The sequence below is a fragment of the Anomaloglossus baeobatrachus genome, chromosome 1, assembly GCF_048569485.1.
Source record: "Anomaloglossus baeobatrachus isolate aAnoBae1 chromosome 1, aAnoBae1.hap1, whole genome shotgun sequence".
Lineage (NCBI taxonomy): Eukaryota > Metazoa > Chordata > Amphibia > Anura > Aromobatidae > Anomaloglossus > Anomaloglossus baeobatrachus.
Genome location: NC_134353.1, coordinates 799,449,378 through 799,521,466, shown reverse-complemented (window position 1 = coordinate 799,521,466; position 72,089 = coordinate 799,449,378). Strand labels below are relative to the sequence as shown.

At 47.6% G+C, this 72,089-nt stretch overlaps 1 long non-coding RNA gene and 3 other non-coding genes across 4 annotated transcripts; all 4 read left to right on the top strand.

Annotated features, from left to right (window-relative positions):
* Positions 1 to 45,831: 45,831 nt before the first annotated feature.
* Positions 45,832 to 58,022, top strand: LOC142300574 (uncharacterized). The gene is made up of 5 exons (XR_012752674.1): positions 45,832 to 46,021; positions 47,792 to 47,980; positions 50,648 to 50,733; positions 51,376 to 51,427; positions 56,926 to 58,022. It is a non-coding gene; the product is annotated as an uncharacterized LOC142300574 (long non-coding RNA).
* On the top strand, positions 48,031 to 48,159 carry LOC142258833 (small nucleolar RNA SNORA13). Its single transcript, XR_012727884.1, has one exon. It is a non-coding gene; the product is annotated as a small nucleolar RNA SNORA13 (small nucleolar RNA).
* Positions 50,808 to 50,935, top strand: LOC142258826 (small nucleolar RNA SNORA13). The gene has a single exon (XR_012727883.1). It is a non-coding gene; the product is annotated as a small nucleolar RNA SNORA13 (small nucleolar RNA).
* Positions 52,104 to 52,229, top strand: LOC142258819 (small nucleolar RNA SNORA13). Its single transcript, XR_012727879.1, has one exon. It is a non-coding gene; the product is annotated as a small nucleolar RNA SNORA13 (small nucleolar RNA).
* Positions 58,023 to 72,089: the final 14,067 nt, after the last annotated feature.

Here is a 72,089-nt window from a genome sequence, read left to right as displayed (position 1 = left end):
TCGTTAACATGGGTGCAGGTTGGTCATCATTTCCGTGGCATCACACGTTGCTCCATGTGACACCACGGGAACGATGAACACAGCGTACCTGCGTTCCACAGCACCCGCCGGCTTAATGGAAGGAAGGAGGTGGGCGGGATGTTTACATCCCGCTCATTTCCGCCCTTCTCTTCTATTGGCCGGCTGCCGTGTGACGTCACTGTGACGCCGAACGTCCCTCCCACTTCAGGAAGTGGACGTTCGTCGCCCACAGTGAGGTTGTCCGGAAAGTAAGTGCGTCTGACGGGGGTTAAACGAGTTTGTGCGCCACGGGCAGCGATTTGCCCGTGACGCAAAAATGACAGGGGTGGGTACGATCGCTTGTGCTATCGCACGATAGATCGACTCGTGTAAAGCAGGCTTTAGGCCTCTGTCCCACGTTCGTGCCTCCGGTACGTGTTTGACAGTTTTCTCACGTACCGGAGACACGTACACATGGGACCAATGTATTCCTAATGTATTGGACACACGTATTTTTGAACGGAACGTGTGTCCGTTCCGTACTTACGTGTGACTGTGTGTTTCTCACGCCGACATGTCCGGTTTTTCTCCGGCATCACGGGTGTCACACGGCCCGCACCTGTACCACACGGATGTAGTATTGATGCGGTCCCGTGTGACACGCGCCGGAGAAACACGTGTCATGATTTTAAAATAAAAAAATACCATACTCACCTCCACCAGCTCTGCAGAATCTTCCGCTGCATACAGTTGTTGGCGACCGCCGCTCATTATGAGCGTGTTCAGGAGGTAGGCGTGATGTGACAGGCGCTAATATCTGCCCCTCTGCTCAGCCAGAAGCAGCATCAGCGGGGAGTGGGCGGGGCTGGAGCTGAAGATCAGTACCCTGGACAGCAGCAAGGACCACGTGAGTTTTAAAATTACCGGTTCTCCGTGTGTTATCGCAGATAGCACACGTAGAACAGACGTGGCACGCACGTACCGGAGACACATACTTACCAAACGCAACATGCAAGGAAAATACGTGTCTCGCGGCACGTGCGTGATTTTCACGTTTGTGTCACAGAGGCCTAAGGCTGGAATCACACTTGTGAGTGTAAAATCGGTCCGATTCTCATGCCAGAAAGTAGGACGATTTCTTCTCACATTTCATCAGTGTGCTGTCAGTATGCTGTCAGTGTGCAATCAGTTTTTACCCTCAGCAGCTGCTCCTCATGTACTGTTATGTACAGGAGCATTTACAGTGTTCTCTGCTACATGATAGAAATCTATTGAGAAAAACGGATGTCACTAGGATGGTGTGTGCGCCGTCCGTGTGACATCCGTTTTTTTTCACGCAACCATAGACTTTCATTGAAGAGACTCGTGCGAGAAACTCACCAACATGCAGCATACTGCGATTTTTTTCTCAGTCCGATTTGGACTGAGAAAAAAAAAGCAGATCGAAGCTGCCTCATTGCTTAACATTGGTCCGAGTGCAATGCGAGATTTTCTCGCATTGCACTCGTGGGAGTTAATCGCAAGTGTGACTCCAGCTTAACACGTTAACAATAGGTAGAATTACTAAAGTTACTGAAATATTATTAAGGCAGAAAATGTCTCAATCTACACATAACACTATGTAACACAATTTTTGTCTCAAGGTTAAAATATATATTCCAGTTACTCATGCCTAAGTAGTCAAGAAAAACTATTTAATTAGTTATAGACTTTGCTTTTGTGACCAGGACAATGAAATATTCAGTTTTATGTATTTGCATAGGGAAATCGAAAATGTTCATCATTTCTTTTTGTTGATACAGGTACAAAAACATTATATATATGTTTAATATTGGCCAAGATGAGCAAGAGTGGTTTAGAAGTGAGTAGCTTTTGACAATTTACGATTATAGTGCAAAACACTTTTACGAATCAACCCCCAAATATAGTCTCCCATCATGTTGTCGTTATACTATCCTTGGTAGCATCGTTCAAAGTACTTTATATCCTCGTGAAAGCGATCGCCTTGCTCATCTGAGTAAGCCCCCACATTTTCCTTGAATTTGTCAAGATAAGCATCGAAGATTTGTACTTTGAGAGACATCCTACATCCCATTTTTCCAAAGTTCTTTATCAGAGTCTGAACCAGTTACACATATCTCTCATCCTTGTAATTGCCCAGAAAACCATGCACCACTGCAGCAAAGCTGCTCCAAGCTGCTTTCTCTTTTCTAGTCAGCTTCTTTACGAATTCTTCGTTCTCTAGAATCTGCTTGATTTGTGGTCCGACGAAGATACCAGATTTTACCTTTGCCTCAGACAGCTTAGGAAAGAGATCTTGTAGATATAGGGCTATATACCAGGATGGGGACATGATGGAAGCCATATAAACCAAGATGGGGACATGATGGCAGCATATATACCAGGATGGGGACATGATGGGATTATATATACAAGGATAGGGCCATGATGGGATGATGGGAGCATATATACCAGGATGGGGCCATGATGGGAACATATATACCAGGATGGGGCCATGATGGGAACATATATACCAGGATGGGACCATGATGGGAACAGATATACGAGGATGGGACCATGATGGGAACATATATACTAGGATGGGGGCCATGATGGGGACATATATACCAGGATGGGGCCATGATGGGGCCACATATACCAGAATGGGGCCATAATGGGCCATATATACCAGGATGGGTACCATGATGAGGCCATATATACCAGAATGGGGGCATATGTACCAGGCTATATCCATGATCAGGGATATGATACGTGGTCTAGTCATAGTTTTGCAGTATTTCTCCCTTGTATGTACTAATATTCGGTTACTACATGGTCTAATTATGGTGTGGTGGTATTACTCTCTTTTATGTGGTTGTATTTGATCACTATGTGTTAGTAAAATGTTATCTGGTCATAGTGTCGTGGTGTTTCTCCTTTGTATGTGTCTGTATTCGGTCACTATGTAGTGGTAATATGTTGTCTGGTCACGGTTTGGTGGTATTTCTCCCTTGTATGTGGTATTATTGGTCTTGGTATAGTGGATTGTGTTGTGTATGGAGGTCACTTTTTCTTTCTGATATCAATATGGGGAAGATTCTTTATTTCAAATTGTTATTTCCTGTTTTCTACTGCTAAATTGACTTTGACTACGTCTTCATGTCTACAGTGTGGCTCTCGACCAACTTTCAAAGTCGAATGTGGCTCTCAAGGTAAAAAAGGTTGGAACCTCTGATTTAGATGATGAAATGACATTTTTTTGGCTGGATGACAGATTTGGCACTATTTGGATGATGAAATATGAATTTTTGGGGCTGGACCACACAATTACCACTATTTGGATAATGAAATAGTAATTTTTGGCTGGACCACAGAAATACTACTAAGATGATGAAATTGCAATTTTTGGCTGGATGACAGATTTGGCACTATTTAGATGATGAAAAACTAATTTTTGGCTGTACCACACAATTACCACTATTTAGATGATGAAATGGCAATTTTTGGCTGGATCACATATTTTGCCGTCTGTAGCTGATGAAATAGTAATTTTTGGAAGGACCACACAATTAGCAATCACTAGATGATGAAATGCTGATTTGTGGCACACAACGTTCCCTACACTGCATGCCCCTGCACTTCCCTATTCTACACTATCGCCATCCTAACTATCTCAACTACCTAAAATGAAACCCACTAGCTAAGCTGTCTGTTTGCAGCAGCGGCGATAGCACTGTCCCTAAGTTGTTGCAATCACAAAATGGCGCAAATGCCACACGTCTGCATTTTGTATGCACAGGGACATGTGACTTTGGCAGCCAATAACACAAGCCCTTGTGTCTGAATGCTGTGGCTCTTTTCTGCACCCTGAATGGCTGCTTGATCACTTGATCATGCACTCAAAAAGTTAAGGGAAAAAAAAAACAGCCTGTCGCTCCTCTGACATCTCCCCACCCCCTCCCTTAATCTCATCAAACACGTCCCCTCTACTCATGATACAGTACCACTATCCTAGCCAAAGTGGTAATAAGGTAGAAGAAAAGCATTAGAGCAACCGCAAATAGTTACCGAACAAAGCTGATATTTGCCAATTTTTGAGAAAAGTCAAAGCCAAGGCTCGTGCCGATTTTGAAACTGGCAAACCTCTTTTGAACAAGTTCACTCATCTCTAGCGATGACCCTTCTTGCTGCCAACCTGTTTCACCAGGCGGCAGCTGACTCTGTGTCCCTAGCTCAGAGGTTCCTGTGTAAGTCAAGATTAATTTACAGGGGTTAAAGAGTGAAGGCCAGAGAAACCCATGAGTTCTAATAAACAGAGTGGCTTGCCCTAAGCCTATCTGTGGAAACCCTATTACGGTACAATCCGCCAGGCTTCCAGAACAGTGCAACCATGACAGGTAAACAGTTGACAATTACAGCAATAGAGAGCTGGTACTCATGACACTTTAAACAGCCAGCTAGCCATCTCTTCAGCAGTTCCATTTTAACTCTGGCCAGTCTCTTTGCCAGTCCTCCTATGACACAGCACTTTCTTTCTCATGGGGCTTGTCTCAGTCCCTCTCTCACAGTCACCTCTCCTGACAGCAATACACTGCTGTACCTAGTCTGACAAGCTTGCGCACTCCTGTAACCTACTCACTCAGTTTCCACTTACAGTTCCACATACTTAGCCACCAGACTACCTGGATCTGCAACAAATTACCCCTGCCTTCCTTATCCCAACTTTTACATGATTAAGTAATTAACAGGAAGTGAGCACTGTGGATGCCGCTCACTTCCTGTTAATTACTTAAATGTCTGAAGACAAGGAGAAGGAAGCGGGCACTGATTGGCTGCAGAGCTGTCATGTCACTCATAACACTGTCACATAGACCCTAGGAATGCGAGTTCCGTCATAGTTGTAATGACGCCAGCACCAGAGGTGAGTATAGGCTTTTATTTTTATGGGGGCACACATGGAAAATGAAAAGGGGTTGTCCAAATAGTGGACAACACCTTTAAGTCTTTAAGTCTAACGGCCGCTTTACACGCTACAATTTATCTGACGATATGTCATCGGGATCATGGTTTTCGTGACGCACTTCCGTCATCGTTAGCGACATCGTTGCGTGTGACACCTATGTGCGACTCCGAACGATCGCAAATAGGGTGAAAATCGTTGATCGTTGACACGTCGTTCAGTTTCAAAATATTGTTCGTCGTTTGGAACGCAGTAGACATATTGCTACTTTTGACACCCTGCCAACGACGAACAACATCCACACGACCGCCTTGGTCAAACAATATATCGCTGAACCATGTACCATGAAACCATGTCGAGATGTGTACGTGTGACCACTACAAAACGACCGATGAGCGATCTCGGCAAATCGTAACAATGATCTTGGTGTGTCACATCTCTAACGAGATCGCTAGCTAGTTGTGTGTAAAGCAGCCTTAAGTGTCTTTGCTTCCCTCTGTGGTGGAAATGCTCACCCTCCCTCTATAATGGTAGTTTTATATTTATCCCAGCATTGTTACCTACAGCTTAGTACATGTACCCTTAAAGGTTACAGAGCAACCTTTTACTCCTTTTGGGTAGCTTCTCAGACCTCTTGTCAGGCATAACTTAAAGGTAGGGGTGGGATTCAAATTTTTAACAACAGGTTCTCTGTAAACTCCGCCCATTTGAAAACCACACCCATTCTGTAACCACACCCATTTTGTTAGCCACACCCATTTTCACGCACTTTCCTCAACTAAAAAATACAAGTAATTTAAAGTAAGATCTCCTTCCCCTCCTCTACAGTCACTCTCATGTCCAGCACCAGTTGTTCCAGTCACTGTCATATTGTATTAAATGTTTTTTCTACAGTTTTTAAAAACTATTACTAAAGGAGCGCTGCTAAAATTGGAACGGACGACCTTCCCCACACAGATGCCATCCCATCATGGCCTCTTTGCCCCTGCAGATCTCATCCCATTATGGCCTCTTTCCTTCTGCAGATCCCATCCCATTATGGCCTCTTTTCCCCTGCAGATCCCATCCCATTATGGCCTCTTTCACCTGCAGGTCCCATCCCATTATGGCCTCTTTCCCCTGCAGATCCGATCCCATTATGGCCTCTTTTCCCCTGCAGATCCGATCCCATTATGGCCTCTTTTCCCCTGCAGATGCCAACCCATCATGGCCTCTTTCCCCCTGCAGATCCCATCCCATTATGGCCTCTTTTCCCCTGCAGATTCCATCCCATTATGGCCTCTTTTCCCCTGCAGATCCCATCCCATATGCTCCTTTTCCCCTGCAGATCCCATCCCATATGCTCCTTATCCCTTGCAGATCTCATCCCATATGCTCCTTTTACCCTGCAGATCCCATCCCATATGCTCCTTTTCCCCTGCAGATCCCATCCCATATGCTCCTTCTCCCCTGCAGATCTCATCCCATATACTCCTTTTCCTCTGCAGATCCCATCCCATATGCTCCTTTTCCCCTACAGATCCCATCCCATATGCTCCTTCTCCCTTGCAGATCCTGTCCCATATGGCCCCTCTCCCCATATAGTTCCCATCTTAATGAGGCTTCTCTCCCTGCTCCCCTGTATCTTCGATTCTGAGCGCTTACCTGCTCCAAGCACCAGCAGGCTTCCTCTGTCTTCCATCCTCCGCGGCACTCTGCACGGCACACACTGACGCTGACAGACGGCAGTGGGAGGAGCAACCTCCCCATGCTGCCGTGCCATCTCTGCAGCGTCAGCGTGTCTCTGCACGCCGGGTCAGGGAGCAGACAGGCTCCACTGAACCCGTAAGTGTGGCGCGGAGGGGCGGGCATTCATTTGTGCTAGTGTCTTAAAGAGACACTAACACAAATGAATGCAGGGAACCGGATCGCTGGAGCTGTTTCTTGCCGGTTCTGGGAACCGGCTGCTATTTTAATAACCGGTTCTCCAGAACTGGACAGAACCGGCAGAATCCCACCCCTGCTTAAAGGGAATCTGTCAGCAGGATTCTGCTATGTAATCTGAGGGCAGCAAGAGGTGGGAGCTGAGACAGTGAATTCATCAATGTGTCACTTACTAGGCTGTGTGCTTTATCAGACGATTACTAATATAACACTAGCACATGCGAGCCTCCTGGTCCAACTTCACCCCCATCCCTGATTAGCAGCTTATTGTGAATAGACAATGTATACAGCGAACTGTGGTGATCGTGGGGTTAGATGTCCGAGCTATGCTACATCTAAAAACTCTGCACAAGTGCTGCACCCAGTAAACTAAGTGACATAGCTAGAATCTCTAGGGTCTCTTTTCCTACACTATGCTGCTCTCAGATGAACTAGCAAAAACCTGGTGACATATTCCCTTTAATTTGACTAAGGAGTTTTCACGTATAAATTGTACTTACACGTATTACTCATGCGGGACATCTGCATCTGTCTCACCTCAGGCACCGCACCACGTAAGAGAATAACCACCTTTCCATCCCATCCATCTTCTTAACTAAAATTTAGCACTGAACCTGTTTCACTGTGTTCAGTTTTTGAAGATTCAGCCCTCCGGGTGACTGACATATAGGCATGTTTGTGCATAACCAGCAACTAATAACACGTCTCAGAGAAGAGATCATAGCACGTGTAGAATATTGCTGCCATTCACAGCACATCAATCATTTGCCATATGATTCATTTGGCAATCACCTATCCTAAAACTACTGTAATCATGCAAATTATTTTTACTTTTTATAAATGTTGAAAATTATCACTTCTATAAAGTCACATGCAATGGCTTTACAGCATAGTCCAGATGTTACTAGACAATTGGCAGGAATGCCTGCTTAAAGGGGTTGTCCACCTTTGGAAACAGTTATTTTTTTTCTTTTAACTGCATGCAATTGGGCCTACAAATCATTTTTGCTATTGGGTTTTATTAAAAATTTTGCACAATTTGCCTCCTATAGCCACCGTATTAATAATAATAATATTTTTATTCATTTATATAGCGCTATTAATTCCACAGCGCTTTAGATACATTGGCAACACTGTCCCCATTGGGGCCCATAATCTAGAGTCCCTATCTGTATGTCTTTGGAGTGTGGGAGGAAACCCACGCAAACACGGGGACAACATACAAACTCCTTGCACATGGTGTCCTTGGTGGGATTTGAACCCAGGACCCCAGCACTGCAAGGCTGCAGTGCTAACCACTGAGCCTCCGTGCCTGTTGACTGCTGTCTGCAGAATAAGATAAGGGGTTGGCCACTTTATTTTAACAGATGTGTTGGGGATATGAATCTGTGGTGCTTAATATCATATAGATAGAACAGGTTCTCCTGCTTTTATTAGAGCAGCTTTCCTTTGCACAGTTCTCTAGGTCATAAAATGGCTGCTGGCGGAGGAGCATGTGACCAGACCTGTCCATCAGTCTCCTCCAATAGAAACAACAAGACAAAACAATCACTGATCTCGGGGAGACCAGCCAGAGAAAACACTGCCGGCAGACAACGAGGGCACTCAACACAGTGAAATCCTAGGTGCATTGCCCGATGTCTTTATGGGGTTGATTCTCATCATTCAGACATGGATACACATTATACAGTGCCTACAAGTAGTATTCAACCCCCTGCAGATTTAGCAGGTTTACACATTCGGAATTAACTTGGCATTGTGACATTTGGACTGTAGATCAGCCTGGAAGTGTGAAATGCACTGCAGCAAAAAAGAATGTTATTTCTTTTTTTATTTTTTTTTTTAAATTGTGAAAAGTTTATTCAGAGGGTCATTTATTATTCAACCCATCAAACCACAAGAATTCTGTTTGGTTCCCCTAAAGTATTAAGAAGTATTTCAGGCACAAAGAACAATGAGCTTCACATGTTGGCTTAATTATCTCTTTTCCCAGCCTTTTCTGACTAATTAAGACCCTCCCCAAACTTGTGAACAGCACTCATACTTGGTCAACATGGGAAAGACAAAGGAGCATTCCAAGGCCATCAGAGACAAGGTCGTGGAGGGTCACAGGGCTGGCAAGGGGTAGAAAACCCTTTCCAAGGAGTTGGGCCTACCTGTCTCCACTGTTGGGAGCATCATCCGGAAGTGGAAGGCTTATGGAACTACTGTTAGCCTTCCACGGCCTGGACAGCCTTTGAAAGTTTCCACCCGTGCCAAGGCCAGGCTTGTCCGAAGAGTCAAGGCTAACCCAAGGACAACAAGGAAGGAGCTCCGGGAAGATCTCATGGCAGTGGGGACATTGGTTTCAGTCAATACCATAAGTAACATACTCCACCGCAATGGTCTCCGTTCCAGACGAGCCCATAAGGTACCTTTACTTTCAAAGTGTCATGTCAAGCCTCGTCTACAGTTTGCTCATGTTCACTTGGAGGACTCTGAGACAGACTGGTTCAAGGTTCTCTGGTCTGATGAGACCAAGATCGAGATCTTTGGTGCCAACCACACACGTGACGTTTGGAGACTGGATGGCACTGCATACGACCCCAAGAATACCATCCCTACAGTCAAGCATGGTGGTGGCAGCATCATGCTTTGGGGCTGTTTCTCAGCCAAGGGGCCTGGCCATCTGGTCCGCATCCATGGGAAGATGGATAGCACGGCCTACCTGGAGATTTTGGCCAAGAACCTCCGCTCCTCCATCAAGGATCTTAAGATGGGTCGTCATTTCATCTTCCAACAAGACAACGACCCAAAGCACACAGCCACAAAAACCAAGGCCTGGTTCAAGAGGGAAAAAATCAAGGTGTTGCAGTGGCCTAGTCAGTCTCCTGACCTTAACCCAATTGAAAACTTGTGGAAGGAGCTCAAGATTAAAGTCCACATGAGACACCCAAAGAACCTAGATAACTTGGAGAAGATCTGCATGGAGGAGTGGGCCAAGATAACTCCAGAGACCTGTGCCGGCCTGATCAGGTCTTATAAAAGACGATTATTAGCTGTAATTGCAAACAAGGGTTATTCCACAAAATATTAAACCTAGGGGTTGAATAATAATTGACCCACACTTTTATGTTGAAAATTTATTAAAATTTAACTGAGCAACATAACTTGTTGGTTTGTAAGATGTATGCATCTGTTAATAAATCCTGCTCTTGTTTGAAGTTTGCATGCTCTAACTTATTTGCATCTTATCAAACCTGCTAAATCTGCAGGGGGTTGAATACTACTTGTAGGCACTGTATATTATACAGTATATTATATTAGTCCAATGCAAATGACCATTAAATGTATTCTCCACTTCTGTGGACCATTTTCTTTTCAAATGCATGCAATTGGGGCTAAAATTCATTTTTGCTATTGTATTTCCTTACAAATGTTGCACCGATTTGTTGGTGTTTGTGACAGTCACAGTGGTCAGTATGCGGTATGTATACTCCTGGCCAGAATGTGATTAGTGGCCATTAGTGGCCATCGGGAGACCTTGGTAGCCATTCAACTGGCACATGATAACCAATCCACTTTCCAGGACACTGTTTATGTAGGACTGTTCGGACCTGACACTCATAATGTGGTGGTGCACCATCTCCCGATGGTCTCCCGATGGTCTCCCGATCTGACCCCCTTAGACTTTTATGTTTGGGGTCATCTGAAGGCAATTGTCTATGCTGTTAAGATACAAGATGTGCAGCATCTGAAACAACGGATACTGGAAGCCTGTGCTAGCATTTCTTCTGTAGTGTTGCTATCAGTGTGTCAAGAGTGGGAGAAGAGGGTTGCATTGAAAATCCAACACAATGGGCAGCACTTTGAACAAATTTTATAAGTGGTCATAAAATTGTAAATAACTAATGAACAAATAAAGTTACGTTAAAACCAAGCACACCATTGTTTTTGTGAAATTCTCAATAAGTTTGATGTGTTACATGACCCTCTTCCCATTGGAAAAAATAAAGTTGGATCCAAAATGGCTGACTTCAAAATGGCCGCCATGGTCACCACCCGTCTTGAAAAGTTTCCCACCTCCCATATACTAATGAGCCACAAACAGGAAGTTGATATCACCAACCATTCCTATTTTATTTAGGTGTATCCATATAAATGGCCCACCCTGTAGTATAGTTCTTCTGATTCACTGTCGCTTATCTGATGTGCAGGGCATTGCAAGACCTTAGGTATCTATGGTTACGACCACTAGCAACTAATTAACATTAGCTATATGCGTGGTCATAACCATGGATACTTAAGGTCCTGCACATGAGATAAGTGAGAGATAAGCATATTTCTAATTGAAGGTATTTCCTATTATTATTATTACACCTCCTACATATTGTCACGCTCCCCGGGTCCCCTGTCCAGCTCCCCGGCTCCCCGGCTTCCCTGGCTCGCTCCCCGACTCCTCTGTCCGGCGTTCCCCGCTCCACAGCCTCCAGGCCTCCTCACCTAGGATCCCCAGGCGTCCCGGTCCCCGCTCCCAGCGTCCGCCGGCAGCTTCGCTCCAGCCCGGCTCCCCTGCCTCCTGTTCGCCGCTCCCTGCACTGGCTTCTGGCACCCGGGCCTCGCGCATGCGCGTTAGAGCGCGCGCGTGGTCATTGACCCTTTCTTAAAGGGCCAGCGTCCACAGACAGGATATTGATCACACAGGTACAGGGTATAAAGGGGTGTAATGTCCAAGTGGGCGGGGCCTGTTCTTCGTGTTTCCTAAGCTAGGAGTCAGGTCTCCTTGTGTCTCTGTGATATACTCACCTATCTCTCTTCTAGAGCCGCTCCTGCCTCGCCATCCGGTCCTGCTGATTCCCGAACCCCGAACGCTGACTATCTGCCATCTCGTCAGTCTGTACCATCTCTGATCCCTGTGGTGACCCGTCCTCTCGCTCCATCGGTTCTGGACTCTGCCTGACCACATCCCGGCCTCCGAACCTGTGCTCTGTCACCCGGACTACCATCAGTGACTCCGTGGTCCCAGGGACTTCTCCATTCCACTCTTCTGCACGGACTGTCCTGCTACCCGTAGTGCTCCGGCTACCGGACCCCTTGCCTTCAGTAAGGTGTTCGGCCCAGTGGATCCACCTCCTGGGTCTGCCCGTCCACCTGGCCCTAACAGTAAGAACAGGCCATGGATCCCGCTGAAGCACTAGCGGCCTTGCAGGAAGAACTCACACGCCAGCGTGAGACCCAGACCCGCATGCTGAACTTCATGACTTCTGTGGACGCCCGTCTGAACACGCTGCAAGCGTCGGTCACATCCTCGGCATCTCGAGCTTCCACTGTACAATCCACGGCCACAGCTCCCGTGGCAGCCTCCTCGGATGCTTCCAGACTTCGTTTGGCCTCACCACCCCGGTACGCCGGAGATCCCAAGACCTGCAGGGGTTTCATCAACCAATGCTCTCTCCATTTCAAGCTGCTGCCGCACCTTTTTCCCTCTGACCAAGCCAAGGTCGCGTTCATGATGTCCCATCTAGAGGGTGAGGCGCTGGCCTGGATGAACCCCTTGTGGGAGAAGGAGGATCCGGTGACCACCAACATCCAGGAGTTCCTGCAGGCATTTCGTGGCACCTTTGACGAGCCCGGACGCGCCTCTGCGTCTGCCTCATCTCTCCTCAGGCTACGTCAGGGCACCATGACGGTGGGGCAGTATGCCATCCGTTTTCGCACCTTGGCTTCGGAACTCGGGTGGAACAATGAGGCTCTAACCGCCGCCTTCTGGGAAGGTCTCTCGGGTCGAATTAAAGACGAGCTGGCTGGTCGTGATGTGCCGTCCACCCTGGATGCCCTGATTACCCTAGCAACTCGAGTGGACATTCGTTTTCAGGAACGTTCCAAAGAGGTGTCCCGTGAGAGACGTCCGATACGGCATTCCTCTCCTCCGCAGAAGCCCGCCGTACTTCAGTCAACTTCATCTGGTGTCTCCGTCCACGAGCCCATGCAGATCAACCGTTTGCGGCAGTCTGAACAACGCCGAGCAGAACGGCTCGCCAAGGGCCTCTGCTTCTACTGCGGAGAGGGCACACACCTTCTACGCTCCTGTCCAGAGAGGCCGGGAAACTCCAAAGCCTAGGGTTGGTAGGAGAGGCCACCCTAGGTGCTGGGACTCTCTCAGACCCAGTTACGTGGACCGTTCAAGTGACAACAGGAGAGACGCGGTTCACGGCCGAGGCGTACCTCGATTCCGGGGCAGCAGGCAGTTTCATCCAGCAGGCCACGGTGGACAAGTACCAGGTGCCTGTTACTCCACTTGACAAACCCCTCGTGATTGCCTCTGTGGATGGGAGACCCCTCTCTGACACCATCTCGTGGATCACCAAGCCGGTGGAACTGCGTATCGGTGCCCTGCACACCGAGAACATCGCTCTCTACGTCCTCCCACACATGTCCCATCAAATCCTGCTGGGACTCCCCTGGTTACGGACACACGACCCGTCAGTTAGCTGGGGCACTGGTGAAATCACCCGATGGGGCTCCTCTTGCCACAAGAACTGTCTGAAGACTATACAACCCATCCGACGACCTCCGGTTCCAGAGTCCCTACCGGGACTGCCCTCGGCCTATTGGTCCTTCGCGGACGTCTTTGACAAAAAGGAATCAGAGGTACTTCCGCCACATCGTCCTTACGATTGTGCCATCGACCTGCTCCCGGGAACTACACCACCTCGAGGACGGATATATCCGCTGTCTCGTGCCGAAACAAGGGCCATGTCTACCTACATCACAGAGAACCTGGCAAGGGGATTCATTCGGAGATCCTCCTCTCCTGCTGGAGCAGGCTTCTTCTTCGTTAAGAAGAAAGAAGGCGACCTACGCCCATGCATAGACTACCGGGGATTAAACCAAATCACCTTGAAAAATAAGTACCCCCTGCCGCTCATCCCCGAATTGTTTGATCGGCTTAGAGGAGCTCGTGTGTTCACCAAGTTGGATCTTCAAGGTGCCTACAACCTGGTCCGCATCCGCTCAGGGGACGAATGGAAGACCGCGTTCAATACTCGCGATGGGCACTATGAATACTGTGTGATGCCCTTCGGCCTGTGTAACGCACCAGCAGTCTTCCAGGAATTGGTGAACGACGTGTTTCGAGACCTTCTCTACGTCTGTGTGGTGGTGTACCTTGATGACATCCTGGTCTTTTCTCCGGACCTCCAGACCCACAGAGAGAACGTGCAGCTGGTACTTCAAAGACTGAGGGAGAATCGTCTGTACGCCAAGTACGAGAAGTGTGTCTTCGAGCAGTCTTCTCTTCCCTTCCTGGGTTACGTGATCTCCGATACCGGTCTGCAGATGGATCCGGAGAAGGTCTCTGCCATTCTCAACTGGCCCCCTCCTTCTGGACTGAAGGAAATTCAACGCTTTCTGGGATTCGCAAACTATTATCGTCAGTTCATCCCTCACTTCTCTGCTCTGACTGCACCTCTCTCCGCCTTGACCAAGAAGGGGGCTAATCCAAAGGACTGGTCACCTGCGGCCGACGCCGCGTTTGGCTCCCTGAAGCGGGCATTTGCTTCCTCCCCTGTGCTCCACCGTCCGGAGTTAAACCGACAGTTCACCTTGGAGGTGGATGCCTCCTCCTCGGGAGCCGGAGCAGTGCTCATGCAGAAGTCCTCCTCCGGGAAGATGGTGACTTGCGGTTTCTTCTCCAAGAGCTTCTCAGCGCCTGAACGCAACTACACCATCGGTGACCGAGAGCTATTGGCAGTCAAACTGGCTCTGGAGGAATGGCGCTACCTTCTGGAGGGAGCAGTGTACCCCGTGATCATTTACACGGACCACAAGAACCTGGAATACCTGCGGTCTGCTCAGCGACTGAACCCACGGCAAGCCAGATGGTCCTTGTTCTTTGCCAGGTTCGATTTCCAGCTCCATTTCTGACCCGCGGATAAGAATGTACGCGCAGATGCCTTGTCCAGGTCATTCTTGCCCCTGGAGCAGGAGGAGGAGACATCCCAGCCCATCATCTGCCCTAGTAAAATCATTCCGGTGGCTCCGGTTACTCTGGCCCAGATACCGCCTGGGAAGACCTATGTCTCTGAGACCGACAGGCAAAAAGTGTTGCACTGGGGCCATGCCTCGAAAACAGCCGGCCATGCTGGTCAGAAGAGAACATGGAGTACAATTGTGCGTCACTACTGGTGGCCATCCCTTCGCACAGACGTCGCTTCTTTTGTCTCAGCCTGCTCCTCTTGTGCCAGGAATAAGACGCCCAAACATCTGCCATATGGCCGTCTTCTGCCTCTGCCTATACCCTCTGTTCCATGGCAACACATTGCAATGGACTTCATTACGGACTTGCCCCTGTCCTCCGGTCACACAGTCATATGGGTCGTGGTGGATCGGTTCTCCAAAATGGCTCATTTCGTCCCTATGGCTGGACTGCCCTCAGCCCAGGAACTCGCTGACGCCTACATACAGCACATCTTCCGGCTGCATGGCTTTCCATCCCACATTGTGTCCGACAGAGGGACTCAGTTCACCTCCCGCTTCTGGAGGGCTCTCTGCAAACATCTGGGAGTGACTCTGGACTTTTCTTCAGCCTACCATCCTCAGTCGAATGGCCAAGTGGAACGAGTCAATCAGATCTTGACCTCCTTCTTACGTCACTACGTCAATGCCCATCACGACGACTGGTCCACGCTTCTTCCTTGGGCTGAATTCTCCCATAACCACCACGTCAGTGAGTCCTCCTCCAGCTCTCCCTTCCATGTTGTTTACGGGCTTCAGCCTTCCGTCCCATTGCCTGTATCCACTTCCTCGGATGTCCCTGCTGCTGATGCTGTAGCACGTGACTTTGCAACGATTTGGAACTCTGTCAAGACGTCCCTTGGACATGCTTCCCTTCGGATGAAGAGACACGCAGACAAGAGGCGTCTGGATCCCCCATGTTTCTCTCCAGGAGATCTGGTCTGGCTTGCCTCCAAGTATGTCCGATTGAAGATACCATCTTACAAGCTGGGCCCTCGCTACATCGGGCCGTTTAAAGTCCTCAGCAGAATAAATGAGGTCTCCTACAAGCTGCAGCTCCCGGCCACGATGAGGATACCCAACTCCTTCCACGTCTCCCTGCTCAAGCCGGTTGTCCTTGGTTCCTTCTCTGCTGCTGCCAGTTCGGCTCCTCCTCCTATTGCCGATGACGACATCTATGCGGTAAGGGATATCGTGGCCATGAAAACCGTACGGGGCCGGCAGTTCTTCTTGGTGGACTGGGCGGGGTATGGTCCTGAGGATAGGTCCTGGGAACCCCGGGAGAATGTGGGTACTCCTCTGATACGTGCCTTCCTATCCCGGTTGCGGGGAGGGGGGCGTGGGGGGGGTACTGTCACGCTCCCCGGGTCCCCTGTCCAGCTCCCCGGCTCCCCTGCCACGCTCCCCGGCTTCCCTGGCTCGCTCCCCGGCTCCTCTGTCCGGCGTTCCCCGCTCCACAGCCTCCAGGCCTCCTCACCTAGGATCCCCAGGCGTCCCGGTCCCCGCTCCCAGCGTCCGCCGGCAGCTTCGCTCCAGCCCGGCTCCCCTGCCTCCTGTTCGCCGCTCCCTGCACTGGCTTCTGGCACCCGGGCCTCGCGCATGCGCGTTAGGGCGCGCACGCGGTCATTGACCCTTTCTTAAAGGGCCAGCGTCCACAGACAGGATATTGATCACACAGGTACAGGGTATAAAGGGGTGTAATGTCCAAGTGGGCGGGGCCTGTTCTTCGTGTTTCCTAAGCTAGGAGTCAGGTCTCCTTGTGTCTCTGTGATATACTCACCTATCTCTCTTCTAGAGCCGCTCCTGCCTCGCCATCCGGTCCTGCTGATTCCCGAACCCCGAACGCTGACTATCTGCCATCTCGTCAGTCTGTACCATCTCTGATCCCTGTGGTGACCCGTCCTCTCGCTCCATCGGTTCTGGACTCTGCCTGACCACATCCCGGCCTCCGAACCTGTGCTCCGTCACCCGGACTACCATCAGTGACTCCGTGGTCCCAGGGACTTCTCCATTCCACTCTTCTGCACGGACTGTCCTGCTACCCGTAGTGCTCCGGCTACCGGACCCCTTGCCTTCAGTAAGGTGTTCGGCCCAGTGGATCCACCTCCTGGGTCTGCCCGTCCACCTGGCCCTAACACATATTGGGATAGAATCTTAGGGATGGGAATAACCTTTAAGTCTTCTATTTTTTAAAGCATTCTTACTTTGCAGCATTTTCTCCACACCTTCCTAAAACATTTCCACAGTGCTATATCTGCAGGGAATTTTGCAGTGCAGATCCCCCATAATTATTGTGTTCTTGTTGCTGGTTTGCCTGTGAAATTAAGCATCACTTTTAGGCCCCGTGCACACCTTGAGTATTGGTGAGTTTTTTTACCTCAGCATTTGTAAGTCAACACAAGGAGTGGAACAATCAGAGGAAAAGTATAATAGACACACGGGCAGCACTTCTGTATTTATTACCCACCCCTGGTTTTGGCTACAAATACTGAGGTAAAAAACTCACCAAATAGTGAACATGTGCACATGGCCTTTAAAGAAAAATAAAACAGTTCTCTTATATCGTTGGGTTCTAGCATTGTCAGTCCTATGCATGCCAATGCCCTTTGGTGACGCTTTGTCCTTTGGTGACGCTTTGTCTCATGTGACAGCCACAGACTCAGGAATGAAATGTCACACAGACTAGCTTGGAAAACTGCTAGGATATAAGAAAATAAGATTTTACCGCTAATCTGTGAATAATCCACAGCTTCATTATGAATTTTGACTTCTCTATTTAATTTGAATAAAGAAGTTTCTTAATGAAAGTTCAATTTACCCACAATTCAAATTGACAAAAAAAAGAATCTGAACCACGGATCAATTTCTGAAATCCCCTTGGATTGTCGATTAGGATTTAAATTCTCTTTCACTTTGCTGCTACTATAAAATACAAAAAAATATCTGTACAAAAATCTGCAGCAATTCTGATATGTGTGAACACAGCCTAAGGCCCCCTTCACACGTCCGTGATACACGTGCGTGTTTGGTCCGTTTCCGTATATACCGGAGACACGGCCAAACGTGCACCAATGTTAATCTATGATTGTGGTCACACGTCCGTTATTTCATTATGTCCGTGTGTGCGTGTCCGTGATCCGTATGTGTTTGCGTTTGGCACGGATGCATGTCCGTTATCTGCACGGAGCACGCACACGTGGACACAATGAAAGTCTATGGGTATGTGCACACACGTTAGTAAACACGTATGCATATACCTATAGTCCGTGTCCGTTTGGTGTTTTTATTTCTAGTGATGTCGGCTATTCTTTCTATTTCTGTGTATGTCGGTCAATCTCCCTGAGTCCGTCGGTCAGTCTCTCTGTCTCTCTGTCGGTCTCTCTGTCTGTCTGTCCCTCTCTCACAGTCTGTCGGTCAGTTTCCCCCCCTCTCTCATACTTACCGTTCCCCGATCTCCGGCGCGGCGCTGCACGGCATTCACACTGCTGCGGCGGCTTTTACTATTTTGAAAAAGCCGGCCGCCCATTAAACAATCTCGTATTCCCTGCTTTCCCCGCCCACCGGTGCCTATGATTGGTTACAGTGAGACACGCCCCCACGCTGAGTGACAGGTGTCACACTGCACCCAATCACAGCAGCCGGTGGGCGTGTCTATACTGTGCAGTAAAATAAATAAATAAATAATTAAAAAAAAACGGCGTGCGGTCCCCCCAATTTTAATGCCAGCCAGATAAAGCCATACGGCTGAAGGCTGGTATTCTCAGGATGGGGAGCTCCACGTTATGGGGGGCCCCCCACCCTAACAATATCAGTCAGCAGCCGCCCAGAATTGCCGCATACATTATATGCGACAGTTCTGGGGCTGTACCCGGCTCTTCCCGATTTGCCCTGGTGCCGTTGGCAAATCGGGGTAATAAGGAGTTATTGGCAGCCCATAGCTGCCAATAAGTCCTAGATTAATCATGTCAGGCGTCTATGAGACACCTTCCATGATTAATCTGTAAGTGACAGTAAAAAAACACACACACCCGAAAAAATCCTTTATTTGAAATAAAAAACACACACAAATTCCCTCATTACCAATTTATTAACCCCGACAAACCCTCCATGTCCGGCGTTCTCCACGGACCTCCAGCGTCGCGTCCAGCTCTGCTGCATGGAGGTGACAGGAGCAGCAGAAGACACCGCCGCTCCGGTCACCTCCACACAGCAAATGAGATGAGTAGCGCGATCAGCTGCTGTCAGTCAGGTAACTCGCGGCCACCGCTGGATCCAGCGGTGGCCGCGGGTAACCTCAGTGACAGCAGCTGATCGCGATACTCACCTCATTTGCTGTGTGGAGGTGACCGGAGCGGCTGTGTCTTCTGCTGCTCCTGTCACCTCCATGCAGCAGAGCTGGACGCGACGCTGGAGGTCCGTGGAGAACGCCGGACATGGAGGGTTTGTCAGGGTTAATAAATTGGTAATGAGGGAATTTGTGTGTGTTTTTTATTTCAAATAAAGGATTTTTTCGGGTGTGTGTGTTTTTTTACTGTCACTTACAGATTAATCATGGAAGGTGTCTCATAGACGCCTGACATGATTAATCTAGGACTTATTGGCAGCTATGGGCTGCCAATAACTCCTTATTACCCCGATTTGCCAACGGCACCAGGGCAAATCGGGAAGAGCCGGGTACAGCCCCAGAACTGTCGCATATAATGTATGCGGCAATTCTGGGCGGCTGCTGACTGATATTGTTAGGGTGGGGGGCCCCCCATAACGTGGAGCTCCCCATCCTGAGAATACCAGCCTTCAGCCGTATGGCTTTATCTGGCTGGCATTAAAATTGGGGGGAACCGCACGCCGTTTTTTTTTAATTATTTATTTATTTATTTTACTGCACAGTATAGACACGCCCACCGGCTGCTGTGATTGGGTGCAGTGTGACACCTGTCACTCAGCGTGGGGGCGTGTCTCACTGTAACCAATCATAGGCGCCGGTGGGCGGGGAAAGCAGGGAATACGAGATTGTTTAATGGGCGGCCGGCTTTTTCAAAATAGTAAAAGCCGCCGCAGCAGTGTGAATGCCATGCAGCGCCGGTGATCGGTGAGTATGAGAGAGGGGGGGACACTTCAGTCAATCGGGGGATTAGCGGTCACCGGTGAATCCTTCACAGGTGACCGCTAATCAGTACTCGACACAGACAGAGCCGCGGTATGAGGATGAAGTCGGGTGAAGTTCACCCGAGTTCATTCTCATCGCGCAACTCTGTCTGCTGTCAGCCGACATTTATAAACGACATTGTGCATCACACACACGGACATTACACACGGACATTACACGTACACATACACGTTAATTCCACACGCACACACGGACGTTCTGCACACAAACACGGCTAGCATACGCAATTCACACAGGTGCCACACGGACCATAAAAACGGACACAAAAACGGGACACGGACCCGAAAAACGGCCCGTAACACACGTGCGTGTTTTTCACGGACGTGTGAAGGGGGCCTAAGGTCCATTTCAGATGTCAGTGATTCTGGTACATTTGTGCTTTTTTTTTCTACGTACCAGAATCACTGACATACACAGACCCATTATAATCAATGGGTCTGCGCACTCATCAGTGATTTTTCACTGACAGTGTCTTCGTGCGGCGTACACACGTGTCCGTAATTGCCGCACGGAGACATGTCCGTTTTTTTCTGGCATCACTGATGTTCCACGGACAACGCAGTGGTGTGATCCATGTGTCATCCGTGAAACACGTGCCAGAAAAAAACGTGCTTATAAAATGAAAAACATTTTTACTCACCCAGCTCCAGCGGCGCTCTGTGCAGCCTGTGCTGCCTGCTGCTTCTGAGCCGGCTCATTACTGTCATGCATATTCATGAATGCACAACACAGCCGACCCGGAAGTAGGTGCTGCTGGGGTCAGCGCCGGCCGGATGCTGCACCGCGGAAGTGTTCAGCATCAAGGAGAGCAGGAGCGGCCACAGGTGAGTTGATCTCTATGTGCAATCACGGACCACAGAGAACGGAGCCCGGATTGCACATAGACAACCCACGTGTGCCATGAATCACGGAACACGGAGGGACATGTGCGTGATTTACACGTCAGTGAAGAACGTCTGTTTTTCACTGACGTGTGAAACGGGCCTAAGAGTGCTCATCATATACACAGCTTGTATTGACTTGTCAGTATTTCTGCACTATGCGTTTGTGATTTACATTGCAGAACCTTTTATGATGCCTCCTTCACGCTTTATTTTAAAACATACATAAAGAAACTATTGTCCATTTGCAGGGTTGTAGTTAGTTCACCTTTCCTTCTCCAGATGTATCACTACTGGGTATAAAAACATTGTGGTCTTTGCTGCCATCTTGTGCACAGTTTCATAATGGAGTGGAACAATCAGCTACCACAGGCGCTTATGTTCATGTTACACATACGATATAAAATGTTAACAATTTCTCATAGTCAAGCCTCGGGATTGGGACTCAATCAGGTGACAAAAAACACTGGCCAATTTGTGGCTCAGCAAGGAAGGAAATTGACCATGCAGCACAAGGTCATTGGATCAAGTGCTGAAGCTGAGGTATGACAGTGAGAAATTGTTGATATAAAATGTTACAAAAACTACAGTAATTCTCTAAAATTGTTAATGCTATTTTTAGAGTATATCAAAATTGATATCCTCTAAAATAATTTGATAGCCAAGGCCAAGAATATGTCAGTAACTAGTATAAAACGGAAACATGGTAGTAAATATCCGATTCACAGTGGTTTCATGCACAAACAAGAACAATTTATATAGCTGAACACAGTGAATATAACAAGCAGCTTCACCAAATTCAACATATAATGCCTACTGCAATTACAGAATTAACCAAATACTTTACAACAAGCATCCTAGTAGAGGCAATGGCCTCTAGCTCACTAATATTTTTGTGTTTTCGTGCTGGAACTAGCTTCTTCAAATCCCACCAAAGAATTTCTATGGGATTCAAGTCAAGCAACCAAGACAGCTGCAAAAGACTCTTCCAGGATTTTGAGGTATGCTGTCTTCTTAAAAGGTTTAATGATGCCTAATCTTCACCTTTAACACAAAAGGCATGATGAATCTATCTTGTCCTCCACACGTTGCAGGTTTCAGGGCTAGAGTAAGAAAAGCTGCCCTAGAGTATTACCAAGCCACCACCATGTTTCACTGTAGGCATCACCGAGCCACCACCATGCTTCACTGTAGGCAGTGTGTTATTTTAGCATATGCTTGATTCTTCTTCCATCAGACATACCACTGTTCAATAGGCCCAAACAGTTTGTTTTGCTTATTTATATGGCTTTGAGCATATTGAAGATCACTTTTCTTGTGCTTTTGGGTCAGCAGAAATTTACGTCTTAGACTCTGGGCATTTAGTATGTGCCCTACTGTGCAAACTGGAATCTCAGTGCCTGCCACCACCAAATGTATCTGCAGTGACTAGAGTGTTTTTGACCTTCACAGGAATTTTGTGGCAACCGGTGATGGTTTCCCCTTTCTGCCATGTCAAGGTAGTGCAGCTAGTGTGCCTTTTAACTTTGAGCTTGCAAACTCTGCTTCTAACTTTATCTTTAGGAACATTCAATGCCTTTGCAAACTTTTTGTATCCTTTTCCCTATTTGTAGAAATGATCTATTATCTTAATTTTTTGGACCACTTTCCTGATAGCCAAAGAATATTAGTAAACTGAAAGCCATTCTCATATTCATTAGAAGTGGCATTTTATGTTGAATTTGGAGAAACCTCTTGTTATATTAATTGTGTCAATCAATTTACATTGTTGTTGTTTCATCCATTTATTGCAAACAACAGAAAGTTTGTAAACCTTGCTATATAAAGTGATTGTCAACTATTTGCACAAGCCCTTCTCAATCCCCATATTGGCCCCCATTAAAATAAAAAAGCCTATACTCACTTCCCATGCTGACACCATTCCAGCGATGTCGGCATGCGCTCCCCGGGGCTCCTGTGAGGTTGTTACGTCTTTTAACCACCGCGCCCAATCAGGACTGGTCTTGCTGTTCCCGCCTTTAGACGAATAAGTAATCTAGAAGAAGTGAGAGCCATGGCAACCACTCACTTCCTGTTCATTACTTATATGTCCAAAGGGTGGGAGCGAGAAACCGGACGTAATTGGGTGCAGGACTCATGAGATGTAACAACCTCATTTGAGCCCCGGCAGTGCGAGTGCCAACATTGCTGGAATAGTGCCAGCACATGAGGTAAGTATAAGCTTTTTTATTTTCGTGGGGGTAAACATGAGGAAAGACAACGGGTTGCACTAATAAACTTTTTAAATTCAAAGGTTACTGATATAAAAACTAAGATGCTTGCATTTAAGTAGATCTGTCACCAGTTTTCACACTACTAATGGCATAGAGATAGTGCCAGCACCTAGCACACCCCCGCAAAAGCCTTGAACATCTAAACATGCACACCCTCTCTGACTGTATCCTACCACTGTCCTAGATATCTTCACTCCACGAAACAGACAGTGCCACCATTTTCTACAGCACCACTCTCAAATCAGCTATTGATTCAGTCTCTCCCCCTGTGCATGGCAGAGTGAGACGAATCAATAGACAACCCTGGCACAATAACCTAACTAAAAAACTTTGGCAAGTTTCTAGAGCTGCTGAGCGGCGGTGGAAGAAAATGCACACCCAGGAAGACTTCACTGAATTCAAAAATGCAATTTACATATTTCGTTCAGCCCTCACCTATGCTAAACAGGATTACTTCAGAACCCTCATATCCTCTTTAACACACAACCCCAAACATTTATTCAATACTTTCAACTCCCTCCTTCGCCCACCAATGCCCCCTCCAACCTCGCTTATTTCCTAGAAGACTTTGCCACATATTTAAAAGAAAAGATCGACCAAACGAGGCAAGTCTTTTCTGCTCAACCACCACATCTGCGCAGTCCCAGCAGTGGTCGAACAGCTTGGATCCGGGGGTGATTACTCACGGCTCGAGGGTTTCCGGACCACTCTTAAATGTAAAAGGGTATATATACAGTACAGACCAAAAGTTTGGACACACCTTCTTATCTCTAGAACAACTATTAAGAGGAGACTTCGTGCAGCAGGCCTTCATGGTAAAATAGCTGCTAGGAAACCACGACTTGTTTGGGCTAAAGAACACAAGGAATGGAGATTAGACCAGTGGAAATCTGTGCTTTGGTCTGATGAGTCCAAATTTGAGATCTTTGGATCCAACCACCGTGTCTTTGTAGAAAAGGTGAACGGATGGACTCTACATGGCTGGTTCCCACCGTGAAGCATGGAGGAGGAGGTGTGACGGTGTGGGGGTGCTTTGCTGGTGGCACTGTTGGGGATTTATTCAAAATTGAAGGCATACTAAACCAGCATGGCTACCACAGAATCTTGCAGCGACATGCTATTTTATCCGGTTTGCGTTTATTTGGACCATCATTTATTTTTTAACTGGACAATGACCCCAAACACACCTCGAGGCTGTGTAAGAGCTATTTGACTAAGAAGGAAAGTGATGATGGGGTGCTACACCAGATGACCTGGTCTCCACAGTCACCAGACCTGAACCCAATCAAGATGGTTTGGGATGAGCTGGACCGCAGAGTGAAGGCAAAAGGGCCAACAAGTGCTAAGCATTTCTGGTAACTCCTTCAAGACTGTTGGAAAACCATTTCCGGTGACTACCTCTTGAACCTCATCAAGAGAATGCCAAGAGTGTGCAAAGTAGTAATGAAAGCAAAAGGTGGCTACTTTGAAGAACCTAGAATATAAGACATATTTTCAGTTGTCTCACACTATTTCATTCCACATGTTTTAATTCATAGTTTTGATGCCTTCAATGTGAATCTACAATTTTCAGAGTCTTGAAAATAAAGAAAACTCTTTGAATGAGAATGTGTGTGCAAACTTTTGTACTTTCTGTACTGTATGTATTCTGTATGTAACCACTTCTCATGTACAGCACTATGGAATTAATGGTGCTCTATAAAAAAATAAAAAATAATAATAATAATTATTATTATTATTATTATTGAGATCTTATATCAGATGAGGTTGGTGTACTTATTCAGAAAATCCATGTTCATTTTTATGAGTCTAATTAGAGCGTACTGTTCCCAAGCCTACCGCCTTTCTGCTTGCTAGGCGGCAGAGTTCTCCAGCTTGATTGACAGATTGGAGCAAAACTTGCACTCCCCAGTGCTCTGGAACACACAGAAAGCCGGCCCAAATGGTAGCTAAAAATGTGCTTCTGTGATCATGACCAGCTTAAGAGCAGTGATTATAAACTCTGCAGAAACAAGCTTGTAAGCACTGCGTTCCTAGGAAACCACCACCACTGATAGACTACAGAGGTGGCCGGTAACTTAGGCAATGAGCCATAAACAATAATATTAAAACTTGAGAAACAAGAGGATATCGAATAACAAGTAAATTGCAACGTTACCTCTATTACTACTTTGCACTTTTATCTATTTATTGAGAATAACCTTGTAACTAATATATTTATGTATCTACACTGAGAAGTATCTGCTGTGAAGATATTCTGAGAAATAAATAAGCAAGAAACTTTTGATCAAAATATAATGATATCATGATAAATGTGAAGATTCATTTTATTAAGGGCTGTTGAGAGTGAAGGTCATTAGCCAGTAGTAGCACAAGTGGTAGACATTGATTGTTTCAATTGATTCCTCCCAGTGAAAATATATAGGTTTAGGCTATGTTCACACAGGGCGTTTTTGCTGTGGTTTTTAGCTGCAGATTTTCCATGCAAATCCATGCTAATCAAATGCTGCTTTTTACAGTACCAGCAAAGTCTATAAGATTTGTGAAATCTCATGCACAGACACATAAACACCTGCAGATTTTTTCCTGACTGTTTTGTCAAATACCTGCTTTTTTGCTTCAAATTTCGAAGAATGAGCATGTCAATTCTTTGCAGCGTTTTTGCAAAGTTTTTTCATTGATACAACCCATTTTGTAGAGAAAACACAGCAAAGCCGCACGAAATCTACAGCAAAAACGCCACTAAAAAAAGCACCAAAAACGCACCACAAATGCAGGTGACTCAAAGGAGATTTCCTGCCACAAGATCAGTTTTTGGTCAGGCAAAAAAAAATGCACCAAAAAAGCCCTGTGTGAACATAGCCTTGGGAAAGCCAATTAGTATCTACGGAAGTCCTAAAATAAGCATGTAAAGCTGATAGGTAACAATGTTGGAGTCAAACTAGTTATACATAATTATACTGACATCTTGTGGCCCCTTGTTGTAACTGTTCAACAGCACTCAATCCATGAGTACAGTATGCACATTATAAAAGTTGCCTTCTGAATACCTATGCTATTTTTTGGGATGTTTTACTGGAATTTTTATTGTAGAAACCATTTATGTTTTTTAAAAATGTATTTGAAGACAGAGAAAGCAATATAAATATAATATAAATATATAAATATAATAAAAAATTTAAAGGGGGACTTAGGCTAGGCAAGTAGTGTTTGATCAATGGGGCGCTGAGATGTTTGCAGGAGCGTCACAATGTCTTCATTATCTAGGAACCTCTAGTAATTAGTGATGGGCAAACACTTTTTGTAAAGTTCGAGTTCGGATTCTGAGATAATGCGAACTTGCGTCCGATCCCCAAACTTTGACTTTACAGTTATGGGATGGGGTGGGGGGTCTGTAAAATAAAGAATATAGTTAATAATAAACATTGTCATTATACTTGCCTTTCCTGCGACGCGTCCTGCAGACCCGCTTAGCCGCTGTCACCCGGCCGCTTCTGCTTCCGCGTCCGATCATTAACTTCCAGCGGTATTCACTGCACTGATTGTCACTCGGCAGTCTTTGGCTGTTTTCAGGCGTGTTCACGGTGACATCAGGGTTCACCCGAGTCCATGAGCCATGGACTCGTTTGAACTTTGGCTGTCACTGTGCGAGTCTCGCATTGGTATCACCTGGCACGGCGCACACACTCCGGACAGGAGCGGGTCCGCTGCATATATTTCCGTGCAGCTGAGGCGCTCCTGTCAGGAGAGTGTGCGCCGTGCTGGGTGATACTGATGCGAGACTTGCAAGAGCCATACACAAGTGGAATCATACTCTCAGTGTCAACCTGCTTCTCGCTCTGTATTGACGTTTATCTGCAGAGAGCAATGAAGCAGAGCTGACATAACTCTCCCTGTGGACTACGTCGGACTAAGGAGTTTTTTTATAATAAATATGGAGTCTCTAAATGTTTGTTTGTTTTATTTCTAATAAAAAAAAATTTCTATGTGTTGTGGTTTTTTTACTGTTTACTAGAAATTCATGGTGGCCATATCTAATTTGGCGTGACACCATGAATTTCGGGCTTAGTACCAGCTAAGAATTCAAAGCTGGTAATAACTCCTTTATTACCCAGCATGCCACTGCCATCAGGGCCGCTGGACGAGCCGGGTAAAGCACCAGGAAATGGCGCTAAGAAACAATGCACCATTTCCAGGGGCGTCTGCGGAGAATCCCAGCCCCCAGCTGCCTGGTTTTACCTAACTAGCGATCAAAATACAGCAGGAGCCCACGCATTTTATTTTTATTATTTTTTTAAATAATTAAAAAAAAAAATAACGGGCTTCCCTATATTTTGTCAGCCAAGGTAACGCCAGGCAGATGGGGGTGGCACCCCGTAGCCGTCAGCTTTAACTGTGCTGAGAATCAAAAATACTGCAGAATGCTACCTCATTTTTTTTAATGATTTATTTATTTTTACAGTACTGTGATGTCAGGCAATCACAGACCCGGCACAGAGAATGGGCATCTGTGATTGCTTGTTGGAGTAACCTGAATGCAGCTCATACATCCGTATGTGGCAGGAACTGCACACAGCCATAAAGCTTAGGTAGATGCTAGAATGTACAGGCTCCTGACACGCATGATGTAACTTGTCATTTGATGTGGTTTGTGGCAATCACAGACGCCCATTCTCTGTGCTGGGTCTGTGCAGGGCCGGCTCCAGGTTTTTGTGGGCCCCGGGCGGAAGAGTCCCAGTGGGCCCCATCCACACACAGACACTGATACGAACATATACATATTTAAAGACAAACTCACAAAAATACATATAAACAGACAAATCTATACAGTCATATACACTTACAGACACACACACACACACACACACAAGTCTGCTGCATACAAACACATACAGCTCTGCTACATACAGACAAACACACACACAAACTCTGCTACATACAGACAAACACATACAACTCTGCTACATACAGACAAACACATACAACTCTGCTACATACAGACAAACACATACAAGTCTGCTACATACAGACAAACACATACAACTCTGCTACATACAGACAAACACACACAACTCTGCTACATACAGACAAACACATACAACTCTGCTACATACAGACAAACACATACAACTCTGCTACATACAGACAAACACATACAACTCTGCTACATACAGACAAACACATACAACTCTGCTACATAGAAACACACACAACTCTGCTACATACAGACAAACACATACAACTCTGCTACATACAGACAAACACATACAACTCTGCTACATACAGACAAACACATACAACTCTGCTACATACAGACAAACACATACAACTCTGCTACATACAGACAAACACATACAACTCTGCTACATACAGACAAACACATACAACTCTGCTACATAGAAACACACACAACTCTGCTACATACAGACAAACACATACAACTCTGCTACATACAAACACATACAACTCTGCTACATACAGACAAACACATACAACTCTGCTACATACAAACACATACAACTCTGCTACATACAGACAAACACATACAACTCTGCTACATACAGACAAACACATACAACTCTGCTACATACAGACAAACACACACAACTCTGCTACATACAGACAAACACATACAACTCTGCTACATACAAACACATACAACTCTGCTACATACAGACAAACACATACAACTCTGCTACATACAGACAAACACATACAAGTCTGCTACATACAGACAAACACATACAACTCTGCTACATACAGACAAACACATACAACTCTGCTACATACAGACAAACACATACAACTCTGCTACATACAGACAAACACATACAACTCTGCTACATACAGACAAACACATACAACTCTGCTACATACAGACAAACACATACAACTCTGCTACATACAAACACATACAACTCTGCTACATTCAGACAAATGCACACAACTCTGCTACATTCAGACAAACACAACTCTGCTACATACATACAAACACATACAACTCTGCTACATACAGACAAACACATACAACTCTGCTACATACAGACAAACACATACAAGTCTGCTACATACAGACAAACACATACAACTCTGCTACATACAGACAAACACATACAACTCTGCTACATACAGACAAACACATACAACTCTGCTACATACAGACAAACACATACAACTCTGCTACATACAAACACATACAACTCTGCTACATACAAACACATACAACTCTGCTACATTCAGACAAATGCACACAACTCTGCTACATTCAGACAAACACAACTCTGCTACATACAGACAAACACATACAACTCTGCTACATACAAACACATACAACTCTGCTACATACAGACAAACACATACAACTCTGCTACATACAAACACATACAACTCTGCTACATACAGACAAACACACACAACTCTGCTACATACATACAAACACACACAACTCTGCTACATACAGACAAACACATACAACTCTGCTACATTCAGACAAACACACACAACTCTGCTACATACAGACAAACACATACAACTCTGCTACATACAGACAAACACATACAACTCTGCTACATACAAACACATACAACTCTGCTACATACAAACACATACAACTCTGCTACATACAAACACATACAACTCTGCTACATACAGACAAACACATACAACTCTGCTACATACAGACAAACACATACAACTCTGCTACATACAGACAAACACACACAACTCTGCTACATACAGACAAACACATACAACTCTGCTACATTCAGACAAACACACACAACTCTGCTACATTCAGACAAATGCACACAACTCTGCTGCTCTGTGGGGCCCACACCCGCGGCTTGGCGGGGACAGCACCAGCGGCACTGGCAGCACCCGCGGCTCGGCAGGGCCCACACCCGCGGCTCGGCGGGTACAGCACCCGCGGCACTGGCAGCACCCGCGGCTCGGCAGGGCCCACACCCGCGGCTCGGCAGGGCCCACACCCGCGGCTCGGCGGGTACAGCACCCGCGGCACTGGCAGCACCCGCGGCTCGGCGGGGCCCACACCCGCGGCTCGGCGGGGCCCGCACCCGCGGCTCGGCGGGGCCCGCACCCGCGGCTCGGCGGGGCCCGCACCCGCGGCTCGGCGGGGCCCGCACCCGCGGCTCGGCGGGGCCAGCACCCGCGGCTCGGCGGGGCCCACACCCGCGGAATCGGCGGGTGGGGGCATTGGCAGGGGCCAGGGCATACATCCAGGGGGTAGAAGCAGCTCACCGGGGCCTATAATGGGGAGGCGGGGAGGGCACTTACCCGATTAGGTCACGGTGGAGAGGGGGCCCACACAGCGCCGGACAGAAGCTCGCCTCCTTCATCTGTGGGACTGAGAAGGCGGTAGCTCCGCCCACAGATGAAATTCAAACGAGGATGTCTGCGCGCCTTAAAGTGACGGCGCCGCAGATTGCTGCCGAGGACTGCGGTCCCCGGAACTCGGCCGGGGACCGCAGAACTGTAAAGGCGAGTGGGCCCCGGCCAAGGGACAGGAGAACTGACGAGGCCGAGTGGGCCCCCCCGGCTCTCCAGGGCCCCGGCATTTGCCCGGGTTTGCCGGGTGCTGACGCCGGCCCTGGGTCTGTGATTGCCTGACATCACAGTACTGTGATAATAAATAAAGCATAAAAAAATGACGTAGCACTCTGCAGTATTTTTGATTATCAGCACAGATAAAGCAGACGGCTACAGGCTACCACCCCCATCTGGCTGGCTTTACTTTGGCCGACAATCAAGTTTTCTGCGCTATATCACTGTTAGATGGTCTTAGATGGGGTAGCAAAATCCTTGCGACACATTCACTTTAAGGCTGTGTGCGCATGTTGCGTTTTTTCATGCGTTTCCGCAGCGTTTTGAACTGCAGCGTTTTAATGCCAAAATGCATACGTTTTGTTTTCCAAGCAAAGTCTATGGGAAATAGGCATATTTTGTGCGCACTATGCGTTCAAATAAGCTGCGTTTTTTGTGACAAAATTTTGTCAAAATCTCTGCGTTTGAAAAAGCAACATGTCAATTCTTTTGAGTGTTTTGGCAGCGTTTTGCTAACATTGAAGTCAATGAGAATTATTAAAACGCATCCTAAATTCAAATCATTGCGTTTTACTTGCATTTTTAATGCGATCTGCATGTATATTTGTCAACAAAAATGCATCCATTTTTGGCTGGTAGTGAGCTCAAGGGCTTTCCTGATTACATCACATCCTCAACTAACGTAGAGTTCCAGTTTGCAAAGACATTTTCTAAGAGATTCTACCTATTCAACGGAATGTAATGAATGTTTGGTAGCATGAAATGACATCAGTAGATGTACATTTTTTTTATTTTTTTTTCATTTCTGGAAGCTTTATTCTATCATGACAATATTTTGGAAACGCAACTACCAAAAAGCAAGAAAAACGCCTGTGAAACGCAATCAAAACGCACCTAAAATGCAATGAAAACGTACTCAAAACGCATGCGTTTTTCAAGCGTTTTTGTGGTCAAAACCAATTTTGACATTGTCAAATTCTGCCAGAAGATGCGTTTATTTCTGCAAGGTACAGAACGCAACGTGCGCACATGCCCTAAAGGGTTATTCTCAAGCACTGTCTTGAGCAACTCTCAGCTCTGCAGTCAACTTACTTTCGTGTAGCTGGAAAGCCGGCACTCCTCTCTGAGTGACAGTTCTGGTCAGTTTCCTTCTCCTGAGCTTATGCTATTGTGACACATGAAAGGTTATCAATGCACTTGTTCTAATCTAGAGTCTTAAACATATCTCCAAAGCATCCAGGATCAAGTGAGACAGTCCCAAATTGGGTGTGAAGGCCCAGAAGGTCTATGGTGACCTCAGAACTAGTAGTCTGCAGTATCTGGGCAATGTTTACACCTCTCCTGGCTCAGTGATAGCTGTGAACACACAACCTTGCGTTAGGGCAGGCATCTGCATATGCTCTGTGCAACATGACATACACACCTATAGGAAAGGAGAGTTTTCTGTGGCTGAAGCAGCATTAATCTGATGTTGAGTTCACTTTAAACATTATTTGAAGAAAAAAAATATTCAAAAATATATTTTCATTAAAACAAATTACGTTGCGCCCTCCTTCCTTGCTTGTAAGGCATTTTTGGCTGATATAGCAATGGGTAGAGCCCTTGGGATTAAGCTTGGGAATATTTGCCTAATCTTAAGTATACAGAAGAATTTATGATGTGCCTCTTGACATTCAAACACCAGTCTGGAAACCCATCTCTACAAAGATGCTGCCTGAATGCCAAAACCCTGCACTCAGCAACACAGTAGATTTTTAGCGCCTTGAAAAAGTATTCATATCTCATGAACTTTTCACAATCGCCAACAAACTTAAAGCGTAACGATTGTTTTAATTTGTATTTCATAAATCAATATTACAAATGAAAATAAGCAATTTTGTAATATATTTTACCTGAGAAATTTTACTTCTTTCTCTGCCAGGATTGATCAGATCTGCCACGACTCACTTCCTGTGAGAGCCAACAGAGAGTGGACACTCACAGGAGATGAGCATTTCTGCTGATCAGAGTGATGCTGCTCTGATCATCAGAAATGCACAGGCGATCAGACAGTGCAGGTGCAATGTATAGGGCACTAGTAAAATCAATAAAAAATGTAAAAAAAAAAAATCAAGTTGTAAAAAATATGAAAAAATAAAAAAAACAAAGTTTAAATCACCCCCCTCTCTCCCCATTCAAAATAAAACAGTTATAAAAAAAACCCAAAAAAATAAACACATATTTGCTATTGCCGCATTCAGAACTGCCAGCTCTATCAAAATATAAAATTAATTAATTTTGGTGTTTAGAATTTTTGTCTTGCCACACCGTGTACCAATCTGATTATTTCTTTTGGTCGCCACAACATTTCTTTAAAATCCAATAACAGGCGATCAAACATCGCATCTACACAAAAATGGTATCATTAAAAACGTCAGCTTAATATGCAAAAAATAAGCCATCACTGAGCCCAAGATCCCGAAAAACGAGAACGCTACAGGTCTCGGAAAATGGCAACAAAAGCACAATTCTTTTTTTGGACAAACTTCTGAATTTTTTTTCACCCTTCAGATAAAAGTATAATAATATTCCTTATAACTATAACGCCAACATATTCCACAGCACTTTACAATTCAGAGTTTCATTTACAAACAAACATAAGTAACAGTTATAGAAAATACAATAAATAAAGCAAAAATAATGACAACCCTGCTCGTAAGAGCTTACAATCTATAATGGGGTGAGGTGGGGGTTGCACAAGGTTCAAGTTATTTACAACGACAGTCCAGCCATCTCAAAGAAATGGGGGATAGATAAGGCTGCACAAGCCAGTTACCAGCCAATCTTTGTGCTCCTTTGGGTACAATGCAGTTTCAGAGAGAATTATGTTCTGAGAAATAGTGGAGGGGATGTATATGAATTGACTTTGATTAAGGAGGATGATAAGCTCCCCTAAAAATGTGTTTTTATGGAGCGCCTGAAGCTGTATAAGTTGATGTTTGTCCTAGTTTCTTGGGGTAGAGCATTCCAGAGGATTGGTGCAGCTCAAGAGAAGTCTTGGATTCGGGAGTGGGAGATTCAGATTAGTGTGGATATTAGTCAAAAGTCATTTGCGGAGTGTAGAGAACAGGTAGGGTGATAGACAGAGATAAGGATAGAGATGTGGGGGGGGTGCCATGTCGTGAAGAGTCTTGTGGGTGAGTATAAGCAATTTGAATTGGATCCTGTAATATATGGACAGAAAGTGCAACGACTGGCACAGAGCAGAAGCATCCGAATAACAGTTAGCCAGATGGGTGACCCAGGCTGCAGCATTAAGGATGGACTGTAGAGGTGAAAGTCTAGTGGGGGGAGACCAATTAATAGAGAATTACAGTAGTCAAGGCGGGAGTGGATCATGGCCACAGTGAGGGTTTTTGTTGTTTAAATGACGAGAAAGGGGCCGATTCTAGAGATGTTCTTCAAGTGCAGGCGACAAGAGTGGGCAAGAGATTGTATATAGGAGATGAAGGATGGATCGGTGTCGAGCATAACCCCAAGACAGTGAGCCTGCTGCCTAGGCGTTATTATGGTGAAACACACAGAGAGGGAGATGTCAGGTTTAGGGAGGTTAGAAGACAAAGGGAGGAGAAGTTCAGTTTTGGAAAGGTTAAGTTTCAGATAGAGAGCAGACATGATGTTTGAAACTGCGGCCAGTCACTGGTGTTCTGTAGTACAGTGGGGGTGAGGTCAGGGGATGAGGTGAATAGTTGTGTGTCATCAGCATAAAGATGTAACTGGAAGCTGAATTTGCTGATGGTCATTCCATGGGGCAGTGTAGAGGGAGAAAAGAAGAGGGCCAAGGACTGAACCTTGAGGGACCCCAACAGTGAGAGGAAGAGGAGAAGATGTGGAGCCGGCAAATGATACACTGATTGAGCGGCCAGAAAGATAGGAAGAGAACCAGGAAAGCACAGTGTCCTTTAGGCCGATAGAATGGAGCATAGAGAGAAGGTGGTCAGCAGCATATAAAACTATACATCCTTGGTATCTACGAACTGGTACTGACCTGGGGAATCATAATGCCAGGTTATTTTTCCCATATAGTGAATATGGTAAATTAAACAAAAAAAAAAAACATTGTGGAAGTTAATTTTTTTTCTCTATTTTTCCACATTTGGAATTCTTTTTTCCCATTTTCCAGTACAGTATATAGTAAAACTAATGTTTTCATTCAAAAGTACAACTCGTCCCACAAAAAGAAAGCCTTAATATGGAAAGGTTGATGGAAAAATAAAAGTTATGGTTCTCAGAAGAAGGGGAGGAAAAAACGGAAAATCGCCTGGGGTGAAGGGGTTAAAGGGAATCTTTGACATGTAAAAACGTTATTGAACTACAGGTATAGGGTTAATCTGCAGGTTAATAGCATTCTGAATCTGCCCGTTGCCTGCACATTGAACCCTACTGTGTGACGCCCTGGCACCGCCAGGTGGTCACACAAAATAGGCCCCCGCACAACACCTTCCCTCACAGGGTTAAACCTTACTAACCAAATCCTAGTCACCCCCCCCAGGGTAGGAAAGGCACACCAGTGGGCGGGACCAGGAGGATGGAGAACGCCCACCTAGGGGTCTGGAGAACCCGGGGCGGGAAAACAGTCAGTTAAGTTAAGTCTGAGTTGTCAGTCAGTTGAGTGGAATAGTGAGGAGGTGAAGTTCAAATTCAGGAAGGAGAGGCGCCGGGGTTGGAGACCTGGTGTATTGGCTAGGTGGCAGACAGTGGTCCGTGTCTGTCAGGAGACGGGAAGACGGCAGCCGGAGATCCGAGGTGGACTGGGGCAGGGTTTGAGCCCGCCATTACAGACACCGGAGACCCAACCCGGAAACCGTGCACAGAGGGGGTACTTGGACCCTGATGCCAGGACCGGAACCAACGGCCTAGGTAATTAACCAATTGAGGCAGGATTACAGGTCCTGTCCCAACCAAAGTCCCAAAAACAGACAACCACCCACAGACAGGGATAGGGCATCCGCCAGGGCCTGGTAGATCCCACGGGTCAGCGTCAGCAAGCACGGCTCCCAACAGAAGTACCGGGAGCGGACTCACGTGTTCCACACCGGGAAGTCCACCACATCACAGCACAGTGCAGAGGAAAGTGACACAGACCATCACCCCGAGTGAGGGACCAGAGTGCACATGGATGCGGCGGCCGTCCACCAGCACCTTGGTTAACCATTGGACTTGCCTGATTTATTTAATCGTGAGTAAACTGAGACTCCCTGGTCTGACCAGACGAGCCGGCCCCTGCCATCACCGTCCCCTGCACCAAGTCATCGGCCCCAGGGCAACCATCCCTACCCACGGAGGGGTTAACCAGCTGCCATCCCATCGCCCTGGGTGCCCCACAAGAGCAGCGGTGATGCCACACTTCACCACACACCGTGGGTGGCGTCACAGACTGACTACGGCAAACCTTGTACAAATACGTCCCTTTTCATTTGGAGTGTCCGCATGACCCCCGGGTCCGGTGGATCCCTCGAGCCACACTGCGGATCCGGAGCCCGGCTGCTACTGACGTGGGGGCAGCACAACTGCAGAAAGGAAATAAACTTTAATCCTCCTGGCAGTGTTCCAGTTTCAGTCACGGTTGCAATGCTGGTGCAGGTTGAGTCACTGCTCTGTGTATGGAGGGCGGCAGCTGACACCGCACCCCTCACACTGACTGACAGCCTCCTCTCAGGCCTGCGACACACATCCGTGCCGCCGGCACGTATTTGTCATTTTTTGCACATACCGGCGTCACGGAGACACGTTAAGCAATGCTACCCTATTGTAGCAGGCACACACACGCAAAACCACACAGAATGTGTGTCCGTGTGCGTTTGTACGTGTGTGCGTTTTTCTAAACCAGGGGTGGGCAATTAATTTTCCCATGGGGCCGCATGAGAAGTTGGGATGGTTTTAGAGGGCCGGACTAATATAATCAACTCGGTTCTGCTCTCTCTCTCTCTCTCTCTTTTTATATATATATATATATATATATATATATATATATATATATATATATAATATACACACGCATATATACTGTGTGTGTATATAATATATATACACATACACACACAATGTATACATACATACACACACAATCCCCATATACTACATCACTACACCCGCCACATACTACACCTGTAATATACATCCCTATACACTACACCTGTAATACACTACACCTCTATATACTATACCACTATACACTACATCACTACACCCCTATATACACCTGTAATATACTACATCACTATATACTACACCTGTAATAAACTGCACCACTACATCACTATATACTACACCTGTGATAACCTACATCACTACACCCCTATATACTACACTTGTATTATACTACAGCACTACACCCCTATATACACCTGTATTATACTACACTCCTATATACTACACCTGTATTATACTACAGCACTAAACCCCTATATACACCTGTATTATACTACACCCCTATATACACCTGTATTATACTACACCACTACACCCCTATATACACCTGTATTATACTACACCCCTATATACACCTGTATTATACTACACCCCTATATACACCTGTATTATACTACACCCCTATATACTACACCTGTATTATACTACACCCCTATATACACCTGTATTATACTACACCCCTATATACACCTGTATTATACTACACCCCTATATACACCTGTATTATACTACACCACTATATACTACACCTGTATTATACTACACTCCTATATACTACACCTGTATTATACTACAGCACTACACCCCTATAAACACCTGTATTATACAGGTGTATATACGGGTGTAGTATAATACAGGTGTATATAGGGGTGTAGTGGTGTAGTATAATACAGGTGTATATAGGGGTGTAGTATAATACAGGTGTGTATATAGGGGTGTAGTGGTGTAGTATAATACAGGTGTATATAGGGGTGTAGTATTATACAGGTGTGTATATAGGGGTGTAGAGGTGTAGTATAATACAGGTGTATATAGGGGTGTAGTCAGGGCTGTATTTTGCCTTCATGCTGCCCTAGGCACTTTAAGTGGTTGCGCCCCTTAGTGACAATGTAAAACTGAGTTTTCGCACACGACATCTGTTTAAGGCAGATCTACTCTGTAAAACACTTTAAAAAGTATCAATGAGAAATGAAGGGCACTAACCCCCCCCCATGGGGATCACCACAGGCACATCAAAACATAGCATGAGTATAACATACTCCCACCACACCGTCCCCACTTATATACTGTGACTGTGACACTGCCCCTAATAAACTAAAACACCACACTGCCCTCCCTTATAAATTATACCCACCACACCATCCTCGATTATGAAATATGATCTGTACATTGTGAGGAGGGAGCGGCATGATGTGAGGACAATGTCCCATGCATACTGCCCCCTCCTCACAATGTCCCATGCATGCTGCCCCCTCCTCACAATGTCCCATGCATGCTGCCCCCTCCTCATAATGTCCCATGCATGCTGCCTCCTCCTCACAATGTCCCATGCATGCTGCCCCCTCCTCACAGTGTCCCATGCATGCTGCCCCCTCCTCACAATGTCCCATGCATGCTGCCCCCTCCTCACAGTGTCCCATGCATACTGCCCCCTCCTCACAATGTCCCATGCATGCTGCCCCCTCCTCACAGTGTCCCATGCATGCTGCCCCTCCTCACAATGTCCCATGCATGCTGCCCCTTCCTCACAGTGTCCCATGCATGCTGCCCCCTCCTCACAATGTCCCATGCATACTGCCCCCTCCTCACAATGTCCCATGCATGCTGCCCCCTCCTCACAATGTCCCATGCATGCTGCCCCCTCCTCACAGTGTCCCATGCATACTGCCCCCTCCTCACAGTGTCCCATGCATGCTGCCCCCTCCTCACAGTGTCCCATGCATGCTGTCCCCTCCTCACAATGTCCCATGCATGCTGCCCCCTCCTCACAGTGTCCCATGCATGCTGCCCCCTCCTCACAGTGTCCCATACATGCTGCCCCCTCCTCACAGTGTCCCATGCATGCTGCCCCCTCCTCACAGTGTCCCATGCATGCTGCCCCCTCCTCACAGTGTCCCATGCATGCTGCCCCCTCCTCACAGTGTCCCATGCATGCTGTCCCCTCCTTACAGTGTCCCATGCATGCTGCCCCCTCCTCACAGTGTCCAATGCATGCTGCCCCCTCCTCACAGTGTCCCATGCATGCTGCCCCCTCCTCACAGTGTCCCATGCATGCTGCCCCCTCCTCACAGTGTCCCATGCATGCTGCCCCCTCCTCACAATGTCCCATGCATGCTGCCCCTCTCCATGAGCTCCTAATGCTGCCTTCCTCTTTTCCATAATGACACCTCCATTTTGCCCCACTCATGCTAAGACCACCACATTAGAGCTTATGCTGAGACACCCCCCCACACACACTACCCCACTCTTGATATTGACTCCCCTACATTGCTCCACTCCATACTGAGCCCACACATGCTGCCCCTTCTCCATAATGAGCTCCCAATGCTGCCCCTCTTATTCTGAGTCCTTACACTCCCCCCACCCAATCAATTTTGTCATTGCACTATCCCTCAACCCTTGTCCTCTGTCTCTAGCATTGACCCCTCTCTCCCATTCCCCCAGCAGCAGCCTCTCTCCCCCCGCCTCCAACAGCAGCCTCTCCCCCAGCATCAGCCTCTCTCCCACCAGCCTCCCCCAGCCTCAGTCTCTCTCCCCTCAGCATCAGCCTCTCTCCCCCAGCTTCAGCCTCTCTCCCCCTAGCCTCCTCCAGCATCAGCCTCACTCCCCAGTCTCCGCTAGCATCAGCCTCATTCCCCAGTCTCCGCCAGCATCAACCTCACCCCCCCTTCCTCCGCCAGCATCAGCCTCTCTCCAGCCAGCCTCCTCTAGCACCAGCCTCTCTCCAGCCAGCCTCCCCCAGCATTAGCCTCTCTCCCCCGAGCCTCCGCCTCTCTCCCCCCAGGCCTCCGCCAGCATCAGCCTCTGCCTCCCCCCAGCCTCCGCCAGCATCAGCCTCTGCCTCCCCCAGGCCTCCGCCAGCATCAGCCTCTGCCTCACCCAGGCCTCCTCCAGCATCAGCCTCTGCCTCCCCCCAGCCTCCGCCAGCATCAGCCTCTGCCTCCCCCAGGCCTCCGCCAGCATCAGCCTCTGCCTCCCCCAGGCCTCCTCCAGCATCAGCATCTGCCTCCCCCAGGCCTCCGCCAGCATCAGCCTCTGCCTTCCCCAGGCCTCCGCCAGCATCAGCCTCTGCCTCCCCCCAGCCTCCGCCAGCATCAGCCTCTGCCTCCCGCCCAGCCTCCCCCCAGTCTCAGCCTCTGCCTCCCCCCAGCATCAGCCTCCCCCCAGTCTCAGCCTCTGCCTCCCCCCAGACTCCCCCCAGTCTCAGTCTCTGCCTCCCTCCAGCCTCCCCCCAGTCTCAGCCTCTGCCTCCCTCCAGCCTCCCCCCAGTCTCAGCCTCTGCCTCCCTCCAGCCTCCCCCCAGTCTCAGCCTCTGCCTCCCTCCAGCCTCCCCCCAGTCTCAGCCTCTGCCTCCCTCCAGCCTCCCCCCAGTCTCAGCCTCTGCCTCCCTCCAGCCTCCCCCCAGTCTCAGCCTCTGCCTCCCTCCAGCCTCCCCCCAGTCTCAGCCTCTGCCTCCCTCCAGCCTCCCCCCAGTCTCAGCCTCTGCCTCCCCCCCAGCCTCCCCCCAGTCTCAGCCTCTGCCTCCCCCCAGTCTCAGCCTCTGCCTCCCTCCAGCCTCCCCCCAGTCTCAGCCTCTGCCTCCCTCCAGCCTCCCCCCAGTCTCAGCCTCTGCCTCCCTCCAGCCTCCCCCCAGTCTCAGCCTCTGCCTCCCTCCAGCCTCCCCCCAGTCTCAGCCTCTGCCTCCCTCCAGCCTCCCCCCAGTCTCAGCCTCTGCCTCCCTCCAGCCTCCCCCCAGCCTCAGCCTCTGCCTCCCCCCAGCCTCCCCCCAGTCTCAGCCTCTGCCTCCCCCCAGTCTCAGCCTCTGCCTCCCTCCAGCCTCCCACCAGTCTCAGCCTCTGCCTCCCTCCAGCTTCCCCCCAGTCTCAGCCTCTGCCTCCCTCCAGCCTCCCCCCAGTCTCAGCCTCTGCCTCCCTCCAGCCTCCCCCCAGTCTCAGCCTCTGCATCCCTCCAGCCTCCCCCCAGTCTTAGCCTCTGCCTCCCTCCAGCCTCCCCCCAGTCTCAGCCTCTGCCTCCCTCCAGCCTCTCCCCAGTCTCAGCCTCTGCCTCCCTCCAGCCTGCCCCCAGTCTCAGCCTCTGCCTCCCCCCAGCCTCAGCCTCTGCCTCCCTCCAGCCTCCCCCCAGTCTCAGCCTCTGCCTCCCCCCAGTCTCAGCCTCTGCCGCCCCCCAGCCTCCCCCCAGTCTCAGCCTCTGCCTCCCCCCAGTCTCAGCCTCTGCCTCCCCCCAGTCTCAGCCTCTGCCTCCCTCCAGCCTCCCCCCAGTCTCAGCCTCTGCCTCCCTCCAGCCTCCCCCCAGTCTCAGCCTCCCCCCAGTCTCAGCCTCTGCCTCCCTCCAGCCTCCCCCCAGTCTCAGCCTCTACCTCCCTCCAGCCTCCCCCCAGTCTCAGCCTCTGCCTCCCTCCAGCCTCCCCCCAGTCTCAGCCTCTGCCTCCCTCCAGCCTGAGCCTCTGCCTGCCCCTCGTCCACTATCCTCACATTGCAGCCTCTGCCTCTGCCTGTCCCTTGTCCACTATCCTCACATTGCAGCCTCTGCCTCTGCCTGTCCCTCGTCCACTATACTCACATTGTAGCCTCTGCCTCTGCCTGTCCACTATACTCACATTGTAGTCTGCCTGCCCCTCCCCCAGAATCCTCACTTCACAGCACTGGAACTCTGACAGCGGTTACCTGCTCTTGTGCCTCCCGTCTCCTCTCACTGCTGCCGCTCCTCCTACGGTGTCCGTCATCCTCCTGCTGCTGCTGACTCCGGTGAGTGTGCTGTCCTCCGCGGCATCTGCAGCATTGGATGCCACAGCACGGAGCGGATTGGCGCGACTCTGACCCGGAAGTGCAGGCACTTCCAGGGTCAATCAGTTCTCTATGCCCGGCGGCGCCCACAGTTTATCTGTATTCGCGTCTTAAAGACGCAGATACAGATAAATGAAAGTGCGTCTCTCACCCCATTTTTTTTTTTTTTTTGCAGCCAGAAAGTGCCGCTCTCCCGCAATGTGGCGCCCCAGGCACAGGACCACGGATGCCTAATGGTAAATACGGCCCTGGGTGTAGTATTATACAGGTGTGTATATAGGGGTGTAGTGGTGTAGTATAATACAGGTGTATATAGGGGTGTAGTATTATATAGGTGTGTATATAGGGGTGTAGTATAATACAGGTGTATATAGGGGTGTAGTGGTGTAGTATGATACAGGTGTATATAGGGGTGTAGTATTATACTACACGCCTATATACACACTTGTATTATACTACAATACTACACCCCCCCATATACCACACCTGTAAAACTACATTCCCATATACTAAACCACTACACCCCAAATATTTGTCAACAGTTAACCCCCCCCCCGCCCCCCATTGTCCCCGCAGGTTACTAGTAACCACTCACCTGTCTTCTTATTGTCCCCTCCTCTGGCTCCTCCATACGTTCCCCCCGCTGAGCGGCTTCTATTTTACATGCCAATGCTGCCCCGACGCTGTATTCCTAGGAGCCGCTGCCTCTCTCAACGTACGGGCCCCGCCGCTGCAGCGTCTTCTCCTGCCAGGCGGGAACTTTTTAAATTACACACGCGCGCCGTACTGACGATATCAGGAGGGCACGCGTGTGTCACAGAGAAAAGTGCCGGACAGGGAACAGAGGACAGATTCCTGCGTTCCGCTGCCTGCACTGACTGTGCGGAGCTGCAGGATCTGTCCTCTGTTTCCTACCCGGCACGCAGCGTGTGATGAGGGCAATCTGACCATGGGCCTCCGGAGCTCCGGACAACAGGTCAGATTGCCCTCATCAGTGACCGGCCAGCAAGGACGCCCTGAGCCAGGCGGGCCGGTCACAGAGAGTAGGCGGGCCGGATGTGGCCCGCGGGCCTCCCCTTGCCCAAGCCTGTTCTAAACGCTGACATGTCAGTGTTTTCTCCGGCAGCACGGGTGTCACACGGCCCGCACCCGTACCACACGGGTGTAGTGTGGATGCGGTCCCGTGTGACACGCGCCGGAGAAAACCAAAACATTTACTCACCTTCTCCAGCCCTCCTGTCTCTGCCGCTGCTGCCTCTTACTGCCGACTGCCACTCATTATTCTCATTTAAAGGAGTTGTCCGACATTAGCTTAACAAAAATTTTTGAGTTTATCTGTGCTGTATTGTCATATAAATCACACCTACATTGTTATTTTTTGTTTTCTATCTTTTGTTCCTCTTGAATTCACCCTTTATTCTCTGCAGCTCTTGTTTACATTCAGATCCAGCAAACATGACCACTTCCTGTGCAAAACCTCCCAGTCACAGCTGGCACCACCCACCCCAGTGTCCAGCCTCTCCCCCTGCCAGCCCCCTGCACACACATTCCCTGTCAGTATTCTTCCCCAGCACCTGACCTGGTATCACTACAGCATTGCAAATAACAGCCCCACATCGGGCTCTGCACCGCACACGCACACATATGGCTCTACTCCACACACGCACACATATGGCTCTGCACCGCACACGTATGCTCTGCACCGCACACATATGGCTCTGTACCGCACACATATAGCTCTGTACCGCACGCGCACACATATGGCTCTGTACCGCACATGCACACATATGGCTCTGCACCGCACACGCACACATATGGCTCTGTACCGCACACATATGGCTCTGCACCGCACATGCACACATATGGCTCTGCACCACACACATATGGCTCTGCACCGCACATGCACACATATGGCTCTGCACCACACACATATGGCTCTGCACCGCACACACACACATATGGCTCTGCACCGCACACATATGGCTCTGCACCGCACACGCACACATATGGCTCTGCACCGCACACGCATGGCTCTGTACCGCACACGCACACATATGGCTCTGTACCGCACACGCACACATATGGTTCTGCACCGCACACGTATGCTCTGCACCGCACACATGGCTCTGTACCGCACACATATAGCTCTGTACCGCACACGCACACATATGGCTCTGTACCGCACACACACACATATGGCTCTGCACCGCACACGCACACATATGGCTCTGTACCGCACACGCACACATATGGCTCTGCACCGCACATGCACACATATGGCTCTGCACCACATACATATGGCTCTGCACCGCACATGCACACATATGGCTCTGCACCGCACACGCACACATATGGCTCTGTACCGCACACATATGGCTCTGCACCGCACATGCACACATATGGCTCTGCACCACACACATATGGCTCTGCACCGCACATGCACACATATGGCTCTGCACCACACACATATGGCTCTGCACCGCACACACACACATATGGCTCTGCACCGCACACATATGGCTCTGCACCGCACACGCACACATATGGCTCTGCACCGCACACGCATGGCTCTGTACCGCACACGCACACATATGGCTCTGTACCGCACACGCACACATATGGTTCTGCACCGCACACGTATGCTCTGCACCGCACACATGGCTCTGTACCGCACACATATAGCTCTGTACCGCACACGCACACATATGGCTCTGTACCGCACACGCACACATATGGCTCTGCACCGCACACGCACACATATGGCTCTGTACCGCACACGCACACATATGGCTCTGCACCGCACATGCACACATATGGCTCTGCACCACACACATATGGCTCTGCACCGCACACGCACACATATGGCTCTGCTCCGCACACATATGGCTCTGTACCGCACACGCACACATATGGCTCTGCACACGCACACATATGGCTCTGCACACGCACATATCTGTGATGCCGGTACATTTGAATGTGTGATCCTGAGCAGGGGGCCCAGTGCTGGCGCTGACACCACGGCAGCCGCCGCCAGGCCCTGCCCCCAGGTCACGGACCCCACAGCAGTGCAGGGGGAGGTTACTGGAGAGTAAAAGAGGTGCGGGGGAATGTGTGGGAGGGTGCAGGGAAGGGGGCGGGGCTCATCACACTGTAGACACCCAGCAGGGCGGCAACATGCTGTTCCACATTTGTATGTCAACATGGCCCTGCCCATGTTGACATGAAATGACCGGAAGCAGCAAAATCGCGGCAGGAGCGGTCACATGACCACTCTGAGCCGGGGGAGAGGGGCTGACAGCAGGGCAGGTAAGTGGTCTCTATCTACTTACCTGCCCCAATGTAGCCCAATGGGGAAATAAAAAAAAAAAGTCAAAGAAGCCGGATAACCCCTTTAATATTCACTTCACTGCCTGGCGGCAGCAGCAGCGGGGAGACGGGGCTGGAGACCGAGGATCAGCACCACGGACAGCAGCGCGGACAGTAGGAAGGACCACGTGAGTATGTAAATTAGCGGTTCTACGTGTGCTATCGCGGATAGCACACGTAGAACACACGTGGCCCGCACGTACCAGAGACACGTACTTACCTGCACGCAACACGCAGGGGAAATACGTGTCTCTCGGCACGTGCGTGATTTTCACGTGAGTGTGGCAGAGGCCTAATGCTGAGCAGATGTCTGTCAGTGCAGACAGTGGTTGCAGCCACCTTTATCCATTCACAGAGCAGTGACTGAATCTCCACCAGCGCAGCCACCGTGACTGAAACTGAAACGCTGGTGGGTGGAATAAATTTAATTTAATTTAGGTTCATAATGCTATTACCCTACAGATTAACACCATATCTGCAGGTTAATAGCGTTCTTACATGTGACAGGTTCACTTTAATGTCTGGGCCCTAGGAGTCAGGCTCACATCAGTGATGGGGCCTCTGTGCTCACTGCGGCCTCGCTCCACTCCACATCAGGAGTTCCTGTGTGTTCTACTGAACCTAAGTTTTCCTATGGTCTAATGGTACGGCCCGTCTCCCTCCTCCACAGGTGGTACAGCCCGAAATGGGATAGGCGTGACCGGCGCGCTCTATTTCCTTTCTCTGGAGGACGAGGCGCTGTTCGGACGTGTGAGGGCGCGGGGATTAGATCACGTGCTCCAGACATGGCGGCTCACAGTGCAAGCGTCAGACGCACTCTCCTCATGGCTGCCCCGTGTATAGCCGGGGCTGGCGGGGGTCGGAGCGGCTCTGCCGTGCCTCCGTGAGGCTGGAGCCATGCTGTGTCTGTTACTCCGCACCGTGTAAGTAGATTGTTGTGCAGGAGAGGCCGCGCCAGTGTGAGGTGAGGGACCCGCATGGTGGCAGCGCGGCCTGTCGTGTGTACAGGGGCTTTGAGATCCGGTTTATGTCCGTCCTTTTGAACGGCTGTCCGCTATTTGCAGCATTTCCACCCCCCACAAAGATTTGTCACTTCCCCAGTCCTGGGGTAGGTAGCGGCTCCTTCCAGCAGCCCCGGCCGGCTGAGCGCTGAGGTGACCGGGGCTGGATCCTCCCTGAGCGGCTCCACTGCAGAGCCAACAGATTGGCCACCTCCAGGTTGAGGTGTTGGGGCGGCTCCATGGGTAGAGGTGTAAGAGCGGCCCATGAGCATCAGCACTTACTCCAGAACCGTGACTGCTGACCGGTCTGGGGTGCTGGGAATTTGTCACTATCTTAATGTAAATTTTGATTGTCAGCTCCAGTCACGGCTCTGCCCACACCTCAATGGTGGTGTGAAGACTGCTGGACAGATGGTAAATCTGGCCATGAAAACTGAACAGTCAGGGCAATGTGTAAATATTTTATATTACAAACAGCGATAATAAAAATAGAAATGTTATTGCAAATATAGGAAGTAGTGTCTGTTCTCCAGCTAACTTTATTAAAGGAATTTTCCCACAAAGTTAATCTTAAAGTTAATTATAGTCAATAGATGTTAGAATAATAAACACAATCTGATGTTACATAAAATGTTCCTGTGCTGAGATGATCTTGTGTCCCTGCAATGTGCTGTGTAATGGCCGTGTCTGACCATACAGGGACATGACTATGGGGAGATAAGGTATGCACACCAGTGACTATGTAAGGGGAATACATGGAATAGCAGAAACTGCTGTGTGAATACTGACTTGAAAAATCCAATAGCTTTATGCAAGAGTGAAAATGTGAAAAATGGAATCTGCATTACTGCCATGAACATATGAATCAAGAGAAATTTAGCTACTGAATTGATCAATGCAATAGAACCCCAACACTACGCCAAAGTATTTCTCTACGTTGGGGTCCCTAGCTTGTGTGTGTCCTCTCATGCAGTTAAAAAACTTACCGTGTATGGGAAGCTGAGACCCAGGCTATTTATGCGTATGATATGGATTGGCAATAGGTGTGGTTGGGGAGGGTTCACAAACGAAAAACTACTAACAATAAGGAATAACGTTTGGAACACCATTCTAAGTCTGAACTGGGTGCAAAAAACCTAAAAAAACATCACTAGTTTTCCAGTCCAGTCTGACCAAGAAATAATGTAATATATAGCCTGGGTCTCGGCTTCCCATACACGGTAAGTTTTTTAACTGCATGAGAGGACACACACAAGCTAGGGACCCCAACGTAGAGAAATACTTTGGCGTAGTGTTGGGGCTCTATTGCATTGATCAATTCAGTAGCTAAATTTCTCTTGATTCATATGTTCATGGCAGTAATGCAGATTCCATTTTTCACATTTTCACTCTTACATAAAGCTATTGGATTTTTCAAGTCAGTATTCACACAGCAGTTTCTGCTATTCCATGTATTCCCCTTACATAGTCACTGGTGTGCATACCTTATCTCCCCATAGTGATGTTTTTTTAGGTTTTTTGCACCCAGTTCAGACTTAGAATGGTGTTCCAAACGTTATTCCTTATCATACAGGGACATGGTCTGATCATACTACAGCTTGAGGGGAGGGATATGAATATACAGATGACAGCACAGGATTGCAAATTATTCTCAAAGGTAAAACATTGTTTTTTGGTTTTTTTTTAAAACAGGCAAGGAAACTCTACCTCCTTGTATAACCCCCCAATGTGAATGGTGTGAAGGAGGGGTGATCCTGTCTGCAGCCCCTGATGTGCTACCTTCCTCTAGGTACACTGACAGGGCCATGCCTCCATTTGAAGGACCACATGTTCCCGGTTCATCTGCAGATGTCCATCAGAAATGAATGCTCAGTGGTTTTGGTAATGTCCCTTTATATCTGATCTCTACACTCCTGCTTTTTAAAGCTTGTTGCCTTTGTGTTGCCCATTTACTATATAAATGGTAACTGTGGTGTCAGAAAAGGCAGAAAGAAAAACCATCATGGCTGCCTCACCTCGGGACATCTCCTCCCTGGGTGTATGGCTGTGCTGGAATACCTCTGTACCACCTATCGCTCAGAAGCGCACAATTCAGATGTCATTATTATTCAAATGCATGCTGTTCATTAATCATCTCTGATGGTGGGGAAAGCTCATCCTTCTTTTTTCTCTGCCCTACTGTAGGTATTTTGGCTTACCACATCTGCTCCAGTGTTATTTAAGCTTTAGTCTGAGCACACACTGCAAATAAAACAGCTAGTGGCATGCGATAAAAATTGCATCCACTTTGGACCCATGTTATGCTACTAAAACAATCGCAGCATGCTGCGAGTGCAATCTGATTCTTTTCACTAGCACCCATGCAAGTCTATGGGTGCGAGAGAAATCCCACACTGCACTCGCATTACACAGGTGTAATGCAAATGCAGTACAAAAATAACATCAGCAGATAGGGAGATTAATCACACTCCTTTGCAGCGCCCGCCCTGTCCTCTGCGGCTGTGTTGCGATCGCAGGATCTAATCACAGTGCCTTGACACTCGGCTTAAACTCCAGCAAAGCAGGCGCCAAGTGTCATGTGATTCCCTCACATTAATGACTGTGGCACCAGCCTTAGAGCATGTGCCCACGGGAGCTTGTTTCTGCGGATTTTGCCGCGGAAAACCTGCGGACTTTTCTGGATTTTCCAGATAAATCCACAGGTTTTAGAATGTACAGACACTCCCCATGTTATCCTATGGGACATGGTGAGTGTGTCCACGCTGCGGAATATCCTGCGGATGTCCCGCAGCCACACGTAACTGCATGTCAATTATTCATGCGGAATTACCTGCGGAAATCCCGGCCCTCCGCTATGGAGATAGAGGCCGGGACGTCCGCAGGTAATTTGCATGAAAGTCCGCAGGTTTACCGCAGCTATATCGCTGGAATCCCGCAGCTAAAAATAGCTGCGGATGCCAGCGAGCAGCTGCGGCAGTGCCTGCGGATACATCCGCAGTTACGTTCTCCCGTGGGCACATAGTCTTAATCTTCTGGATGGCACCTCTTGATTCCTGCTTGTGATTGGTAGTGCACTTCGCATAATTGACTCTTCAGACCAGTGTCAGGGTTGTGACCCTAGGCTGATGCCCCAAACTGTGAGCTCTCCAAAGCTGCTGTTCTCCAATATCAGAGGAATGGATGAGCTGTGAAGGAGATCTTGGCAGTGCTGTGCTCTTTGACTAGGAGACTGGCTGCTGATAGACTGTAGAGCAGTTATTCCACCTCCAGTCCTACAGAGCCACAAACTGTGCATGTTTTCAGGATTTCCTTAGCATTATACAGGTGTTGGAATCATCACCTGTAGAGGTGATTAAAAAATATCTACGGAAATATCTACGGAAATCCTGAAAACATGCACTGTTGCTCTGGAAGTGGGAACACTGCTATAGAAGCTTAAAATAAAAATACAAAGTTGCCTGTCTTTACAAGCACTTTGCAAAGTTAAACCTGATAACTGCAGGACATGAGCTCTGATTCATTAAGGGTACTTTCACACTTGCGTTCAGCGCAGTCCGTCACTACGGAGAATAGCGCAGTCAGTTAATGCACTGCGCTATTCTCCATAGACTTGTATGGATGACTCACTGTAACGCAAGTGTCAGCGTTGCGCCGGGTAGGAGGAACGCAGCATGTAACTTTTTTTGAGCAGCGCAATCAGTAGGATTTCACTGCGCATGCTCTCTGGCTCCCTGCACCCGTCTGCAAGGTAAATATCGGGTAACCAAGCAAAGTGCTTTGCCGATATTTACCCTCACAACGTGTGCAGGGAGCCCGACACTTCCCAGCTTGGCTCTGCCCCCTCCCGCACTCCACTCCGCATGTATGTACACACCCACATATACATACATACACTCACCTGTCCTCAGCGCCATGGCCCGCTCGGCTCCGCCCACCGCACACATTCTCGGCGGCCAAGCGCTCAGCTGAGCGCCCGGCATGTGAGAGCGCTCAGCTGAGCGCCTGGCATGTGAGAGCGCCCGGCATGTGAGCGCTCAGCTGAGCGTTCACAATAGTCTGCTGCCGGTAAAACTGTAAAGAAGAAAAAAAATTTTAAAAAAAGCTTTCCGTTGTTTTGTACGATCCGTTGGCCACAATATGAAACGCATCCGTTGCATCCGTCACACAACGCAATGCAACGGATGCTGTTCAACGCAAGTGTGAAACTAGCCTAAGGCTTGTGACTTAATAAATCAGCGTTAGGTGCTGTGGGCGCTGCTCTACAAACTTCTGACTCTTAGGGGTTGTAGTTATTCTGGCATACAGCAGTCTAGAGTTTGTCATGAATTAGACAAAATGTGGTGTTGCCCCAGCTGTTATTTTGGCAGAGCTAGTCAAAGACTGCTGCATTTACTTATAAAACGAATGTGGAAAGTGAATAATCATCATAGGCAGCTGGTATAGGTTACTTATACTTTTCTAAACAGTTTTATGAAATGGGGCTTGTTGAATTCGTTACTGTTAGCCAATGTTACTTGCTCACTATAATATCTATTTTGTTACTTCTAGGTCTTCTTGCTGTGACATGACACCTCTATTTTTGAATGAAGACTGTAAACCCTTAGGCACTTCATGATGCCCAACAGAATTAAAGGGTCAGTGATTCCCTGCGGAAGGATGAGGGATTTACACTGTTAATACTGGACATGTACGGAACTAATTTAATTATTGCCTTTGTGTTGCCCATTTGCTACATAAATGGTGAATGTGGTGTCAGGAAAGGCAGAAATAAATCCCATCATGGCCTTCCACACCTTACAATGTCTCCTTGAGGTGTATGGCTCTGCTGGAATAATTCTGCACCTTCTCACTTGGCTGTGCTACATTAGACATTATTGTATGAACAGAGGTTCATAAATACATTGCCCCCATTTAAGTGAAGAAGAGGGTGCCCTCAGTAGGTGCTCTGGCATTTGAGGCATTAATGACCCAATTAATATGCCTCACCTGCAGCATTTGCCATTGATTCCTGATAGCTGCTGGAGGAATTTGCTGGATTTTCCATGAATCAAGAAGGGGAGCTACTCAAAACAAAAGTCCACTGACTATATTCCTGGAGGTTACGCCTCAAACTGGTTTAGACACCCCTTCCCCTGATGTATGGTGATCCCAGTATGTAGTTATGGTATACATTTGGGGGAAACACATAATTTTTTGGATATAGTTGCAGATCATCCATAATTGTATTTGACAGCTAAGATTTTATTTTGAGTATTCTCACTTTGTTTTATCTGTAGGAAACTTGATCAACCCTTCATTTAATGATCACCATAAGGATGCCATTAAGAGGTAAGCACAAACAATCTTCTGACACTTTAGGCTATGCTCACAGGGTGTTTTTTGGTGCTTTTTTTTTTTCTGCAGCAAAATCTGATCTGTGGCAGGAAGTTTTCGGCTGTGTGTTTTTTTTTTTTTTGTTGTGTTTTTTTTGTAGCATGAAGCCATGGTGAAAACGACAAAGAATTGACATGCTCAAAAAACACAGCAAAAACAAAAGGTTGAAAAGTCAGAAAAAAAAACAGGTGTCTTGTGTACATGAGATTTCTGGAATCTCCTAGACTCTGCTGGGACTGTAAATGCAAAGTTTTATTAGCAAGGATTTGCATAAAATAAATGCAAAAACCATGCTAAACGCCCTGTGTGAGCATAGCATTATTTACAAGTTATGGGAGAATTTCCCAGTGGGACTGTCCCATTCTGACTTCTGGTGATTACTTCTCTTGAAATCTATTACATTACAGTACCTAGCTCTACAGAATCACCCTCGTGGAAAAGTTGCTGGATTACTGTCAGAGAACCTGTAATCACAATTTTGTAATGGCATTGCAAAATAACAAACAGTAATCCAGGGGAAAAAAAATCAGTATTTAATAGTTCGAAGAAAATGTCATCCTGGTTAGTTTACTTATGCTCCAAGTGCTTTTGAGAACTTCTTTTGTATGTGTACTTGAGCAGATAATTTTCTTGCCTTTGTGTTACCCATTCATTTTTTTTAAATGATGAATGTGGCGTCGAACAAGGCATACAGTAAATTCCTTGCTGTTTATAGTGCCCAGATATTGTTTGGGTACTAAGTTGCATGGGAACAGTTACAGGGTTATTCCCATTTCCAAGATCCTATCCCAATATATGGTGATTGTAATATTAGGAAATGCTTCCAATTAGAAATGTAGCATCTGTTGATCTACCTATGTCACTTGCCTCATGTGCAGGGCATTGCAGCTTAATTATCCCTATGGTTACAACTATAGCTGGGTGGCTGGTCCCTGTTAAGTTTTTTTTTTTTTTTTTTTTTATTTTTGTTTTTCAAAAGCCGGTCCGAAATCTGGTACCCATATGTCTATGGGAACCAGAATCCGGAGATGGAGTATCAGAGCGCGCGGTGTACTGACGAAACAGTCATTGCGGCAAGCTGCTTCCAGGTCACACTTTCTCTTCCGAAGCTGACAATGAACCTTCATTAAATATTCACTTCCCTGCAGACCGACGCGTGTAACTGGTTGCAGTTAGATGCGCCCCCATCCTGAGTGGCAGCGTGTCAGCTGACTGCAACCAATCACGGGCACCAGGACGGCAGGTTGGCAGAAAAAGCAGTGCAAATGTCTGCGGGTAAGTATCGTGGTATAAAAAATGAATGAATGTTTTATTTATTCATTCAATCGGTGCAGGGTCCCCGTATTCTGATACCAGCACAGATTAAGCCCCCAGCTGTCTGGCTTTCTCATGGCTGTGTATCAAAAGAAGGCCGCAGTCACACTCGCACGAGTTTTGCATCGCATCACCTGCCAGCTGCACACTCCCTGGACACGAGCGTGCAGCTGCATAGAAATACATGCAGCCGAACTGCTCCTGTCAGGAGTAATGTGAGACTTGCGCAAGTGACTCCGGCCTTTCGGTGTGCTCATACGAGCTGTATGACTCACGACTATTGGATCGCAACATCTGGCAGCCACTCTCTCCTCACAGGAGTGTGCAGCTGCATGCTTGTGTGCGACCATGCCTGGTGATTCGATCCAATACTCGTGCAAGTGCATCATAAGGCTGGAGTCACACTTGCGTGAGTCTCGAATCACCCAGCAGCCGCACACTCTCCTGACAGGAGTGGGTTGGCTGCATGTATTTCTATGCAGCTGCACGCTTGTCTGGGAAGTGTCCAGCTGGCAGGTGATGCAATGTGAAACTCATGCGAGTCAGTTTTGTGAGCGCACCATAAGGCCAAAGTTACACTTGTGCGAGTCTCGCATCGCATCACCCTGCACGGCCTGACTCTCCAGACACAAGGGTGCAGCTGCATAGAACTACATGTAGCCGACCCGCTCCTGTCAGTGTGTGGCTGTGCTGGGTGATGCGAGACTCATGCAAGTCCCTTGCAAGTGCAACTCCAGCCTAAGAGAAACTGCATGTGGCTTTTTTATATATATATATATATATATATATATATATATATTATATTATATTATATTATATTATATTATATTATATTATATTCCTACTGACAGGACTATCTTTTTTTTTTTTTTTCAGTATGTTCTGTGTAGGATCAGATGGCACATGGAAGCACTTCCGTGTGCATCTGATCCTACAAAAACATCGGATACCGTATGTCCATCCCGTTATTATGGGACATGTGTCCTATTCTGTTCCGTAATAACAGACCGTGACGCAATACAAGTCAATGGGTCCGCAAAAACCCCGGAAGCTACACGGAAATATGTCGGGTGCCCCTGCAGTCTGTCCTGCTCACACAGCTGCCCGCACTTCAGCGTGGTTCTTTACCTGCTCTGATGAATTCCTAGACTCCTGATGTCAGCGCTTGTCATTGACTTCTATGCCTGCCGCATTCTCAGATCACCTCTCACAGGCGGCCCGAGACTGACTAGCGGGGACATTATGGGCTGCTCGTGAATGTAGCGGTCATTAAACTCAGTGACGAGCGCTGACGTCAGGACTGCAGCATATGGAGAGAAGGTATGCACACCAGTGACTATGTAAGGGAATATATGAAAAGCAGAAACTGCTGTGTGAATACTGACATGAAAATTCCAATAGCTATATGTAAGAATGAAGGTATGAAAAATGGAATCTGCATTACTGCCATGAACATATGAATAAAGAGAAATTTAGCTATTGAATTTATCAATGCAACAGAGCCCCAACACTACGCCAAAGTATTTCTCTACGTTGGGGTCCCTAGCTAATGTGTCCTCTCATGCAGTTAAAAAATTTACTGTGTATGGGAAGCTGAGACCCAGGCTATATATTACATTATTTCTTGGTCAGGACTGCAGCAGACTTCACCACCCAGGTAATGTACCTACCTAACGTCCTGAAGTCAGCGCTGGTCATGCCCTGAAGTGACCTGGGCTGACCTCATGTTAGCTCAGGTCACCGCAATGCTCTCACAGCCAATGGGGAACGTTCTGTTCTTCCTTGACTGGCACAGTGAGTATGGATCGTCGTAGGACCCCCTTATTGGATTACGCTGGACCTGGATTTTTCTTTCCAAGAAATTGGTGAAAGAGGGAATGTGTTGGAGTTATTTCAATTTTTTTTTTTTAATTTATTACTGACTGGGTTAGTGATGTTGGGTATCTGATAGACGCCGTGACATGACTGACCCCAGGGTTTGATGCCAACTGACATTACACAGATGGTATCAAACCCATATAGTACCCAGTTTACCCGATTCATCCCATTCACATGGTGCGGTGGCAAAGTCCTGGGACTGTTGCATCTAATGGATGCGGAAATTCCGTTCTTCTGCAGGCTATTTTTAGGCTGGGGGGCTCCCAATGATGTAGGTTTCACCAGCCTGAGAATAGCAGCTGTGAGGCTTATCTTGGCTGGTATCAAAATTAGGGGGGGGGGGGGGGGCTGCATGCTGTTTGTGTTTTGTTAATCTTACCGTACAATATAGACCCGCCCACTAGTGGCTGTGATTGGTTGCATGGGGGCGCGTCTGACTATAACCAATCAGACGGGGGAGGAGTTAATATGTATGAGCGGCTGGCTCAGGAAGATCAGAGAGCTGCTGCATGAGCAGTGTGACAGCTGTGTTGGTGATCTGTGAGTATGTAGCGCATGCCCCTACCCCTTTGCCCCAGATTCGTTACCGGGACTGGTATTCAGGCTGATGAGGTTCAACCTAAAAAAAATCAGCCTCCAGCTGCCTGGAATTCTGGCATCTATTAGATGTGGTAATCCCGGAGTTTTAAGGCTTTGTGCGCACGTTGCATAATTACATGCTTCTACACTGCGTTCTGCACCGCAGCGTAAAACCATGCGTCCTGCGTCCCCAGCACAAACTGTGTATATTGCGTTCTAAAAAGCAACATGTCACTTATTTCATGTGCTTTGGATGCTGCTCCAACTGTCTATGGGAGAGGCAGCATCCAGAACGCATGAAATCTGCATCCATTCTGCAGACACACTGCATCCATTACGCAGTGTTTCTGCAGCGATTTGAAGTGCACATGCACTGCCAAATCACTGCAGAATTTTGAGCATGGACACTACGCAACGTGCGCACATAGCCTAACATGCTCTTCGCAATTGCCCTGGTGTGGTGGCAATCTGGGTAATGAGGAGTTAATTGCAGTGTCTGACACCCCGTTACTAATCAGTAAGTGACAGTGTGTATTTAACACTCCAAAAAAAATCCTTTATTTGGAATAAAATACAAACACCCTCTTTCACCACTTTATTAACCCCAACACACACCTGCAGGTGTGACTTAATCCACACGAGGTCCCACGACTACTCCAGCTCTGCTGCATCTGAATATCAGAGCATGACCGCTCGCTGTGTGCTCCAGAAAATAAATGAGCCACGATGACTGGAGTCAGACGCGGTCACATAGGCTGGGGCTGCTCCTGACTGCAACCAGAGGCAAGGGTGGGGAAAGCGGTGCTGAGTGCATATGGATGAGCAATGATGAGCAGAGACAGCACGGGATCGCTTCATTCATAGATAGATTTTTTTTTTTTTTTTATTTTATTTTTTTTTTTTTTTTTTACTTTTCAAGTCCCAGATCAAACAGCCAGAATCCCGAGCCCGGCACGCAAGAAACTTTGAAACCGCGCAGATCTGGACTTTTACAGTCCGGGTCCACCCACATCTAGTTATAAGCACTGATTTTAGTTGCTTGAGGTCATAAGCTACTGTAATGCCTTACACATGAGAAGTGATGTAGCTAATCAGTAGAACTATACTAAATTTCTAATTGGAGGTATTTGGTAATATTACACCTACTACATATTAATGATTGGATCTTGGAGATGGGATACACTTAAAGGGGTATTCCCATTTGTATATTGTACTATGGTTTAACTATGCATACTTGCAGAATATAAACAGTGGGCCTCATTTATTAAAATTGTCGCAAAGAAATTAATCCATAAGAACCAATCTGCATGGTCTTCATTCTTTGTAGCTTTTGAAAAATTAAAGCTGTGCACACTAGTTGCTTTAAGAACACATGTTAACAAAAAACCTGCCCTGCTTGTGTTACTGTTTTGGACACTCAAGCCATGCACTTAATAGGCAGGGCACAATCTTGTGATGCGGTTATGCCCAGTGGCTTGTACAATGCCAGCCTTAATGAATTAAGTCTACACTGTAGCTTCTAAAGTGGAAAGTGCCTATGAAAAATCCTATGAAATGCACACTTACATTTTGACTCATGTTCAGGGAAATTTGATTGTCAAAAGGACAATAGTTAATTCTGCAATGCATACTATGGTTTATATTTGTGTGTGCTTCTAATTCTTTTTACTTGTATTTTGCAGGTTTTGGCCAAGGGTTAGATCTTCACATCCCTGCACCTTCAATTTTGGGTTGGTAAATCAACAATCCCCAAAATTGTGAGGTGCACATGTAACGTGATCTGGCAGAAGTTGCAGTCCATCGTGATGCCTTTCCCAACCGAGGAGACTTGGTTGCAGCCGGCTTTCAAACTGTGGTCATCTTCCCCAACTGCATAGGTGCTGTTGATGACAAACATGTAAGGGTTCAGAAGCCACAGCGATTAGAATCGTACTTTAATTATAAATATGTTTTTCAGTGGTCCTCATAATGGTGGATGATATATATTACAAACTTATTGACATTGGTCCTTATGGCAATACGGGGGAATTCTCTGGTTTTGCAAACATTAGAATGCACTGCAAATTTTTCACAATTGCGGAATGCTTCCAGCCCCACAACCTTTGCCAGGTTTAAGGTTCCATTTGTGGTGGTATCAGATGAGTCTTTTCCTTTATTGCACAACCTGCTGCGCCAATATCTGCGGAGAAGACTGCCTGGTGGAGGATTTTTATTGGCTCAGTTGTGCATGCAGGTATGTGGATCAGAATCATGAGCAGTTAGTGAATTATCTTCCACACAAGCATCCAGTTAGAAACTAAAATAGTTGATACTGATAAATTCCTACTGTTTCAAACTGTGCTTATGAGTAAAATACTGAGCTATTTGATGAAACATAGCAGGCAGGATTTAATCCAGTAATGAATGTGGTTTCTGGGTGACTAACTCGGGTATGTTGGTGCAAGTGACTTTCATGAGTCCTGAAGGTGCCATGCACTGTCAGTACTCCTGTGTTGGTGATCTGTAGCTGGATTAACAGGACGATGGAACCCAATTGAAAACAAAGAGATGTGTTCTGTTTTATTTGGAAGATATACGACTTTGATAGGATATGCATATATCTATATCATGTGGGTCTATTTTAACAATTATTAAATTTGATTTTTACATATGTATAGTTACAATTTTTGGCAGTACTAAATGGTGGGTACTTAAATATATTTGTGTAAAAAGTTTTCTTGTCTTGTATATTTACTGTGTTCACCCCTTAAAATAAACACTATGATAAACCAGGTTTTTTGGTTTTTTTTTTAATGCAAACTGAAAACCTTACATTACCATTTTTAACCCCTTCAGCCCTCAGCCTGTTTTCCCCTAAAGACCCGGTCATTTTTTTTGCAATTTTGACCAGTGTCACATTGAGGTTATAACTCAAACGCTTCAACGGATCCTGGCGATTCTCATTGTTTATTCGTGGCATATTGTACTTCATGTCAGTGGTACATTTAGGCTGTTTTGAGTTTGTGAAAATATAGCAATTTTCAAAATTTGAATTTATGCCCATAAATCTGAGAGATCACACAAGTTACTAAATAACATTTCCCACATGTCTACTTACACCAGTGCAATTTTCGAAACAATTTTTTTTTTTCGTTCGGAAATTAGAAGGGTTCAAGTTCAACAGCAATTTTTCATTTTTCCAACAATTTCCCAAAAAAATTTTAGGTACCACATCACATTTGGAGTGATTTGAGAAACCTAGGCGATAGAAAATACCCAAGTGACGCCATTCTAAAATCTGCACCCCTCACTCTGCTCAAAACCACGTTTAAGAAGTTTATTAACCCTTTAGGAGCTTCTCAGCAACCAAACCAATGTAGAAGGAAAAAATGAAATTTTTACTTTTTTACACAAATGTTACTTGAGCCATAAAATTTAGCATTTTCACAAGGGCATCAGGAAAAAATGCACCATAAAATTAATTGTGCAATTTCTCTTGAGTACACATCTCATATGTGGTGGAAATCAATTGTTTGGGTGCAAGGCTCTGAAGGGAAGGAGCATCATTAGATTTTTTTTTAAAAGCAAAATTGCCTGGAATCATTAGCGGATGCGATGTTGCGTTTGGAGACCCCCTGAGGTGCCTAAACAATGTAGCTCCTCCCACGTGACCGCCATTTTGGAAACTAGGACCCCCCCCCCCCCCCCCATACAAAAAATATTAGTTTGGCGAAATAAATACGGACGTCAGTAAAAAATAAAAAAATTAGCTCCTGCAACTGACACTAAGGCGTGAGAGCGATGCACGAATCTTGCATCGCATCACCCGGCACAGCCGCACACACCTGTCAGGAAGAGCGACCATGCCAGATGATGCAATGTGAGACTCGTGCATTGCTCACATGTGGCACTGGGCTGACCCTTACAGTATTCAGTAAAAAAATACTGTAGTTGACGACGACTACTACAGTATAATTTTACTGGCCCCAAACTAAGCTGTATTTCTTAGTTTACAGAAGAAAAATCAGAATGCACACATGGATGTGCTACAAATAGGGGGGGGGGGACTAGGTGGGATTGAAAAAGATGGATGGAGGATGGGAGTGTGCGCTGAGGACGGCAGCAGATGAGGGTAAGAGGTCTTGGAGGGGGCAGCAGATCAGGGAGGGTGAGAGGTGGGAGAGGGGGTAGCAGGTGAGGATATAAGAAGGGGGGCAGCAGCTGATGGGGTAGTGCGGTGGCAGATGGAGGGGGGGCAGCAGATAGAGGAGGGTGGCAGGGGATTGGAGGCATGGGCTTACCAATAGGGCACGTGCAGGGATCGCTCTTCTCAGCTTCCATGGATGGAATGAAGCTAAGGGGGCGGTCACCTACAGGTCACCAGCCCCAGATCCACGGTGATTAGAGAGATCAGTCACAAGGCTAGTCTCTCCAATCAGAGCTGGGGGCGGGTGAAGCAGAGATGCTCCAGCCAATAAGCAATGCTATAGCTGCACTGATCATGGTTGGATTTCAATGTTTCAACCATTTTTCAATGGCTGAAACATTAGTGGCTGTGATTGGTTGAACGGCATTTGTCAGCCAATCACAGCCTCTGTAGGTCTGGGGAGGAGGCACCACCCCTCCTGAGGTCAGGCAGAGGTCCCCACCTTCCAGAATCTGCGGTTTGTGTGAACTGATCGCATTCACCGGGGCTCTGGAACCGCAATTTTTGCCATGACATACTGGGTGTCATGGGTCATTAAGTACCAGGTCACCATGACTTAACCCATGACGTACTGGGTAAGGGGTTAATAACCAAGAATTAGAGGACCTGTCAAGTGCAATATGCACCCAGAATCACAAGCAGTTCTGGGTGCATATTTCTAATCCCTGCCTAAAGGCCCCTTTACACACTGCAACATCGCTAGCGATATCGCTGTAAAATCACCGGTTTTGTGACATAATAGCGACCTCCCCAGCGACATTGCAGTGTGTGACACGCATCTGGCCCCTGCTGTGAGGTCGCTGATCACAAGTCGTTCAGGACCATTCTTTGGTCCTCTGTTTCCCCGCTGCGCAGCATGTATCGGTGTGTTTGACACAATTACAACGACATCGTTAGCGATCCAGCCCATAGGCGTGCTAACGTTCCCTTTCCAGCGAGGTCGTTCTGCAGGTCCGTATCGCTGATGCGTCGTTGGCCAGATCTTCCTGTTTGACAGCTCACCAACAACTGTTAGAGACTTTCCAGCGATCCCGGCCAGGTTGAGATTGCTGGTGGGGATCGCTAGAAAGTCTGTGTGTAAAAGGGCCTTAACTGTCCCAGGCTATAGTAGCATAGATAAAGGATCACTTTTTCTAATCTCTTTATTAGATGCAAATGAGTGCAGCGGCCAGGGTGTTAATTCACTAGACTAGTCTAGCCTCTTAGCAAGCCCACAGGATAACATTCTAATATGCTATTTGATGACCTTCATCTTTGGCATGAATGCGTGCCTGTCTGTTGTCAACACCTCAGACACAAAGTTTATGGTCGGTGTGCATGATCAGAATGCCCAGCACTTCCGGTCATGCTTGCTATGAAGCCGGGTGTGCATGTCCTGCCATCAGAGGTCTAGTGCGGTGACTTTTAGCCTAAACCCTGAGTTAGAGGCTTTGACAATAGACAGGTATGTGTCCATGCTGATGACACTGGCATTGAATAACTTGTTGGCACTCTTGTGGGTATGCTAACATGCTAAGAGGGCTTACAAATCAAAAAAAATTATACCCTTTCGACTGCACCCACAGCGGCTCTTGTTTCTGGGTGCATATTGCACCTGATAGGTTCTCTTTAAACAATTCTTTAACAAAAGGATAATGAAACTGTAACATTTCATTTACATATGAAATAAATCGTGTGAGAAATAACCTGGAAAGGTTTCAGAGTTAGCGGAGGGGCCAGCCCTCTGACAAGGTAATCCATGGTTTGGTCCAAATTGGTTAGCTTGAACAGGTTGGGACTGGGCTTGAAATGCGGTCGCTGGTCTCGCCACATATGGTTGGTTGCTTGGTCCATATTCGTGATAGTTTTGGCTTGGTCTCGGTAGCTTATGTTAAAGTTGGGCTTGTTTCCTTTTGTTTACAAAAGTATTGTGTATGACATTTACAAGCTCATTTAATCTGGGAGGGGAGGGTGGCATGTCAAAGCAATCAAAAAAGGGTGCAACAAGCTGTCATACAAAACGATTGCGTGTCCTTGGTACATGTATGTCATACAGCCTACTACGTAAGCTTGCTGCAAAGAAATCACTTATCTCCTGTAGCTGAAATTTTTAGGCAATTTAAGGCCACTGGTCGTAATCAGCCAATCCTTTCCTGTTTGCCTTTTTATTTTGGCAGTACACCGATCTGCCAGTTGGTGTCACCACTCCAGCCGATGACCCGTTGGCAGCAGCAGCTGATGATCCTGCTACAGCCGAAGAAGTAGCAGATGAAGCTGCCTGCAGCAGCACCTGATTATCTGACTGCCGCTGAAGAACCACCTGATGACCTGCCAGCAGCAGCTGATGATTCCCCCATCTAATTCTTCAGATGCATAATCGGGCAATAACTGTTTCATAGTGCACATTGTCTAAACTGACTAAAATTTCCAGATTTTCATCTGCGTCAGCTGGTGTATTACCTCCTGTCCTGTGATACATTAAAGAAAAAGACATGAATTTATTGCCAACATTTTTTTATTGGTAGACCGTTTTAAAATCTACTACAAACTTAACCAGCCGAACCTTACGGCCGTAATACATTCACCCCCAGGTGATTTTCTGTTTATATGGGGTTTTTTTGCTCTCCTTCTGAAGGCCGTAACTTTTTTTTATTTTTCCATCAATCTTGCCATATGAGGGCTTATTTTTTTGCGGGACGAGTTGTACTTCTGAAGGAAACAATTGGTTTTACCATATAGTGTACTGGAAAACTGCACAAGAATTCAAATTGTGAAAAAATTGCAAAAAAAAGTGATTGCCCAATTTTGTTTTTGAGATTTTATGTGATGCCTCAGGTTGGTAAGAGTTCGTAGATACCAAATGTATAAGTTTACTTTTATCTAAGGAGTCAAAAAATATTCGAAGTTTGTCCAAAAAAGCGCACTTTTTGTGCAGTTTTCCATGATTTGACTGGTTTTAGTTTTTTGCATCTTGAGCTGATTTTTTTTTTTTTTTTTTTTTTTTAACAGGACCATTTTTACTGAACAGCACTTTTAGTCGCCTGTTATCGCATTTTGCGCAAAATTTGTAGTCCCCAAAAAAACTGGCATTTGGAATTTTTTTTTTTTCCCGCTAGGCTGTTTACTGATTGATTTTTATATTTTGATTGGGTGTTTCTGAATACAGCGATACTAAATGTGTTTGGGGGTTTAACTTATTTTGTAACCCTTATAATTTTAAGCGGGTGATTTTAAACTTTCAGGGTTTTTTTGTTTTTTTTTATATTACAAGTCCCCCTAGAGCACTAAGGATCAGCAGTCTGATCGCTTGTTCATTCATCTAAATCATAGCTACACAGCTGAGATCTGCAGAAACACTGCTCTCTTCACACACGGCGCCACCACATGACCCTGTGGTACCATGGCAATCATCGGCTCCACGTGATCATGTCACAGGACTTCTGATGGAGCCGGGTAAGTGAATGCTTACTGCGGCCTGCTGTTACATCTCGCTGTGAAAATGTCACAGTGCACTGTAAAGGGCTAACAGGCACGAGTGGATCATGGATCCACCAGTGCCTGATAGCCGAACATGTCAGCTGTTCAAATCAGCTGAAATGTGCAGGGATTGCTGCCAGCCGCCTGCAGCAGCCGGCATGGATTACCCCTGACACAATCCAGTACGTTGTGTCTTGAAGAGGTTAACAAAAGCGAGCTAATCATAAGCAAGTTTCTAGGAACACGCTGAGGAGCCACTCTGGTTGGCTTCTCGTTGTAGTTTATTGAACTGATCTCCAGCGCTTTATTACATCATCTGTATGGCAAAAAAATTCTAGGCAACAGCTTTACTAAACATTAGTTAATTCATACAATAGTTTCATGGAAATTCATTGTAACCTTACCAGAGGGAGAAACGCTCTCTGCATATTTGGGTCCCACATGTGTCTTATTTTTGTTACTGAAATCCACACAAGCCAGATCCCACAGTGCGGGCATACTTTCCACCTACTATTCCAAAAATGGGACATTTCAAAACATATAATATACCCCCAAACACATGTGAGAAAGTTGATAATTAATGGATAGAGGAATGGCTAGATGGAGGGGTAAATAGATGGATAAATAATGGATGGATAGATAGATATTGATAGAAATTGCAGCTTTTATTGACAAGGGAAAAGGGCTAGCCTATCATTTTTACTAACCAGTCAAGGTAAAAAGCAGACAGCTGGGACTTGTAGCCCACTGCTGTTTGCTTTACTTGTGCTGTGTGTCAAAAACAGGTAGAGCCCACAAAAGCAATATGTATCTTGTTCATTTTGTGTTTTCCATGCAGTGATAAAACGACATTGATAATGAGAAACTTTTTTGTTTCAATTCTAAAATATAGAAAATTGTGGCATTTCCTCCTCATGATATTACTTCCAGTGCAAAATGCATGTGTTTTTGATGAAAAAACGTCCAGAGAACCGCAAAGAATTAACTACCTGTGTCTTTCCATTTTTTTTTTTCTTCATAACTTCATTGAAGTCAAAGGATGAAAAAGCAGGAATAATTGACATGCTGCTTTTTTTTCTTGAACAAAAACTGCATGCAAAAAAGAAGCAACATGCGGATAGCCTTTCTGAATTCTTATAGACTTTGCTGAGGAAGCAAATGCATGCAGTTTTGGCCAACAAACTGCACCCAAAAACACAGCAAAAAAAATGCAGTGTGCTCACAAGGCCACTATATGCACACACTGCAGTTTTTTCTCTACACAAACTGCAACCAAAACTGCACCTTGTCACAGAGGGCCTGGTATTGTAAACAAAAAATGCTTGTAATGATGGTGCGTTTGTTAATGCGTTTTTATTTTAAAGGAGAAATAAAATATGATAGGATAATTGATAGCTAAAATAGAGAGAAAGAAATAACAGTATAGCTCGATAGATAGGATAGCTGGCTTTGAGCAGCTGTGTTTTTTTTAGTTAAAAAAAAAAGTGGGGTCCCCCGCATTTTTCATATCCAGCACAGGAACAGCTGCAGGCTGCAACCCTCAGCTGTCTACTGTACCTTGGCTGGTTATGAAAAATAGGAGGGATCCCACTTTTTTTTTTAAATTACTTGTGGGTCTTCCCCATTTTTCTAAAACCAGCCAAGGTACATCAGAAAAATGGGGGCTGATATTATTAGGGTGAGAAGAGCCATGGTTATTTGGCCCTTTCCAGCCTAACAAAGCAGCCCACAGCCGCCCCAGAAGTGGCACATCCATAAGATGCGCCAGTTCTGCTGCTGGACCCAGCTCTTCCCGTTGCACTGGCAATTTTTCAGACGCCTGCCATGACTAATCTAGGCCTTAGTGGAAGCTATGGGCTGCCGTTAAAGGGGGTTATCCGGCTTATTTTGCCTTTTTTTTTTTTTTTTTTTTGTTCTTTACCTATTGGGCTACATTGGGGCAGGTAAGTAGATACCGTGTTTCCCCGAAAGTAGGACCCCCCCGAAAGTAAGGCAGGGTGGGGGTTTCGGGGGGGTCCGCCAATGTAGGGCACCCCCCGATTGTAAGGCAGGGTATCGGGGGGGGCCGGGGAATGTAAGGCCGCCTATGGGTGGGGGTCCCTGGGGAAAGTACAGGAACTTACCGCTGTTCCCTCGCTCCATCCAGGCCTTCTCCAGTCTCGTGCCACCCGTGGTCCGCCTCCGGTGAATGGCTCCCGCAAGGCTCCCTGCTGGCCATCAGCTCGAGCTGTGATTGGCCAGTCAGCCGGCTCGCAGCTGATTGGCCCTCAGCTCGAGCTGCGATTGGCCAGTCAGCCGGCTCGCAGCTGATTGGCCGAATCAGCCGGCTCGCAGCTGATTGGCCGAAATCAGCCGCGACGTCACCGCCTGCAGGCTCGCTCCGATTGGTCCAGCGTCCCCGGCATCCGAATCGTCAGCCCGGCACAAGTAACGGTAAGTTCCGAAACTGTGTCTGTGTGTGTGTGTGTGTGTACGGTATGTGTATGGGTGCTGTATGGGGCTGTATGTGTCAGTGTGTGTGTGTGTGTGTGTGTGTACGGTACCGGTACGATATGTGTGGGTGCCGTGTGGGGCTGTACCGGTACCGTATGTGTCAGTGTGTGTGGTGGCAGAGTGGGGGGCAGAACCACTGTATGGGGAGGCTGCAGGGGGGAGGATGGGGTGGATGCCTGATCCCAAACAATGGGGAGGCTGCAGGGGGTTGGAAGGGGTGGATGCCTGATCCCAAACAATGGGGAGGCTGCAGGGGGGAGGAAGGGGTGGATGCCTGATCCCAAACAATGGGGAGGCTGCAGGGGGTTGGAAGGGGTGGATGCCTGATCCCAAACAATGGGGAGGCTGCAGGGGGGAGGAAGGGGTGGATGCCTGATCCCAAACAATGGGGAGGCTGCAGGGGGGAGGAAGGGGTGGATGCCTGATCCCAAACAATGGGGAGGCTGCAGGGGGGAGGATTGTCATTTTTTTTCCAATGTAAGGCCTCCCCCGAAAGTAAGGCAGGGTGGGACTTTTGGGGGTAAAATTAATGTAAGACAGGGCCTTACTTTCGGGGAAACACGGTAGTGACCACTTACCTGCCCTGCTGTCAGCCCTTCACCCCCGGCTTAGAGTGGTCATGTGACCGCTCCTGCCGTGATTTTGCTGCTCCGACTTCTGCAGCGTCCTTGCCTGTGGGGATTCCCCTCCAGCAGGCCGCGGCGCGGGAGCCGGCGCCATCTTGCCACTGCTGCCCGCTCTCTTCGGCTCCGGCGGCGGCCCGCTGAGAAACTGCTCCATCCTTCCTCCAGAACACACGGCTCCAGCCACCGTGGTGAGTGCTCCCTGGGGCTTCTTTTTAGGCGGCATTAGATAGCAGAGAGGCCTCAGATTAGCTGTTGATGGGCGGTGGGTGCAGGAGCTCGGTTAATGTGCCTCACGCCGCCATGTCCAAGCCACGCCCCAAATGGGAAAGTTTTAAAATTTGAGGTTGACAACATTCACAGATATCTTAAGGGGGGAACTGTGAATGTAGCCTGGGCTATAGGCTGTTTGTTCAAATGTAATAAAATTATCTGTGCATGTAAATGATCAAAATATAGATGTTGTTGCATAATTATCTGTGTATGACAATCACATAGACACTATAATATTATTCTAAGCTGTATGTTCAAGAAAGAGTTAACCAAGGACGAGTGAACAGATGTATGAACTGTGAAGCCCTTCCTAGGGGTACTTCTCACATAGCGAGATCACTACTGAGTCACAGTTTTTGTGACGTACCATTGACCTCATCAGCGATCTCGCTGTGTGTGACGCTAAGCAGTGACCTGGCCCCTGCTGTGAAATCGCTGATCGTTACACACTGCTCTAGTTCAATTTTTGCTCGTTGCTCTCCCGCTGTGAAGCACACATCGCTGTGTTTGACAGCGAGAGAGCAACGATCTGAATGTGCAGGAAGCCAGCGTCTGGAAGCTGCTGGCGCTGGTAACCAAGGTACAAGTCGGGTAACTAAGCGAAGCGCTTTGCTTGGTTACCCGATATTTACCTTGGTTACCAGCATACGCCGCTCTCAGGCTGCCAGTGCAGGCTCCCTACACAAGTAGCCAGAGTACACATCGGGTAAGTATGCTTTGCTTAGTAACCCGATGTGTACCCTGGCTACGAGTGCAGGGAGCCAGCGCTAAGCGGTATGCGCTGGTAACCAGGGTAAATATTGGGTAACCAAGCAAAGCATTTTGCTTAGTTACCCGATATTTACCTTGGTTACCAAGCGCAGCATCGTTTCCACGAGTCGCTGCGGGCTGGTGGCTAGTCACTGGCCGCTGGTGAGATCTGCCTGATTGAGAGCTCACCAGCGACCATGTAGCGACGCACCAGCGATCCTGACCAGGTCATATCATGGTCGGAATCGCTGGTACGTCGTTTAGTGAGTACCCTTAGTGAAAATCTGATCAGTGATTTCACACAAAGAAGGAATGTGTTCACTAGATAATCAAGCCAGAATGAATAATGAACAGTATATTATGAAATACCTCTGAGAGAATTTTATAATTATGATTTTCTCACAGCTGAAATAAGGGATGTAATATGTGGGATGATCACTCCCTGTTTTTGCTTCAAGGTCGAAGTTGAATGTTGTATGGTATAATCACGAGTCTTTTTAATACACGAGTCAGTCGCCAACACTGCCTCATGTGAACACAGTTTCTGTGATCATTGCTTCTGAGTTATTTATAATATCTGCGCAGATAGCTAATTTGGACCCGTCCTTTGCATTTTCCCTGAACAAAGACTCCATTAGCAGTCTTACCTAAATTTCTCCCTTGACAATCCGTGACCTGCCTCCTGGCACTTAGTTACTTTTCTGTTGGTCCCGGTAGTGTGGAACAGGCCGGGTCCCGCTCCCCAGTATGGCTAACTGTGGGAGTTTTCTCTCAGGGTTCACGCTTGGGATTTAGTCCTATCCCCCTCGTTGCGCTAGTACCCCAATTTTGGAGAGGGTGGAGAACTGATCTTGAAGGCTCCGTTCTCGTCGGGTCAATTGTCAGGTTGCCTGAAGCTACTCACTGACCTAGGGTCCATGTGTGGCACCCTGGACAAGCCAGGGGCCACAGATAGCACCAACACACCCCACACTCCCGGTCAGGCATACCGAAGTCAGACAATAACCCTTGTTGCCTTCCTCCAGGGGCTGATGTTCACACCAGGGGGTGGGCCAGGCGGTTGGCCCCACCCACCGAGGAGTTCACAGTCCTGGAGGCGGGAAAAGTAGACGGAGAAGAGTTTGAAGTGGAAGGAGCGAAGTGGTAGTGGAGCAATAGGCCACGGGCATTTTTCTTTTCCACGTTTCATTAAAAATTATTTCACGTTCAATAACGAGTGCAGTGAATTTATTCATACGTGGTAGTGGAGCAGACAGAAAGTGGTCCGGGTGTGTGGCCCGGACGGATCAGCAAGGTTGGCAGATGGTGGTGACCGTCTGCAGGAGTGGCCTATTGGAGTTTGCCGTAAGGACCTTGGACGGGCGGTGGCCCGGCGGTACCGGACCGGTACGCAAAGAGAAGCCAGCATCATCTGGCAGGGGCTTACGGACCCCGGCAAGGCTAGGAGTCGCCGTGAATTTGCCAAATTCGTTAGCAAAGGGAACCTCCTGGGTTTCCCAGCAGCCAAGTCCCGTCAGAAGGCAACCGTCCAACCAAGAGAGGGAAACACAGTCACCGCCAAGGCTAAAGTTCCCAGGGCCAGAGCCTGCGGGCAAAAGGGACTCCTTCAGCACCCATCCAAGCTGGGGGAGAGGGTTACCGGTGGGAACCCATTGGAACCGTACACGTTACACAGGTGCAGGGAAAGGCAGTCACCATCAACCTGCCGGGAGGAGAAACACCGCAGCCGTCTGTGGGACCCGTCCATCCAGCCGTGTGTTTTACCGAGAACTGTGTCCTCATCATTGGCTGAGTGAGTACCACAGTGCCGTGCGGCACAGCGCTGCCCCCGCGACCCTGCACCTCACCAGGCCCCGTAACCCGCCTGTCATTCCCTCCTACCCCCATCACCGGGCCCTGGGACAACCAACCCCCTACCCACGGAGGGGAGAACCAACATCCAAGTTGCTCCCTGTCATCGCTCCCGGGATCCCCGTCCAGAGCAGCGGTGGTGTCACCAATCTCACCACAACCGTGGGTGGCGTCACGGACAATATCCAATCCCCACCCTTTTCACTCACGGGCGAGGAGCGCCGCTCGAGTCCCCGGGATCCGGCCCACCAGTCGAGCCACCACCGAGCAGCAGCAGCCGGACCCGAGAAGTGGGAGAGCGCAGCGTCCCCTCCTCCGCCCGCGACACATGTACCCAGTCGTGCCCTGGTCGCAGCCCGGTGATGGTGCAAGGCCGTCGTCCTCGACAGTTCCGTGCCCCTTGCCACAATCCCCTGCGACCGGGGGTCCAGCTCCTACTAGGTCCAGACCACCGTCTCCCCTAGTTTCTCCAAGGAGCCCGACTCCTGACTTCAACCTCCTCCTTCAACTCCCTAACTTCAACTGTTCTCCTCCTGACACTCCTGACATTCAATTACCAACCCCCCAAGTGGGCGGCCCTATTCCACTCAAGCCGTCCACTGGTGGGTCTGGTGGGTGTGGTGCAGAGTGTACCTAGGACTTTGACTGTTGTTGGAAACACTGTTAGTTGGGGACCCATAACCAAGGAGGAGGTGGATATTGCACAGAAGGTCAGATTGCACAATACCCTGTGACGACCTGATAGGCCAGGGCGTCACATTCCCCCTTGGTTAAACGTAGCTCGTCCTCGAGCTACAGGACATCAGAGGGGTTGTTTTTTTTTTTTTAAACTGTATAAATGGAAAAAGAAAACATTTTTATTATACACAATACATCCCTCATTAGGGAGGCTGGCACTTAAACGTTACTAAAACTTTGAGTTCATCATTCCAACGATGGAACACTACCGGTTTGGTTAGTAGCGGAGACTCAACCTGCTCCATTGCAGCCTCTTCCTACGACAGGCCAGTCCCAATGTCCCGGATCCCATTAACCCGCCACCCAAACAACCTGCCCCCTGAAAACCTATGGTGGGTCCGTGACCAGGTTAAGGTCCCGAGTGTTGCAAAAGATGACTCTGGTGGGCACAGGAGGTGCAACAATTTACAAGAACACAAGTCTATGTTGGTTACAACCAGTCCTTTAACCGTGGTCCATTTTTATAAACATTTCTGTAAAAACACAACGTAGTCCATGTACTGGGGTACACATAACAAATCTCAATAATCTGGTAACTTTTCTCTTTTCATTTTAACCTTGTTGATTAGATTTTCACCTTTTAACACGTTCTATATGGAAAATAAACTTTGAAAAATAAAAAAACGAAAACACAGATATCTAGAAACTTGCACATTTTAAACTTTTTTACAGGTACCATCAGCATTCTTCCCTATACCTCTGTGGGGGCTGACCAAAGTTAACCCGGGTCAACCTCAACTCTAGATCCTCATCCCCCTCTGGTGACATGGCAATACGCTCTACAGGTTCCTCGCCCTCAGTGCTAGGTGTAGCTGGTAGGACCCTACGTGTGCGTGGCAAGGGTACAGGTGCTACTTTAGGTGCTGAAAGTTGGTGCAGTGCCAGTAAGCCTTTCTTGCTCTGGTTCTTCCACGGGTTGTGGGAATGTTAACACAGGGACTATTACTGCTCCATTTTGCATAGGCCAATCTTCCGTAAAGTCACCTAGAATGGTACGGATCATTCTCTTCTTTCCTTCCACCACTTGAGGTTGGGGCTGAGGTTCATCTGCTACTCTTAGGGGTTCTGGGCACTTCTTCAGATGGTCTCGGGATACCGTAGCCGTGGTCCTTCCTTGATCCTTGCTGATTAGGCAGGTTTTCTGGTTAACGAAGTTGGATGGCTGTAACACATATGGCTCCTTTTCCCACTGGTCATCTAATTTGTGCAGCTTTCTCTTCCTTTTTAGTACGATCTCACCTGGTGCAAAGGGGGTTGCTTTTGCTTGCTTGTTAAAGTTTCTCTATTGCCGTTCCCTGGTTTCATTCAAACTTTCTTCAACGCACTTCTGAATCTGTTTCTACTGGATCTGGCGACATGAGTCCCAATCTGCTCCGCCAAGTAGGTTTCAGGCAATTCAACCTCCATTTCCAAGTCCACGGGGAGTCTTCCAGGTCTGTCTCTCATCAGGTAAGCTGGGGGTGGATCCCACCGGAATGTTGTTATAGATGTCCACAAGGTCTGGTAGTTTTGCAGGCCACTGGTTCCGCTGTTTAAGGGGAAGAGTCTTCAGCAGATTGATCACCAGGTGGGTCATCTTCTCACACATCCCATTCGTCTGCACATGATAGGGTGTAGTGCTCATCTTCTTGCACCCGTACAGGCTGCAGAACTCCTGGAAGATTTCAGCCTCGCATGTGGGACGTTAATCAGTAAGGACTCGATCGGGATACCCATGTGGCCTACACAAGTGCGCTTGGAATGCCTTCGCCGCAGTGCTGGCAGTCAAATCTTTAACGGGTACCACTACCAAGAACCGTGAGTAATGGTCGACCATCGTGAGTGCATACGTATACCCACTCTTGCTGGGTGTTAATTTGACATGGTCCAGAGCCACAATCTCCAGGGGCTGCTTGGTGACAATCGGCTGAAGTGGTGCTCACTGACTGGTGCCATCCTGCCTTCTCAAGGCACAAGGACTGCAATTACTACACCAGGCTTCTATGGAATATCTCATGCCTATCCAGTAGAAGTGACGTCTCAGCAACATCTCCAGCTTTTCCATCCAAAGTGCCCAGCTCCATCATGGTACGCCTCTAGCACCACCGGACATACGCCCGGGGTATCACGACCTGGCAGATCCTCTCATGGGTTTTGGGGTTGGTCAAGCTCCTGCATAACTTGTCTTGGTGGAGATAAAGCAGACTCCTGTCCTGCCACAGCTTTCTGGCTTCCTCCGGGGCGCCTGGCTCAAGACGGGCATCAGCTCTGGCCAGCAATGCTTTAACTTAATTGCAGGGTCCCTATCTTGGGCTTCCTGCCAGCCATGGTGAGGCAATGGATTACAGGTCATTTCTTGCTGGTGGGTACATGGTCGAGGCCGCTCCATTGGTGTGGGTTGGTGGAATACAGGCAATTCGATCTTTTCCAGGTCATCTTCATCCCTCCCATCATCGAGCAGATGGGGCATCCTGGACAGTGCATCAGCATTAGTGGT